This window comes from Pteropus vampyrus, unplaced genomic scaffold, assembly GCF_000151845.1.
Source record: "Pteropus vampyrus isolate Shadow unplaced genomic scaffold, Pvam_2.0 Scaffold215, whole genome shotgun sequence".
Taxonomy (NCBI): Eukaryota; Metazoa; Chordata; class Mammalia; order Chiroptera; family Pteropodidae; genus Pteropus; species Pteropus vampyrus.
Genome location: NW_011888996.1, coordinates 1,586 through 73,674, shown reverse-complemented (window position 1 = coordinate 73,674; position 72,089 = coordinate 1,586). Strand labels below are relative to the sequence as shown.

At 37.2% G+C, this 72,089-nt stretch overlaps 1 protein-coding gene, 1 long non-coding RNA gene and 2 pseudogenes across 11 annotated transcripts; 1 reads left to right on the top strand and 3 right to left on the bottom strand.

Annotated features, from left to right (window-relative positions):
* Positions 1-14,588: 14,588 nt before the first annotated feature.
* Positions 14,589-40,866, bottom strand: NDUFAF6 (NADH:ubiquinone oxidoreductase complex assembly factor 6). Of its 9 annotated transcripts, none has more exons than XM_023538233.1 (10): positions 36,576-36,594; positions 35,158-35,261; positions 30,974-31,096; positions 30,110-30,239; positions 26,969-27,025; positions 23,500-23,602; positions 22,323-22,456; positions 21,558-21,659; positions 20,000-20,056; positions 14,589-16,096 (listed from the first exon to the last, which is right to left on the bottom strand). In XM_023538233.1, the coding sequence occupies exons 3-10, from the start codon at positions 31,027-31,029 to the stop codon at positions 15,968-15,970; spliced, it is 768 nt and encodes a 255-aa protein (XP_023394001.1). In that variant the 5' UTR covers positions 31,030-31,096; positions 35,158-35,261; positions 36,576-36,594; the 3' UTR covers positions 14,589-15,967. The 9 variants fall into 9 exon arrangements, with proteins under 9 accessions (XP_023394001.1, XP_023394000.1, XP_011371185.1 ...); XM_023538232.1 differs by having other exon boundaries at positions 35,162-35,261; XM_023538231.1 differs by lacking the exon at positions 36,576-36,594 and adding an exon at positions 40,612-40,846 and having other exon boundaries at positions 14,659-16,096; positions 35,162-35,261.
* Positions 40,859-48,083, top strand: LOC111747216. 2 transcript variants are annotated; one of them, XR_002783441.1, is made up of 3 exons: positions 40,859-41,084; positions 44,703-44,875; positions 47,086-48,083. It is a non-coding gene; the product is annotated as an uncharacterized LOC111747216 (long non-coding RNA). The 2 variants fall into 2 exon arrangements; XR_002783440.1 differs by having other exon boundaries at positions 40,862-41,084; positions 47,082-48,083.
* A 9,909-nt stretch (positions 48,084-57,992) lies between these two features.
* LOC105300616 lies at positions 57,993-59,369 on the bottom strand (annotated as a pseudogene).
* A 2,317-nt stretch (positions 59,370-61,686) lies between these two features.
* Positions 61,687-62,398, bottom strand: LOC105300615 (annotated as a pseudogene).
* Positions 62,399-72,089: the final 9,691 nt, after the last annotated feature.

Sequence of the window (72,089 nt, the reverse complement as noted above, 5' to 3'; positions counted from 1 at the left end):
ATTTGTTTCTTTGGTTTGTCATAAGTTTGCCTACAGATAACACCATGAACATTCTTCTCTATTAATGAAAAAACTTTTGGTATTGGAGTTCATATTTTAAAACTTTTTAAGGACCTTGCTGAGGTCTGCAAAAGCTTCTGCTAAACCCTTCACTGTGAATTTTCTTGGAGGCTCTTCTTTTTCTTCTCTTGCAATTTCCTTTTCTTTTGCCACTTCTTCAGCTATGTATTCCTGTTCCAGTTACAGCTCCTCATAAGTCAATTCCTCAGGAACCACTCTAGGAGTTCCTTGATGTTGTCCACATCCACACCCAGGTGAAGGTTGTTTACCATCTCAAGTGCAGCCTTGTTAGTATTTGCAACCTCCTTATCCTTGGCAAATCCTCTAAAGTCATGGATGAACCTCTTGAGTCTCTTCTTCCAGATATCACTCATACATTCCTTGGTGATATCACCTCAAGCCCAAGCAAGGTTTCTAATGCAATCATAGATGTTTTAATTCTTCTAGAATCACATTAGTGTTTTCTCAGTATCTTACTCAGTTGCTGCAATAGCTTGGGTAAAGGGCCTACTCAGGTAGTAGGTATTAAAAGCTACTATAACTCCTTGATCCATTGGTGGATCAAAGAGGTTGTGGTTAAAGGAGAAACACCACCTTGATATTGGCATGAAGATCACCAATAAGAGGTTGTCTGGAACACTGTCAATAATAAGCAAAATTTTAGAGGTATGTTATTTTTCAAGTAGTACGTCTCCATTTTGCTGGCATAGCAATTCAGGATGACATCTTGGAAGGGAAGCTGTGGCATCCATGACTTCTTATTGCTCCTGTAGTACACTGGCAGGGTATGTTTACAGATATCCTTGAAGGCCTTGGGATTCTCACTGTGCCAGATCATACAGGGTTTCAATTTGTAGCCTGCAACATTGCCTCTAAGCAAGACTATTATCCTCTCCTTAAAAGCCTTGAAACTTAGCATTGACTTGGCCCACTCATGGGTAGAAGTCCTTTTAGCCATCTCTTTCTAGAATAGAAAGATTTCATCTATGTTGAATATTTTCTCTGGTAAGTAATTTTCCTCCAGAATCAGCTTATCTAAAATTTCCAAAAATTCTTCAGTGGCCTTCACATTAACGCTCATAGACTCATCGCTCAATTTCACATTGTGTAATGAACAATGATTCTTGAATCTAAACCACCTAGAGCTAGTGATAAACTCAACACTGTAGTCAGGTCCAGCCTTTTCTTTCAACATTACACTTTTTGTTTTGGCTGTGATCATCGTGGTCCTGAAAGGGATACCCTGCTGTCTGTCTTCAATTCAAGTTATTAGAAGTTTCTCCACATATGATAGAGGCCCTTCTCAAATTTTGTTAATCTCGTTGCCTTCAATGAAGTAGATTCTTTAATAGCTTCCATCACTTTGTTCTTATTCTTCAAGACTGTAGGTATGATAAAATGGGAGATGCCAGGCTGGCAAGCAATAACCATCACTGATTTTCCACCTTCGTAGTCCTTAATGATTTTGTATTTCATTTCCATGTCAATCAGTTAAAACGACCTCTTACTCGCAACAGCAGTGGATTTTGTATGCTTGGAGATCACTATGAACAACACAACACAAGAATAAATCAAACAAATGAGGAAACAATGTAATCTAGAGACTTGGTAGACACAAGATGCATGAGGTTGCAGCTGGCATAACATGACAGTTTTACAGAAAACTCTTTTTTTAAAAAAATTAGAAAGAGTACACTCTAAAAAATGATGGGAAGTATAGTATAGTAAATACATAAACCAGTAACATTTATTATCATTACCAAGTATTATGTACTATATATTTAATTGCATATGCTGTACATTCATACAACTGGCAGTGCAGTAGGTTTACACCAGCATCACAATAAACTCATGATTAATATGTTCTACTACAGCATTATGACAGCTATGACATCACTAGGTGATAGAAACTTCTCAGCTCGATCATAATCTTATGGAGCCACCATCATATATGCAGTCTGTCATTGACTGAAACGTCATTGTGAGGTGCATGACTACACATTTTCTTCTTTTAAGTTTTCTAAATAATGATCAATGGTTGAAGCAAAAATGATAACATTGTCTGGTGTGGTTCTAAATGTATGGAGAGGAGTTTCAGTCAAGATGACAGAGTAGGTAAACGCTGTGCTTGTCTTCTCCCATGACCACGTCAAAATTACAACTAAACTACAGAACAATCAACCTGGAGAACCATCTGACATCTAGCTGAACAGAAGTCCTATAATAAGGATATAAAGAATAAGTCATGTTGAGACCAGTGGGAAGTGCAGAGAAACAAAATGAGCTGCCCCCACCCCACACATATGCATGGCAGTTGAGAATCAGGAGGGCTATCTCAGCTGCCGATGTCTCCTTGAGATGCAAGGAGTCCCACCCCACACTGGGAAGAGGAGCCCCCACAACATCTGGCTATGACTATCAGCAGGGATTCCTCTCTTCCCGGTGAGAAGGAGGGCTGCTGGAAACCCAAGTGTCCTCTTAAAGGACCAGCACGCAGACTCACTCACTCACAGATACTCACCCTGGGCTCTAGCAGAGGCACAGTGGCTCAGAAGGCACCAGAGACATGCAGGGAGAAACTGAGTTGTGTGGCTTTAGGGCAAGGTCTGGAGAAACAGCTGCCATTGCCTCTGCATTGAGCCTTTGTTTTATACAGCTGCTGGCAGGTGGGTGCCATCTTTCCCATGTTGAGCCCTCCTCCGACAGGGCCAAATTAGAATCTGCATTATCCTGGTCAACTTCACTCTCTCCATGCTGGTGACTCCCTGAGATCCCACCCCACCCAACTTGCACACTGCCAGAGGCTCTTTCAGTGGCAGGCAGCCTATATTGGCCCTGTTGCAGTCTTTCTTAAAAAACTTTCAAAGGTCCTCAGGTGCCCTGTGTCTTTTGCTAAGTAGCCTCAGGCTCAGCACTGGCACCAGATCTTAATCTGCAATGACCTGATGAACACCTGTTGCCCCACCCTTCTGACATCCTGAGAACCTGCCTCACCAAACTTGTATACAGCCCAAAGCTATTTTAGCAGCTGATCCTTATAGGCAGCCAGCAGGTGAGGCCAGGCCTCAGGGTGCCCTGAGCCTTTTGCTGAGCTATCCTAGGCCTGATATTGGAGGCAACAGACCTTGTTTTGCAGTGTGGTCTCTCCCTTGTACTTCCAGGCCCAGCATAGGCAGCTACCAACTGCGGATTGCTTTGTAGCTCCTACCAAGTAGCCCCTGGCTAGTCACGGTAGCTGCTGACCTTGATCTGCATGGGAGCACCTCCCAAAAAGCCCAGAACCAAAACACTCAGTGACTGGCTTCAGAGCACAACAGAGCACCATCCAATTTGCCTCACAAGCGGCGCACCAAAAGAGTGGTCTTGGCAGGCACCAGAGCCTGCTGGGGTGATCCCACTCCTTGGAGTACCCACTGCACACAGTAGCTCATATGCTGTGGTCATGGCCAGTCCTCACAGCCAGTCACATGAGGGTCAACTACAACAGGAGGGCATACACAACTCTCACAAGGGACTCTCCTGGAGCACCTAGCTCAAGTGTGCCACTGGGCTCACAGGACACCTAATACATAAGGCCACTCTGCCAAGAATAGGAGACGTAACCAATCTACCTAATACAAACACAGAAAGGCAGCCAAAATTAGAAGACAAAGGCACATGTCTCAAATGAAAGAATGGAACAAAATGCCAAAAAAAGAATTAAACAAAATGGAGGTAAGCAATCTATCAGATACAGAGTTGAAAACAGTGGTTATAAGGATGCTCAAGGAACTTAGTGACTACTTCAGCAAACAGATAGTAAGCACAAAAATGGACATAAAAACCATTAAAAAGAACCAGTCAGAAATGAAGACTATAATAACAAATGAAGAATACACTAGAAGGAATCAACAACAGATTGGATGAATCAGAGGATCGAATCAGAGATTTGAAAGACAAGGTAGCAGAAAACACCAAATCAGAACATCAAGAAAAATTATTCCAAAAAAATGAGAATAGTTTAAGGGACCTCTGGGACAACATTAAGCATCCGTGTGTGAGAAGGAGAAGAGAGAGAGCAAGGGATTGAGAACCTATTTGAAGAAATAATAACTGAAAACTTCTCTAACCTGGTGAAGGAAATAGACATACAAGTTCAGGAAGCACAAAAAATCCCAAACAAGATAAATCCAAAGAGGCCCACATCAAGACACATCTAAATAAAATGCCAAAGGTTAAAGACAAAGAGAGAATCTTAAAAGCAGCAAGAGAAAGATAGTTAATTACCTACAAGGGAGCGCCCATAAGACTGTCAGCTGATTTCTCAACTGAAGGGATTGAGACGAAATATTCACAGTGATAAAAAATCAGGACCTACAAACCAGAGTACTCTACACAACAAAGCTATCATTTAGAATTAAAGGAGAAATAAAGAGCTTCCCAGACAACAAAAGGTTAAAGGAGTTCATCACTATCAAACCAGTATTACAAGAAATGTTAAAGGGACTTCATTAAGAAGAAGTTGGGGGAAGGGAGAAAATAAATATAAATACTAAAATGGCAATAACTATGTACCTATCGACAATCACTTTAAATGTAAATGGATTAAATGCTCCAATCAAAAGATGTAGGGTAGTTGAATGGATAAGAAAACGAGACCCATACTATATGCTGCCTACAGAAGACCTACCTTAGATTGAAAGACACAGAGATTGAAAGTAAAGGGATGGGAAAAAACATTTCATGTAAATGGAAAATTTTAAAAAGCTGGGGTAGCAATACTTTTGTCAGACAAAATAGACTTTGAAACAACGTCTATAATCAAAGACAAAGAAGGACATTTCTTAATGATCAAGGGATCAATCCCACAAGAGGATATAACTCCTGTAAATATTTATGCACTCAACACAAGAGCACCAAAATGCATAAAACAAATATTGAGAGACATAAGGGGAAAGATCAACAGTAATAGTTATAGAAAGGGAATTTAACAACCCACCAGTGGATAGATCTTCTAGACAGAAAATCAACAAGGAAACAGATTAGACCAGATTTTATTTATTTTTAGAGCATTTCACCCAAAGCAGCAGAATATATACTCTTTTCAAGTGCACATGGAACATATTCCACGATAGACATGTTAGGCCACAAAATAAGTCTCAGTAAATTTAAGAAGATTGAAATCATATCAAGCATCTTCTCCAACCATAATTATATGAAACTAGAAATCAATTACAAGAAACAAACTGAAAAACACACAAACAAATGGAGGCTAAATAACACACTACTAAACAATAAATGTGTCAATAATGAGGTCAAGGAAGAACTCAAAAGATACCTTGAGACAAATGAAAATGAAACACAATGACCCAAAATCTGACACAGAGAAAGCAGTCCTACGACTGCTTACCTCAAGAAACAAGAAAACAATACATGCTTACCTCAGGAAACGAGAAATATCTCAAATAAACAAACTTTACATTTAAAGAAATTAGAAAAAGAACTGCAAACTAAACCCAAAATGAGTAGAAGAAAGAAAATAATAAAGACTAGGGCCAAAATAAATGGAATACAGTCTAAAAAAAAAAAACAATACAGAAGATTAATGAAACTAAGAGCTAGTTCTTCGAAAAGATAAACAAAATAGATAAACATTTAACCAGACTCATCAAGAGAAAAAGAGAATCCAAATAAATAAAACAAGAAGGTGTGGTACATATATACAATGGAATATTACTGGGCCATAAAAAAGAATGAAATCTTGCCATTTGTGACAACATGGATGGACCTAAAGGGTATTATGCTAAGTAAATGAGTGAGACACAGAAAGACAAATACCATATGATTTCACTTATATGTGAACCCTAAAGAACAAAATAAATGAACAAATGAAACAGAAACAGACTCACAGATACAGAGAACAAACTGATGGTTGCCACATGAGAGATGGGTTGGGGAGCAGGGTGAAAAATGTGAAAGGCTTAAGAAGTACAAATTGGTAGTTATAAAACAGTCACAGAATGTAAAGTACAGCACAGGGAATATAGTCATTAATGTTTAATAAGGTTACTAGACTTATTGTAGGGATCACTTCATAAATTATATAAATGTCTAACTGCAATGCTGTACATCTGAAAGTAATAATAAATAATAATGAATGCCAACTGTAATTGAAAGATTTTTAATGCAAAAAAATGTACATAGAGGAAATATTTAAGACAATTATATTTTAAATAGAAGAGGGCAAAGGAATGTAAAGGGAGGCAAGGTTTATACACTCGAACTGATAAAATATTGACACCATTATATTGAAATAAATTATGCATATATAAATTAATACCTGGAGCAACCACAAAAGCTACAAGGAGATACACCCACAGGCATAGGAGAATTTATAGCATAATATAATTATAAAATAAAAATTAGAAATAAAATTAAAAATTAAAAGTAAAAACACTATCAATAAAAATAGAATTCTAAAAAAATGTTAAAGTAGTCCACAGAAAAGTAAGAAAAATAAAACAGAAGAACAAAAAATAGAACAAACAGAAACAAAAAATGGCAGATTTAAGTCCTAACATCAATAATTACATTAAGTATAAATGATCTAAAATAGACCAATTGAAAAACAGATTAGCAGAATGGATTAGAAAATAGGACCCAACTAAATGTTGTCTACAAGAAACTCAAATATAACTATATAGAAAGGTCAAATGAAATGATACGAAAAGACATATCATGCAAACATAAATCAAAAGAAAGCAGGAGTGGCTATAATAATATCAGTTAAATATACTTCAAAGCAATAAAATTTATCAGAGATAGGGAGGGATGTTATATAATGACAAAAAGACTCATCCACCAAGGAGACATAGCAATCTTAAATATGATGGAGGCACCAAACAATAGATCTACAAAATATGTGAAGCAAGAACTGATAGAATTAAAAGGAAAAATAGACAAATCCACAATTATAATTGGAGAATTCAACATCCTTCTCTCAACAATTGATAAAACAACTAGACATGGAAATAGGAAGGACACAGAACATCATGAAGCAACAGCATTTAATCAAGATTTATAGAACACTTCACCAACAACAGAATACACATTCTTTTCACTTGCCTATAGAACATATGCCAAGATAGGCTTATGACCAAATTTTACAATAAAAACCCCACTAATCAGGCCTATTGACATTTTAAATATTTAGATATAAATATTGAGTTTCATTGTTATTAGTTTAAAAGCAAATATTTCAAATGAAATTTATTTTACTTTCTTTGGGATTGACACTGTCTGTATCTTATCTGCTGTAACTGATAATTACTTTCTTCCTTTCCCAGATAGGGGCAGCAGTTAAAGACAGGGGAGGAGCTCACTTTAAGCAAAACAAAGTTATGAAAATTTGGATTTACAAAGATGTTTTCACATTCACAGATGTTTTCACAAAAGATAGGCCAAAATATTGCTCTACTGGAAGCTCCCTAATTTAAGTCTAAATTCTCTCCTAACTAAATAATATTATTTATGTTCCACTTCTTTGGTAATTTCTTAGATTAACTAAAGCACATGTACAGTGGCAATGACCTTCTCTGGGCACACAAACATAAACTCATAAACACACTTGATCATCATTGTTACATAGCAGTATGATATTTGAGTCTTTTACTTAGCAAAGAAGGATATATGCTTCATTTCTTCAAGCTCTCAAACCCTCAACTGGCCAGACTGTTTTGGTTATGAGTGACAGAAATTCAACTTAAACTTGCTTAAGCAAAAAGGAGGAATTTGCTGGAAGGCTCATAAAACCAAACTGTTGGCCGGACGAGGGATGCCAGTGGAAATTAGAAACAAATGGAACCTGGAATTAGATGTCTTTAGGACTTGCTCTTCCTCTCTTTTCCTTATTTCTGCTTCTTTTAAATATGAAATTCATTTCTCTCCATTCTCAGATTGCCATGTGACTGGAAACATGGCCATATATCATGCCATCTGTGTCTCTTTCCCTGCTCCAGCTCAAATAATTCCAGGAATGAGAGAGATTTGGGGTTCATATTACAGCAGGTGGTTAGATATCCCCTACAGTCATGTGTCCCATCAAATGCTCCTTCAAACCCTTATCCTCCTTATGAACACCTACTTTGTTTTCAGGGTTCCATGTAAGCATCAGTTCCTTTCAGAATTCTTTTCTAATATTCCCTTCTCAAAGTAGAGTTTACCACTCTGTTCTTTGGATCCCGACATACAATTTATGTACCTTTATCACGAATCCACTGATGATTTATTTCGCTTGTTTTCAGCTCTCCCTTTCTACTAGACCGTGTGGATGCAGATATCTCAGCAGTCAGTTTGTTGAATGACTGCGATGAAACTTTTTTTAAAACAGAACTTGTTGGGTAACTCATTCCAGGTGTTGACAATGAGGAGTTGGAACCGCCGAGGTGTTCATTAGTGTGCATGAAGTGTGCCCACAGCAGCAGAATAGCCAGGGTCACATTCAACATTTAACTGCATTCTCTGCTCCCTGATGTGGTTTACTTGGTTCAGGAAAGATAATGCTCCTAACAGAAAGTCACGTGAACCTAAATAGTAATTTAAGTCACTACTAAATATCTAATGAGTTATAAACCAGAATTGTTATTGGGGAAAAATATTTCCATCTGGTGAGTCTGCATCAAGATTAAAAATATTTTAAATGAAGACACACACCACACACAGCAAAAAGGATCCTTCTTTCTCCGTTGAACAAAGAGGGAAAAAAGATGAAGAGCCAAATGGCTTTTTTTTTTTTAATAGTGGGAGAAATTTTACCAATGACAAGAAAATGCCCTTTGTCCCAGATAACAAGGTCTCCATGTCCTGGGCACTCTGGCAACTGCAGAATTAAGCTCAGGCCTGTGGGCCACTCTGGTTAGGACAGGAGAGTGGCCTTTCAGCAAAGCAGTCATCTCTCAGAGCCACACCTGTTCCAATTTCTTTTTCCCTTTTCCATCCTCCTAAGTGTATTTGCTAGGAACATTCCATGAGCCAGGACCAGTGCAGCTGCATTGAGCAATAGTTGCAATATTCCCTCTAGTGGAAGTAAAATACTCATCTACCTTTGACCTTCGGTTTCTCACCAGGACACAGCTAGATGGGTCCTTTAGACCCCCTATACCTAGAGACACAAACTGGTTTAATATTACCTCTAATACTCAGCCAACAGAACATAAATTTCACCTATTGCTCATCCATCCTCTTCTTCCTCTCTCTCCCTCCCGCCTTCCCTCCATTACTTTTTCTCTTTCGTCCACACAGAGAGACATATACACATGAAAAAGTTGGAGAAAATAAGAACTAGCTCCCCTAGAGTTAAACAGGTGAGCTGAGCAGCTGAGGGCATCAGTCCATAGAAGACACTTAACATCACTGAAATAATTTAGAAATATGTTTCCATTAACTCAGGTCACACAAGCAACTCTTCACACAACCAGAAAATGTGAGTTGATCGCACTGTCACAGAAGATAGTGCCTTGAGTAAGGAAAGTAGTCCTCACCAGAACCCTAAATGAATTTTGATAATTTATTTAAATGAATGTTAATCTACCTCATATTTCTTGGTTGGGTCCAGGGCCTAGCATGCCCATTCTGTTTATTATGGTTCACGTCTGAGCTAACCCATTAGGAAACAAAATGAAAATCCTGTTTTATTTTGTACCTGTCCAGAAACAAGAGAAAAAAAGAGTTAAAATGATTTAAAACTGTGCAAGGTGTCAAGTTTTTGCCTGGAGGCATGCTAACTTACAGCGTGGTTTTACTTCTAGGCTTGTAGTTTATCCTCTTCCTCTCTTATGCTGCCCTTTCACTATTTGAGGAGGGAATAAGTGGAGAAAAAGAGGAAACCGAGAAGAAAAAAATGCCTTTTCCCTCTTGTTCTAGTCAGACAGTAAAAGAGAAAGCTGAAGGGATTGACTAAAATTTGATTGATGCTCCAGAATACCCCATTTTAGACACTTTTTTTAAAAACCAGATTTATGAAAAATGATCGAGTGGAGAATGACTATCCACTTCTCAAAGAGTTTTTTTAATAAAAGGGAGTTATGAGAGCATTTCCTTAAAAAGTCATGTCCTTTATTGCAAATACCTTTCAGATTCAGATACAGATGGAAATTGAATGTACGCTCAAGATGGCTGATGCTTTGGTTTAAGTGAGCAATCATCTGTGGATCCATATCTCACATCTTGCTTCAAATTCATTCCATATGGATATAAATGTAAGAAATGAAAACACAAAAATACTAAAAGAAAAAATGGGAGAAAAGTTTTTTATAATCTTTTAGTGCACAAAGAATATAAAAAATTAAATCAAAGGATAAACAAATGGCATTTATATACATGAAAAAGATGTTCAAATTCATCCATAAAAGAAAAGGAAACTATCTATACTGAAGAGTATATAGATCCTGTGTTCTAGGCCACCCTGGAAATCCTTATAAATATCAGCAAGGTTATTATGCAGGCTCTTCACAAAACATTATGTGGGATGGTAGCCTCAACAACTTCATTTGTTATCAGGGGAAAAGATGGCGTCAGAGGGCTGGAGGCCTTCGGTACATTGGATAACAACCGCAAAATAAGAGAGAGAGCATATTCTCGCTAAGTTAAAATAATGTTCTATAGAATAAAAATTGTTTTTCTAATATGATCTTTTCCAGATTGTATTACCAAGCTAAAATGCAGACTAAAAAACAACATATAGAATATGCCAATTTTGTATTTTATATGTATTCCAAGGAAAAAATTAGAAGGACATAGACCAAAATGTTAATGGTTATTCTCTCTTACCTGGTAAATGATGGTTGATTTAAAAAATATTTTTCCTTTACACTTTTGTATTTATTTTTTCCTCAAGATTTCTGCAATGAGCACATGTAAGTTACTTGTATAAAAAGAAAATAAACATCCATTTTTTAAAAACCTCTCAAGAAAGAGTATATATTATATATTCCCACAAACCAAGATTCACATAGATTCTAACAACCACATGGAATAGCTTACAAGAAAGGAGTGGAAGAGTTGTCTTTCTGTTAATTATTTAAGTGAGAACTTTCTCAACTTATTAGTCAACTCAGAAAATTAACATACGATAAAACCACCACCACAAGAAACAAATATAACATATAGTGAAACAGCTTCTCAAATCATTAATGTTGAGTTCCTAAAGAACTTTTGTAGCACCCATAAAAGAGATCTTGTGGTTTCAAAAAGCTCTTGAACTTGCTCTTTGAGAAATTCAATCTGTATGCCTGTGTTTAAACACACAGGATATTACTTTATAACTAAGTATCTGAGATTAATTGTGATTAAAAATAAAAGGGAAAACACACAATACACCAAGGCAAGACTATTTAATGAGGAAAGGGTGACTCAAAGGAAAACAGTATTTGTAGAGGGTAGGAAAAAGTCAACACATAGACTTAGCAAATAAGAATAGACATTCTATCTCATATCTGATTTAAAAGGTACTATCTAAAGATATAATTACACTAGAAAAAATGTAAATAATATCCACGACCATATATACATAAAACATGTTATAGAATATTGTCAAGGTATTTATTTTCAAATTTCATGTCATTCTTAAGTCCAAACATCTTAATGTGTCTATGATTCATCTTTCCAGCCGTACTTTTCCTTCTTCTGCTTTTCAATCATACTCAACAACCTAATTTTTTCTCTTGGTTTTATTGAGATATAATTGACACACAGAATTGTTTAAAGTGCACTGCATGTCTTGACTTAAATATATTGTGAAATGATTACCATAAATTAACATCTATCACCTCATACAGATACAATAACAAACTTTTTTTCATTGTGTACAACTTTGTTTATTGAATGCCATATGCACTGCCCAGCTGCCACATCTCTGACACACACTTCCAGTTTATCCGTCACCTATCAGCTCAAACCATTAACATTTCCTGAGAGCTCACACCACCTTATATTGCGGCACACAAAGATTTATGGAGCAGCATCAGGATCTATGGCAGTCTCTGGGGATACAAAGCAGAATAAAACATTGTCTTGTACTCAAAGAATTTGGCTAAGTGAAGGACAGTCCTGTAAAAATAATAATTGAAATACAGCTGGCTTTGGGGGAGAAAGCATGGCTATGCTTTGTGAAGGCAGATTTGAGTTGGCGATCATTTTATTATTATATCCACCATCCAAAATTCTTCCAAACTACTGGTCATATACCTACAGGCCTAAATTGGTTAAGGCCACCAGGTTGTGACTTCTGTATAATAATATGAATATTTATTGTTTATTACCTGTAGGTCACTGTTCCAGACATTTTACATGTGTTAACTCATTTACTCCTCACAACTATTGAAGTTGATATCATTCTGCTCATCTTACAAATGGACCAACTGAGGCACAAGATAGTTCATGTAACCTGCTGAGGTTATATAACTATTATTTAGGGTGGTGGCACTAGAATTTGAACTCAGGCAGTCAAGCTCCTTCAAAGCGCACACGCTTGTCAGAAGTGCTTCACAGCCTATACTGGTCACTGGGTGGTATATTTAGATACTGCTCTGTATCTAAATTTTAAACATTTCTTTACTCAGCTTATACTACAGAGTGAGTTACATATTTAGTAATTTGTTGCACCACGTACTATTTTTTTTGTTTTGTTTCTGAACGAACTCTTTTAACCAGTACATATAGATTTGATGGAAAAATTCATGTCTATTGAAGTGTCTAATTTTTAAGAAATAACATTGCAGTTACCCAAGAAATATGTCCATTATAGGAAAAAACAGGTAGAGTGGTGTCCAAGGTATTTAATGTATTCTCACAGTCACTCTCCCAACTCCTCTCCCCTCCTACCAAACCAGCTTGACCTCCTTTCCAATTCTGGATGAATGTGGTTTTGTGCTCAGTCCTCCTTACAGGTACAAACAGTAGCATAATGTTTTGTTTTCATAACTGTCTGCATAATGTTTACACTCTGTAGATCTTTCTGGACAAGGCAATGATTATGCTTGGTGTCTACAGACACGTTCTATTTATATGAGCTATAACAAACCCAAGGAAACCCAGGGATTTGCTAAAATGGTTAAATTATAAACTCCCAAGCCTTTGATCTTAATTCAAAATGTTTCACTAGACCAGGGGATGTGGCCACTTTTTATTCACAAGCTTTCCTGAACTCTCTGAACATTACATTCTGTTCTTTTTACTTAAAGCCAAAAATTAAGGCTATCCATCCTGCATCCTGGCCTTTGTTCATATGCTCTCAGCCAGGACCTCCCCACAACATTTATCTACACCCCCTCCCCAAACTCTGGCTCCTACCCAACCTTCCTGACACCCCTCATATGCCACCTCCTCTGGGAGACCTTCTTTGTCCTCCAAAGTGGTGCTACCCCTGCTTATACCACCCAGTGACCAGCACTTAATATCTACTTCAGTTGCCTATTTCTCATCTAATTTGTAGTTGGAATTTATGTAGTAACTATATAACTATACTTTTTTAAAACCTAATTTGTACCTAAATTTATTCAGTAAATTTTTCTGAAAAAAGTTGTGTCCTTGAACTTTTAAACTTGGCAATTTCTTTTACAATCTTGAGAATGGTAAAAATACATGGGCTATGGGCTTTGGCGTTGAAGTAATGTGGGTTTGGCATTCAGCTCTAGTTCTAATAGCTGTATGACCTTGAACTTAACATCTCTGAGGCAGTTTTATCATTTAGAAAATAAAGACCTACTTCTTTGTGAAGATTAATGCATAAAAGTACAGAGTCCATCACCTGCCCAAAATCATGTTCAGTAAGTGTTAGCTGCTGTGTACTTCTCAAGAGTAACTCAGTTTCATAAAAGAGATTTAACCAAAAGGAGAGAAAGATATTGCCAGTTAATTGGGAGCTACCCAAAACATATTTTATAATGACATGCAAATTTACCTATATTGAGATTAATCTAAAATTTATACTTAACATGTTATCTATTACGCTCCACATATTCAGTATCAAAATACATTTTAGATGGTTTGAAAATCTATCTGACTCCTTTAAAATGCTCTAAAAAAACAGAGACTGAAAACTGAAAAAAGAATGTTGGCACCAGCTAAGGGAGTCTCTTTTACGTGAGAAAGTGAATGGTACTTTAATGTCTCTGAATAAGACCCCATATTAATCTCTAGGAGACTGAAAACTTCAGTTCATCCAAATCCTTAAGCATCAAATTTAAAATGGCTTAGAAACCATTTTGAATTTACTTAATAGTAACCTGGCTTCTGAACCAGTAAAGAATCCAGTAATCTAGCTGAGTGTTTAAACCCTTCTTTTAAAGACCCTTAGACAAGAACCAAGATGCTTAGCAGCTGATTGCTGCCAAATTTAACCTAGGAAGACTCACAGACAATGCTGATTAACAAAGACTATACCTAATAAACTATTCAACCCTGGATCATTCAGAATTCCAAGAGGAAATGCATCCCATTTCCTTGTACTTGCCTTTTTCTGATAAACTGAAAAGTTCTCTAAAGCCACAGAATTAAATGAGAGGATATTATTTCGGCATCAGTATCAACTGAGTATGCTAACACACACAATCACATTGCACATTCATTCAATTATACATTTATTAATCTCTACTTGGTTTAAATCAAGAGCCATTCTAGGTGCTAAGGGAATCCCAAGATGACAAAACAATGTATTCTTTCCCATAAGCAGCCTTTTGAGTTTTATTTGCAAAAAAGTCGTATTTTAAGCTATCACTAATTCAGAATTGCAGTAGGCACTAATTCATAGCTGAAACCAAAGGTGTAAGAGAGACGAGATAGTGGAACAGTACACCAGAGGTGTGAATGGGCAGAACACAAGACCACGGAAGAGGCGAGAAAAGGAAACGTATAATCCTGGCCTTGGGATTCAAAGTCCTCATTCAAAGTCCAGACCTGCCATTACCGGCAATGCAAACAATTCTGTTTTTGCAATTAGTGTATATAGTATAATTTAAATTTAATTACCAAAAAATCCTTTATTTTATAGAGGTTTAAAGATCAAAGGAGAACAATGATGAAAGTGCACAGTACAGAGTTTATCACTGGGAAGCGAAACTACTAAAATGTAGAATTCCCTTAACGAATGTTCAATACAATTTTGTGAATATAGTTCACATCAATACACGTTTTGTTAATACAATTTTGTTCAATACAATTTTGTTCATGATCACAAAGCAATGCAGAATGACAGAGAGTGAAGCAGTGGCGTTAACAAAAAAGTACAAGTTTTTAAATTAGACCTAAAGTCAAATTAGGGTTCCAACTCTTGATAGCCAGCCAGCTGACTTATCTTAAAGAAGTTATTTTATCATAATGGATAAATTTTCACGGGATTGAAAAGATTAAATGTTAGGGATATAAAGCCCTCAACATAATGACTAACACTCCTCAAACATTAACTTCACTCTTCATGACCCCTAAATAAGCACTTTTCCCAGCTGTTTCCGACTCCGATTTCTGGCTCTCTGCCCGCAAGTCGTGTACTCCTTGAGCCCCTTCCGTCTTGTCACTGGGAGTGGAAGGGAAGAGACGTTTCCTCTCCCTGCCCCCTGGTGGCGAAGCATAGCCTACAGCCTAAGCACAGCTAAAAGGATGCTCCCTCCCGGGGCCCCGAATTTACAGGGTGGCACAGCAGACACTGTTGAGCTGATGGTGACAGCAGCAGTGCCTGTGGCAGAATCTCAGCTAGTCTTGGCACTCTAGCCCCATAGTAACTTCTCATCAATTCTGTTAGCTACACACATCCATCCAATAAATGTTTTCTCCTTAAGTAAACAGTCAGTTCCTGTTGTTTGTAAACAAGAACCTTACTGAGTATACTTTGGTAAAACTAACAAAAGTAAATTAATATCAATGCCATAAAATTATTTTAATATCTTTTTCTCCATGACTGAACATACAAAAATAATGGAAGTAATGTATTCCTCTGTTGTAAAGATGGGTGGAATATATCAAAATCCACTTGCTGAATTTTCTTTAGATAGTCCTCCAGAGCAACCTACAAAAAGAAAAATGGTCACTAGATCATAGAATGATTAAGTATTTAAAAGAAACTAAAGAAAAATTACAAGTATTAAGGCTACTTTAGTTTCCCTGAGATGGTCTTCTACATACTAAGAATTTAAATGAGAAAGTTAAAAAGGAGAGAGAAAATAAAGACATCTTCTCAGAAGTTTCTATTAGGCCAGTAAAACAGGATCACAGAGCTAATACTAGAAACAGTAAATCAATTCTGATAGTAACTTATAGTGTTCTGGTAAAATGTAAAAAGATCGGAGAAATTGTTGTTTGCCAGGTCTTATTACTAGATTGTAGAATACAAAAGGGGTGTTTCAGTCAAGGAAAATGAATACCATCACCAGCCCCGGCCGGTAAAAATGCATTGTGCCATGAGGAGGAGCTCAAGCTCTTTCTTTAAAAAGTTATTTTGTGAAAAAGTTTAATGGGCCTCAATGCTCCTGCTAGAAAACGATTTTCAACCAAGAACAATTGCAGGTCCCTATAAATGTCACCCACGGTACCCCCATCACACAAAACTTGACAACGCTTTCAATGGGATGGGAGCAGGATGGAAAACGCTGACAATGAGCAGTAAGTACTCTTTATTTTACAGTTTTCGCTTACTTTTATTGATTTATAAATTTTTATTTTATTTCAATAACTTTCTTACTAAACTGATAAGCCACTCAGTTTTACATTGCGCAATTCTAAGAGACACCACTCTCTTCAGTCCACGTGCACAGTTCCCCTTAGAGCTCTGCTTCACAACCTGTGTGATCCAACAGCGATCATGCTTGTGGATTCTCTAGAATACACAGATGAGCAGAAAGAAAACAAAAGGACTGATTTTCTCCCAGACTTTTTTCCTATACACTTATAAACAGATGAGGTACATACAAATTTAGTATCTATTTTTTAAACCCTAAACTTATACATGCACAATAGGAGATACGTGCACAAATATGCATGACTGCCTTGGTTATATTAGCAAAACACCTCAACCCACAAGTGCTTTAACAAAAAAAAGGAAGACATAAACTTCACACAATGGAATACTATGCTGCAATGAAATGAATGTACTACAGCTAGATGCAATGATAGGAATAGATCTTAGAAATGTGTGTGTGTGTGTTATGTGTGTATATGTGTGTGTGTGTGTGTACGTAACCTAGAAGACAAACTGAAAATGATCCATTTTTATAAAGCTCAAAAATAAAATTAAGCAACATGTTGTTTAGGAATACATAAAATAAGGAAAATTTTTTTGAAAGAAAAGTAAGAGAATAATAAATATAAAATTCAGGATAGCTACTTAGAGGAAGAAGGCAGAGGCAGGGGGATGAGATGGGGAAAACACGTGAGTGCAATTTAACGGTGTCTTTCTAGTTTTTGGACTGAGTGGAGCGTTCATGGCTGTTTGCTATGCTATGCTATGCTTTATAATAAGTGCATACATACACAGATAAATCATATTCATTTGTAGATAATCAAATATTAGACATTTTAAAATAATAAACTGAAGTTATTTTAGTATAGTTTCACATTTTCTTTTTTTTGGAAGAAAGAGCTTGTATTATTTGTAATGTTCTACAATATGCCTTTTTATCGCAATATATTGAGATCAATTTCCCATATCTAAGAATTTATTATGTTCATTTTAACAGCTTTATAAAGTATCTAATTATAAAGAATAATTAATGAAATTAAGGTATAGGCATATAAAAGAATACTATACAGCCATTAAATATACTTATATTTTTAATGATCTGGTTAAATGCTTGATAAGTAGGACACTGACATATAAAGAGTGATTTTAACTATATACAAAAATTCATTAAAAAAAAAACAGAATAAATAGTGGTTATCTCTGGGTCTTTGAATTATAGTTGATGGATTTTCTTCTAATATTCTTTTTATGTTGTCCACATCTCTAATACGAGAATGTACTGCTTTTACAATTAGGAGAAAATTCCATTAAAATAGATGACCTCCAAATTAGAGCTCAACTGGACATTCACAAATTAGGATGGGGTTCAAAGGAAAGTTTGGCTAACAATAAGTAAATTGTTTGATATAACAAATTCACCGTAAAATTCTCCAAGGCATTACAATTTCTGAATATGGCTTTTTAAAGCTTTATCTGTGGAGAAGAACATACTATAACCTAGTCATTTTCAAATAGTTTTTAAGCAGCAAAACCTTTTATTTGGACAAAATAATTAATGGATGTCTCACACATAAAACAAACAAGAAGAGATGTACCCCAGCTGGACTGAGGATGTAGGCCAGTAGCAGTCCCTCCAGTTTTTCCTAGCACAGGATGGAAACAGAGCTAGGCTCCAGCCCCAAGAGTGTCTGATTCACTTGGTCTGCAGTGGGACCCAAGATCTGCATTTTTAACAAGTTCCCAGGTGAGGCCAACATTGCTGGTCCAGGGGCTACACAGCGAGAACCACTAGTCTAAGATAGTGGTTCTTAGCCTAGTATACTTCACAATTACTGGGGGAGCTTTTAAAAAGTATCAATGTCTGGATCCAACCTCTTAAGATATTGTGATTTAATTGGTTTGAGGAGAGACCCAACATCACTTTTGTTTTTTTTTAGATCTTTTTATATTTAAAGCTCCCCAAAGGATTCTAATAGGTAACCAGAGTTGAGAAAAACTTTTTTCTCAGAAGTGAATAAAACAAAGTCCTTAAACTTCATGGAGCTTAAATTAGAAAGTAAGTTAAACGGGTGATGGTACATCAGCAAATAATCATTAAGACCAAATAACCAAATAAATAACCATTAAAAAACAGTGATATAAAACATTGTGTGTTGATAGAAAGATGCTTGACACCTCATTTATACAAAAATATATATGTAATTTTATGAACATAAAACATCCAGATAGATGAACAGACATTATCTCTGGAAAGGATCAAACTGTGAGAGGATTCTAATTTCTTCTTTTGCCTCCTCTTACATGAACATCTAAAATACTAATATATTACATTTATAATAAGTAAACCCAGTAAAGAAACAAAATGATTATGAAGACTCAGATCTGAGACCTAGGATAGAAGATGTAAAGGGATATAAATGAATCTTTAACATATTTTAGGGGAAAAGGTAGATGTTGTTTGGTATTGTAGAAAATTCATGAGTTTTCAATTTTCAAAGATCACAAACCTTTGAATCTTGGTTTTTGCCTACAAAATGAAGTAAACCATGTCTAAGGATGATTAGGAATAATGTATGAAATGACCTAGCTCAGAGCCTGTTCCATAGTAGGTGCTAAATAATTGGAAGCCATTCTCATTTCTCAACTGGCCACACGTTGGAATCACCTGGGCAACTTTTTTAAATCACAGATTCTCCTAGGAGTCCCACCTTCCTCAATCCCCAGAGTCTGTCTTAGTTAAGAAGACTCCAGGAATCTGTACTTTTCAAAGCTTTCCAGGTTATTCTGATGCAGCACTGGTCTGTGAACACTGTTCAGGAACACTGTAGAGTGTGGTCCCAAAAGAGAACATATTACTGGAATCATAAGTAATACTCAGCTACATGTCGCCTAACAATCCTATGAGGTAGCTTCTTACATGACTCCCATTTTACCTATGAGTAAACCGAGTAACATGGTAGCTAAGAGCCTTAAATTCCCATGGTTCGCAAGTGGCAAAGCAGATTCCACATGATGCAGTCTGGCTGCAGTCAGGGCTACCACTGACCACCCACCTGTCCCTGGGAAACCCGGGCACTACCATCACCAAGGCAAGAGACAACTAACAAAACCGTAAGGGAGGGAAACAAACAGCCTCTGAACTAAAGCACTGCATTGGGAACCTCATAAAATAGAAAAAGAGGTCATACACGTCTGCTTCATTAATTAAACAGTCTTTTCTGTTAATCTACTTACTGTCTGAAGAAAAGCAGGAAATGCTTTCACAGGAACACTTTTGTGGAAGGACCTAGCCTAAAAAAGAAGACAAAAGGAAACTAGTTTGAAATAGAAATATTTCTGAAAATAAACACTCTCCCCCAGAAAGTGAACAAAATGCGCCAGTTTAACAACACAATTAGGGCCTCTCTCAAAAGAAAAAAACAGTTCTCATCTCCTGTCGATTAAGATTAATTTCTTAAGCCTGCTCCTGTCTCCAGGTTTTCCTTTATATTGTCAGGTAACCGCCTCTACTACCTGGCTGACTTAACCCTCTACCTTTTGGTTTTACCTCGGTTTACTAAAATTGCTGTCTTTAAAATCATCCACAATTTACTAACCATCATACTCACCTTTTCTCTTCAATCTCCCTGTAGCATGCACAACTTTATTATTCCCTTTTCTTGGAATTTGCTCCTCCCTTGGTTTCCAACACATCAACTCTCAGTTCTCCTACTTCTTTGATCATTCTTCCCTTCTTCTTCTTCCCAATAAATGGCCCTTTCTCCTTCAACTTGAGAAATAGATGTGGACCTTGGTCCTCCTACCTAGATGGACATTCTCCTTGGGCAACACCATCCAAATTCAGAGCTTTACTCTGTGTGTATGACTCCTAAATCTTTCTCCAGTTCTGCTCCTTTCAAAGTCACAGTCCTGCATTCTTCAATAGCTCATCTCTCTAAATGTCCTCTAATCTCCCTATATTCAGTGACGTCCAGCAGCTAGTCCAAAGTCTACAGATCAGCACCTAGCATACCACTGCTTTTTTATTATTGTCTCTGGATGGCACCATCAATGGCACTTCTATTTGAAGTCTGTGCAGCATTTAACTTTCTCTCTCCCTGATCCTGCCACAATCAGTTATCTAGTCTAATTGATTCCACCTCTGTTACATCTACTCTCTCTAAAATAAATACTCTTTAACTATGGCAATAAGGAGATTATTTACTAGTGATTATTGTTAGAGTGGGCAAGATGGAAGCCAAATTACAGCATGATAAACAGTGCAAGGGTGGTGAGGGCCTTGAGGTAACAATGAATACAGACCACTTATTCAAAAAAGGTTAATTGTGAGAGAAAAATAAGGAACAGAAGGGTCCCCTGGGCTGCCTGTGACTTCAGGCAGTAGCAACAAACCAGAAGATAAAAGGGGCCAGTTATCAGAGAGGCCAAGTAAAAACCCCAGGCAGGACAGCTGAGACAAGGTGCAGACCTGGAAGAGGTAGGGGAGGTGCAGGCCTTGCAAGGCAAAAGCACACTGCTCCCTGAGAGACAGAAAAATGGTGGCTGGGGACATCAGAGGAGCCTAAATGAGGCTGCTCAGGCTTGATTTACTGTGTTAAGGATGTATATATCTGCTCAGAGGAGGACTTTTTTAAGTAGAGAAAGTTTACAATCATCCCTGAGACAAATTCACTGAGATTTCAATAAGATGAATTACGGACTGCCCAGTAGGGAACACCACAACATGCTCCAGAAATAGCCACACCTAGAAATGATAGTTTCCTAAATAATTTGGCAATAAGAGGCTACCTACATGCTTTAGGTGCAAGTGTGCCTGGCTGGCAATATCATATATCACATCTCTCACATTTTTATCTTGGTTCTTCCTCAGAAAATCTTCTTGTGAAACACCATGCTGTGTTGGAAAATACATTATATTAGCAATTGAAAAGCTCACTTAAAACTAACTTAGCTCGAGAAAATAAATAAGAGAACAGTATAATGCCTATTTTGTTTTTAAAAATATATGTGTACATATATGTGTATCTGTGCCTGTTCTGTATGTGTATATATAGAGACACACATAAATACATACACTCTCTTGGAAGAATATGCAACGCAAGATGTTAATTAACAACAGTTATAGGTAGAACAAAAATATACAAGGAAAAAAACTGAACACATAAAAAGTTTAAAAGTACAGACAATAAAAATCTCATATAGAAAACAAAAGTTCTCATAAACAATATTTTTAAAAGACTTAACTTCCCTCCTTTATTTAAAATAAAGAAGAGGCTACGGTGAGCACTAGGAATAATGACTCTAATTGCTTAGGAGAGAGTAGGGCAGCAACATGAAGCTACACCAATTGAGGTTCTCTGGATCTTCTTTTGCATAGCTCCACCAGAGACCTAAAATGCCTGACTGATGAAATTCTCACTTGATAACTATGGAGCAAAAAAGCGATATGCATTCATTTCAAAGCAGTTACTTGAATAGACTAAGCAAAGAACCAAGAGATAACATCTCTCTAATATTCCTGAGGTAAATTATTACAGTGCACAAATAATAGCCTTACCAGCATACAAATATCCATGGGAAGGAACACCCTTCTTCTGGTACCATGATACGGTGTTGCTCTCAAACAAGTGACAATGCCTTGTGCTTTTCCAATGTGACTTGCAGCATGATCTGCATGAAGATCCTTTACACCTATGATTTTAGAAATTAAACAGCGGGGCTGCTCCTTTCTCTTTAAATGCTTAACAAGTCTACAGAAGTAGCAAAGAGAAATCACCTAAACATGTAAAACTAGGTGTTTATCCTAATTCATTAATATATGAAAAACAAGATCTTTGAGTAAAACTCTGGGCACAAAAACAAGTTGACCATTTGCCACAGGCAGGTTTCTAAACTTCAACTTTTAAGTAAGAGTTTTTCTCAGACTACAGCACACCAAGAACACACTGGGAATTTTAATCAGCTATCATGGAAAACATTACAAGTCTTCCATTTCTTCTCCTCAGTACAATTTCCATATGACCTCATTTTAAGTATATGCTTAACAAACGTTTTGCTCTTCGCTCCCTCCTTTCATTGTGTTGGCAAACATGTCACCAAACGTGCAGGCAGAACAGGCCTGGGAAATTCACTAGGGACTTGTGTTATTCTTTTAGGGCGACAGAAAGATATATTACCTTCTTCAGATGGATGCTATTGTTCTTGTCTCAAATAATTTTCTCACTACAATCTTCATTACAATAAGACTTCATCAACTTAGAATAAAGTTAGCGGAGGAAAAGTACCATCTAAATTAGTTTTTGTTGTTTTTTTTAAAGAAAAATTTTATTTAAATATTTATAGAAAAACTTAGAAATGCAGGTTTATTTCTTCTATTATTTTTTTTTACATGGAGAAGAATTATTGACAGGGAAGGCAGAATCAAGCTACAAGCCTTCCAATTCGTAGATGTTTAAAAAAGTAAAAGCATCTGTAATTACCAGGTGATTAACTACAACATTCCCATGAGGTAGCTAAGTCACTTTTATTAGAGTCTAAGTATTTTGATTAGTCTGCACTCCAAAGAAAGATATATATTCCCCTTCTTGCTCAAAAAAAAAAAAAAAAAAAAAGCTGTTTTGTTATAAATAGCACAAAAACTTCAGTGTTAAACTGGTTAGATTGTCAAATTATAAAAGAATGAAGTCTGAAAGGTGTTTTATTTGAAAAAGTATGAAATAGAAAGAAAACCTTACCTAGTATTTCTAGTGTTAAATAAAGAAGAGAGCTCTGTGTGTTTTCGGCATAATTTTCCAGTTCCTGGATATTATGATATGCTTTGTCATCCAAATTTTTTTCCTACAGTCAAACAAAAGGCAAACAATTTGCTGAATTATCAAAATTTATATAGAAAGACACTTGTTTTGCTCAAAAAGACTGAATAATAAATAATAAAGATATTAAGTATATATTTAGTACACGGTAAGATTAAAATAAAATTTAAATATTAAAGTTCTATACATTCATTCTTACAAATCACCCTCAAAAATAATACCTTAGGAATAATCTCAATACACAAATCACCATGAACATGGGTTGATCTAATTTTTAATTTCTTTAATAGCCCAAGGTATCATGAGAAACTGACTTCACTGAGCTCTCACTTTAGACATTATCTTCTTAATCTTAGCAACCCCTCCAAAAGTTAATAAATTAATATTTTTTCCATTTTGCAGATGAAGAACTGAGCCATGGACACATTCAGTAACATGCCCAAGGTCACACAGCTAATGAATGGTTGGGATAGGATTCAAACCCACACATTTTGACTATTAAGCCCATGTCCTTAAAAAGGAAAAGGTGCCTAGAAAAAGAAAGGCAATTTATACCCAGTTTCCCTGCCGCAAAAGAAACCATGCTCAATAAAGCAGCAGGATTGATGAACTGAACACACTCTATCCAAGAAACAGAAAAATATAAATCTTAGTAAAATCTAGTCACTTTTACAATAATACAAAGACTGTTGCCAAGGTAATATACCCCTTCCTCCTTTTTTTTTTTTGGTCAGGAGGAAATTGGCACCAGCAACGATCCCAGGAAAAAAATATGTCCAGATCTTTTACATTTAAGAAAAATTGACACATAATTCACATACTATAAAATTTTACCCTTTAAAATAAAGAGTTCAGTGGTTTTTAGTATATTCACAAAGTTGTGCAACTATCACCACTAATTCCAGAATGGTTTTATCACCTCAAAAAGAAATTCTATATCCATTAAGCAGTCACTTCCCATATTCCTTACTTCCATCTCCTGAAAAACCGCTAATCTACTTTGTTTCCGTGGATTTGTCTGTTTTGGACATTTTAAAAACATACAATGATACAATATGTGGCTTTTTGTATCTGGCTTCTTTCAATTAGCATGTTATCAAGGTTCATCCATGTTGGAGCATCTATCAGTACTTCACTCTTTCTAATTGAAGAAATAATAAATACTCTATTTTATGGATATATCATATTTTGTTTATTCATTCACTGACAGACTATACGTTGTTCTCACTTTTGGACTATTATAAGTAATGCTGCTATAAACATTTGTGTGGACATATGTTTTCATTACTCCTGGGTATAAACCTAGGAATGAAACTGCTGTGTCTATGGTAACTCTGTTTAACTTTTTAAAGAGTTGCCAAACTGTTTTCCAAAGCAGCTGTACAATTTTACATTCCCATCAGTAATGTATGAAATGTTCCAATTTCTCCATCTTCACAAACACTTGTTATCATTCATCTTTTCTATTATAGCTATTCTAAAGGATATGAAGTTACCAGTATCTCATTGTAGTTTTGATTTGCATTTCCCTAATGAAAAGATGTTGAACATCTTTTTAGGTGCTTACTGGTCATTTGTATATCTTCCTTGGAGAAATGTTTACTCAAATTCTTTGCCTATTTTTAAATTGGATTATCATTTTTTACTGCTGAGTTTGAAGAGTTCTGTACATATTCTAGATACTAGTCCTTTATCAAATATAACTGGCAAATACTTTTTCCCATTCTATGGATTGTCTTTTTACTTTCTTGAATTTTTAAATTTTGATGAAGTCAAATTATCTATTTTTCTCTTATTGCTTCTGCTTTTGGTATCATATCTAAGAAACCACTGCTCAACCTAAAGTTGCTAAGATTTACACCTATACTTTCTTCTCAGAGTTTTAGTTTAACTCTTACATTTAGATCTTGGATCCATTTTGAGTAAGTTTTTGTAAGTTGTGTGAGGTAGAAGTCCAAAGTCATTCTTTTGCATGTGGATATCTAGTTGTCCCAGCAACATTTGTTGAAAAGGTTATTCTTTCCCTCAATGAATTACCTTCACACCCTTTTGGACTCTCAATTCTATTCTATAGGTCTATATGTCTACGCTATGCCAACTCCACACAGTTTGATTTCTGTAACTTTGTAGTTAAGTTTCAAAATCGAAAAATATGAGTCCTCCAACTTTATTCTTGTTTTCAAGATTATCTTGGTGATTCTGTGTCTCATAGGAATTTTAGGATCAACTTGTCAATTTCTGCAAAAAAAGCAGCTGGAATTTTCACAGGGATTGCACTGAATCTATAGATCAATGAGGAGGCAATTGATCCCAGTCCATTATTTTTAAATATCCCTTCCGGCAAAGGCCAAATGTTATTTTCCATTAAACAGAAAAGTTATCTCTATCTTGAGTTCTCTAATTTTCTTTACATCATAAAAACAGAAGACATCTGAAAAAACAGATTTTTCTTAGTGCTGATTAACCCTATAGGCCAATGGAGCAATTTTTATTAATGCTGAAGTCATTATCTCATTTTGGCTTATATTAATACCACAGCTTACAGTTATTAGTAGATCATATCCAAACAGAGTAAGTTAACTTACATTTTCATGACAACAGCACATGATGAATATCAGGCCAGTAAGGACACTGAGACAACAATGTGTCAGAAAGATTATACAAGTCAGCTCAGGTCATCGAGCAATTTGTACACTTGATGCTTGCTGGAACTAGAACTCAGTTATAAGAATTTAGTATAGAATTCCACTCACTAGAACCCTCACACTTTCCTTATTCCTTTCACTATTTGGACATTGATCCAAATACTGGGTGTACATAAAGGAATGTGTATGACTACTCAAGATTTGATGATATTAAGGAACTACCCATAAATTTTTAAGATATGATCATTGTATTGTGGTTATTTTTTTTTAAGTTTTTATCTTTTCAAGACACATATATATTTGCAGATCAAATGCCTGGCGTTTACTTTAAAACAATCCAATGGCAGTTAGTGAGGGGAGTTGGTAGAATATAAATGAAACAAACTGGACATGTGTTTATAAACTATTAAAGCTGTGTGACAGATACATGAAAGTAAATTACACTATTCTCTCTACATCTGTATGTAGAATTGAAATGAAAATTTCCATTAAAAAAACCCAAAACAGTAGAGTGTGGATGTGTACACATATGCCTCCGCCTGGGTGCCGTCTTACTTGTCTGCCTCAAAGTGCAGGGGGAGAGGAGGGACTGAGGCAGGTAGCATACAGTGATAGAGAATGGATAAAATCACATAGTTCTCTAAATATCTCCACACATACACATACTAAAATATTTCCCCCCTGAAAAATTAGCTTAAGGATTAAAAAGGAAAAAAAAAGTTAAGAATTTAGCAATTTCAACTTACTCTTTCATCGATGATTTTCATAAGCCATCTTTTAGTCAGATTATGTCTTTTGACAGCCTAAAAACAAGAGTGTTGTAAGTAGAAAGTACGAAAAATTACTTCTGCAGACCTGAATGAAATAACAGCCAGGTTTGGATAGCGACCCTTTAAACTGGCTCCTGTGTCTTTAAGACATGCCCCCCCCCCCCCATGTTCCTTACTTAAAACTAAGTAAAGGAACATTTGTAATAATTCATCACCAGATAAACATCCGTGTTAAAGAAATACCAGGGGAAAAGAAAATGTCCCCAGAAAACATTTCAAAACATTTCCAAGTAAAGATAATATATCCAAAACTTTTCCACTAATCTTTTTTTTCTTCTTATACTATTAGTAATTTGACGATTCCACTTTCAAAACAAAAACAAGAATTCAATACTGAGCTTGTTATGTGATGCACCCTAACTTCTAAGCTTACTTATTACAAACTTTAATAAAATAGTATCTTTCATTAAAGATACTATTTAATGAAAATAACCACTTCTCCAAAAAGGAAAAGAGTAACTAAAACTCCAAAGATGATAATCTGCAGAAGACAGTGTTATTTTAGCAAATAAAGACACTCCAGTAGGAAAGAGCATACATGGTGCCCAAATCTTGGTCTATAATACCATTCCCCCCCAAAAAATAGGGCTCTAGAGAAATGAGTGATTCCAGAGTTGGGGCAAGGGAGATTCAAGATGATCCCAGAATATTTTACTATGCCAGAAAATAGAAAGTGTTCAAAAAAATTGGGGGGGGGCATGTCTTAAAGACACAGGAGCCAGTTTAAAGGGTCGCTATCCAAACCTGGGACTATTTGAACATCAAAATAATTAAGTTTAGTTATGAATTATAAACTACTAGAAAAAAATAGGGATTCGTGAGTCCATAACAATAATTAATAAACAAATAAATATAGGAGAGTGAGAGTTCTTGCTTATAGTAGAGTGCCAACTGGTAAATGTGGACAGAGTATTAGAATTGGAAAATTATCATTCTGCAATCATAATAGTAAATACTAAATCAAATTAGAATCATCAATGAATGCTAAGTTTTAGGGGAAATTAATGAGGAGTAGAATATCTGCATTGTCTTAAAGTTGATTAGTTGCCAGGGGAATTATAATTGCATAATGAATTATACAATGGGAAAAAACAGGCAACATCTTGACTGGATGATGAAAATTAACAACTCCAATAAAGAATAGATGCACAAAATTTGCCTCTAGATGTGATACCTTGGAGGGGCTATACTCTTCAAAAATGTCAAGAAGACAGAGAAAAGCTGTGAAAATATTCCAAATTAAAGTAGGCTAAAGACACATGGCAAATAATACTTGACTCTAGACTGGATCCTATACAGGAGGGGAAAAATAACTTAGTGGCCATTATTGGGTCAACTGACAAAACTGTAGTATGAAAATTAGATAAAAGTGTTATATCAAAGTTAAATTTACTAAAATCAGTAACTGTTTTGGTTATCTAAGAGAATGTCTTTAGTCTTAAGAAATAGTAAAGTATTTAGAAATAAAGGGCCATGATGTCTGTAACTTACACTCAAATGATTCAGAAAAAAAACTGAATGTGAAAATACATATACAGAGACAGGAGAGAGAACTCAAGCATGCACACATACATACATTGAGTGAACATATACAAATGATTAACAAATGGATAAAATGTTAACAATAGGTAAGTCTGAGTAAAGGGTACAGAGATGTTCTTGCACTATTTTTAATTTTGAGAACTTTCTGAAAGTTTGAAATTATTTCCAAACAAGTTTTAAAAACATTGTTTTCTTGCCAAATTAACATTAAGTATGATATATTTTCACAACAGTAACAGTAGTGAAACATAAAGTCTTAGGAATATTCTATGCTTCAACTTAGACACTAAGATGTCACTGACATTAAAATATAAAGGCTAGCTAGCACGCACACCAATACACATTTATGTGACAAAGGGGCCCACTTTGCATGGCAGCAACCTAACAGAAGCTAAAAGGACTGCATGGAGTTGGTTCCCAAGTGCTCTTCTGGGCATTACTATTATCACACAGCAGGACTCTCCACAGGCTTCTCTCCCCAACCCCAAGAATCAGCCTGGGATTCCTCATTCTTTACAGAGTACTGCTCGTATCTTATTTTGCACGTATCTGAGTGGGGCAGGGCATGTTTGAGCTTTGTAACCATGTTGTCAAACACCATTCCTGGCATATAAAGTACTCAATAAATATTTAACCAATGAAAAGTCAGAGTCTTCTTTACTCAAGGCTGAAAATATAACAGCTGCAGTTCCTTGATCACAAAATATAGTTCTTCTGTCTAATTCTGAAGGAAATCAGAGATCAATGTAAAAAATATTTATAAGCCAAAAACCACCTGAATAAAGTATCAAAACTGCAAAGAGAAGTCAAATAGAATAAAAACCGTGGCAATAAACATAAATTTAAACTGCAACTAAAATTAATAAACAGAGAAATGGAGAAGCCCATATGAAATGTACAAGAAATTATATATATTCAATTATTTGTACCCCAAAGGCGCCAATGAAAGAAAGCAGCAAGAAAGTGCTCTCTGGACAACACCGTCACTGTTTCCCTATTTAATCTTCTAAAGAACCTGAAACTATCAAAAACCAATGGAAAGTTTTATACTGGAGAGTGGTACAATATGTATATGTTCTCACAGAATGGGGAGGGATAGAGGACACACAGAGAGGGCAAATGCTCGAAACACTACCTGCTTCTTTTAAATATTCCTATTAGTTTTCAACACCGGTCATCTCAGAAAGCTGGCCAACATTAACCATCAAAATTTAAGCATTATAAAAATGGACAAACTGGCACACATGTAAACATTCTGTAATTCAGATGTCTTCTGGTTTTTTAAAGAGAAGCCAAGGCAATATAAATTTGTGTTAAAGGAATCTCCAATTGTCCATGATATTTCTGGACAAAGGCCAGAACCTTCAGTGCAAGTCTTAGCATAAACCTCTACTGAAGTCAGGTTTGTGTATAAAATATTACAGTTTCTGGATTATAATTTTTCTCCATTCTGAGTCACCTAGGTTGAGGTTCTTGAAGGGATGAGTAGAGGTTAACAACTAATCTAATACTCACAGCTTCCCATCCACTTTTTCTTCTCAGTCCCCAGTGGGGAGGGGAGGGGCCTGGCTTTCCATCCTTACTGGGGCTCTGTGAAGTCAATCTGGGGCCCAGAAACGGGGTCTGCCTCTGCTGGTGCGCAGGCCTGAGAAGAGGTGTACCACTGTCAGGTCTGTCAGAGGCTCTTGTTACAGAAACTGTCTTTTGGCATTCATCATATTACAGTGGGGACACAGATCAATACTGAAAGGCACCTAATTTCCTTCTTCTGTTCACAGTTTAGCATATTTCTAAACTGCGCATGGCTGTTTATGAATGAGGGATCCATTTAGCTACTTAAATATAAAACTACATACATCTGTCTATACAAACAATATTCTAGCTCATTCTCTAATACCTAAAAGTCATCAACGAATAGATAATTATATCAAACTAGAACAGCAGTTTTAGATTTGTGTCTGGACAATAGTGAAAGCATGTCTCCCTTCACAAAAGATCAACACGTTTCTCTATAGCCCAGAGTATGGATTAAAGCACTGGAATAAGGAGCTGCTGGGCAGACAGAACAGAAAATTTAACAGTTATAGCTTTAAAATGTGTAGGGTTTAAATTCTGCAACCAAATATGAGAAAAAATAATTTATAACATAAAGAGATCAGATTCCTCTTTTTTCCTTTAAGAAAGAAATACACTAAAGATCTGTGCAAATTATTAGTGATTTTAAATTCTTCTGTCCAAACTAACATATATCTGAACATTACACGAACCTACGAATATTTTCAAGATAGACTGCCCATCGCTATTATCCAAATCGTATGCATCAAAAAGTACTCTCAAATATGATTCTTACGAATTAAAAGTAGCACTTTTTTCTTTTACCTTCCATAGTTCAATGGCCACAGGCTGATGTGGTGGATTGTCACTGTATATATCATCCACAGTTTTTTTCCAAAACTGCATTCGCATCAGTCCAATTGTTTTCTCAGAAACTGAGTCCTTAACCTGTAAACAGTGTTTAAAAATGTTAATAAATGCATTATTTACAGTCTCAAAAAACAGAATTTCTGACTGCATAATCACATAAGTCAGTCAAAAACTAAGTTTAATTCTATACCTGTTTGTTTTAATTTTTCCTTTAAGTTAAATTGTTGCCATTAAGAGTTTTCTAAGTAAAAGCTGCAAATTATTTGGTGCTTATGCAAAAATAGTTTCAAGGTCTGCATTCAAAGATACAAGAGCCTTCCAGAAAATAATTGCAAGAAAAAAACAAAAAGAGGGAGGGGAAACATTTAGATGAAGAGATTTAAGAGCCAGATCTACTGGTCATAACATGTGGACCTTATTTGAATACTGATTTGAAGAGAGAGACAAGGAAATCTGAACACTGGATGTTTAATGACATTAAGGAACTATTGTTAAATTTTCAATGTATGATAATGGCATTGTGGTTATTTTTAAGTAAATTATCTATTAGAGATGCATACTGAAACGTTTACAGATGGAAAAATTTGAGACTTACTTCAAAAAACCTGAAACCAGGATATGCAAAAGATTATGGGTGAGGAGTGGGAGTAACTACAAAGGGGCACATGAGGGAATTTTTGGGGTTACTGGAATTGTTCTGTATCATGAATGTGGTGGTGAATACATGACACTATGCAATTTTCAAAACCTATAGAACTGTACACCACAAAAAGTGAATTTTACTGTATGTACATTTTAAATAAATGCATTCATTCATTAATTTTTTAAAAGATTATTAGACAGTCTCTGTCACTCACTACTGATTAAAAATGACCGTGTTAGGTTCAAGCAAGAATCACCAGTGCATGCTAAATCTAAGGGTAAATTATTTTAAGTTGAGATGTATTTGACATATAACAGTATCTTAGTTTCAGATGTATAACAATTTGATATATGCATATATTGCAAAATGATCACAGTAACTCTAGTTAATATCCACAACCACAGCTTATTCTTGTGAATAGAATTTTTAAGATCTACTCTGTCAGCCACTGTCAAATATACAAAACAGTATTATTAACTATATTCACCATACTGTGAATTACATCCCCAGGACATATTTATAACTGAAAGTTTGTACTTTTGACCACCTTTATCTATTTCACCCACCTCCCCACCCCCACTTCTGGCAACCACCAATCTAGTCTCTGTATCTATGAGTTTGGGGGGGGGGTTGTTTTTTAAATTTCATTTATTAATGAAATCGTATGTATTAGTTTTTGTCTCTTATTTCACTTAGTATAATGTCCACAAGGTCATCCATGTTGTTGTAAATGGTAAGATTTCCTTTTTTATGGTTGAATCATATTCCTCTGTGTGTGTGTGTGTGTGTGTGTGTGTGTGTATTACATTTTCTTTATCCATTCATCCATCAATGGATACAGATTGTTTCCATGTCTTGGCTATGGAATAAATAGCCAAGGTATTTATTATAAATAACGCTGCAATGAACAGGGTGTTCATATACATTTTCAAGTTACTGTTTTCATTTCCTTTGGATAAATACCCAAAAGTGAAATTGATGGATCACATGGTATTTCTATTTTTAATTTTTTGAGGAAAGTTTTCCATACTGTTTTCCAGTGACTACACCAATTTACATCTCCAACAGTGCACAAGGGTTTCCTTTTCTCTACTTCCTCGCCAACACTTGTTATATCATGTCTTTTTGATAACAGCCATTCTAACAGAAGTGAGGTGATATATCATTGTGGTTTGCATTTCTCTGATGTTAGTGAAGTTGAGCACCTTTTCATGCAACTGTTTGCCATTTAGGAGGTAAATTTTGATGAGGACTATGGTCTTAAAATGTCTCCTCATATTTACCAAGGGAAAAAATATTAAAAACTTGACTGGTGACCAAAATTAGTATCACCAATAAAAGATAGATGGACATTTCCTGCCTCCTGTGATTCCCTGAAAAGGGCACACGCCACTTAGGTTGTAAGTATTAGGCTAGGAATGCACAACATAATCATAACAAAAAATAAAACAAACTCCAAATGAGAAACATTCTATTTTTTAAAAGGAACAGTATTGTTTTTCAAATTTCAATATCATAAAAGACAAATGCTATGGAAATGTTCCAGACTAAAAGAGGCTAAAGAGACATGAAAACTAAATGCAATACCTGATCCCAGATTGGATACTGTACCAGAAGGGACCAAATGCCATAAAAGACATTATCATGTGATTTAACAAAACCGGAAACCAGATGGCAGTCTAAATAAAAGTATTATATCAATATCAAATATACTCAAATTGATAACTGTACTGTGGTTATGTAATAGAATATTATTCTTATAAAATACGCACTCAAGTTTATAGGGGCAAAATGGGGCAAAATGTTAACGAAAGTATATATGAGTATTTTTTATACTATTATCACTTTTTTGTGTGTGAAATTATTTCCAAACAAAAGTTTGTTTTTAATGGTCTTAGTGCTGAGTGGGTGTTTTAGCAATGTTTAGTGTTCAGATTCCAGTGGCTTTTGTCTATTCTCCACATAGAATCAAGAGTAATCCTTTTAAAATACGACCAAAATATGATGTCCTTCTCTGCTCAAAGTAAAAGTTGAAGTGACTGTACTGGTCTCCAAGACCTCGCCTTTCTGGTCCAGGTACCTCTAACTCAATCTCCTTCAATGCTCCCTGTCCTTCTGCTATAACGCACTGGCCTTCTTTTTCTTCTAGGTATCGGGTACCTCAGAGCCTTTGTTCTTCCTATTCCTCCTGCCTAGAATACTCTTTGCCCACATATCTCATTCTTGCCTCCTTCGAATCTTTGCTCGAATGTTACCTTCTTAGTGAGGTTTTTCCTGACCCCCCTACACAAAATAGGAACCCCTGCTATATATATACCCGGCCTTTCCTATTCCCTTAATTTTTCTTCACAGTGCTTATTTCCATCCAACATATTACACAGTACTTGTTGGTTACACGAATGAAGGAACTTTGTGTGTTTTATTCAGTGCTATAATCCAGGACCTAAAACACTGTCTAGCATATTTTGGACAACACTTGTTGAATGAATGAACAAACAAGACAGTGCGTGCAAAAAAGCAGCAAGACACTCCTACAAAATGAGAGAAATTTCAGGGGGAACTCTAAGGGTTTATTTATTAAAAATGGAATTTTAATCATTTTAAAGTTATAATGGAAGGTAATTAATGTGGATTCTTTACTGCTAAATTGTGACTAGCTTAAGATGCTGATGTATACTTTATACCTGAAAAAAGACAAGGTGAAAAATATGGACCCATGATTTCTAGAAATACATCAAGGAAAAATAGCCAGAGTCTATTAGCCTCTGCAGATTCAGAGTGTCTTACTGCAATCACAGCTCAGTGCTATCGTTGCATCCTTTTATTTGTTCCTTGTTCACTTCCTATCACATTCATGCCAAAACGCCACCCTCTTTAAGACTCTAAACACTCCCCTGCTCCCTTACTCTCCATGACTGATCTCTCCATTTAAGAAAGTGAGAAGATAAAGGACATTCTGTTTCAAATCCCTAATTTCCATCCTCCATTTCCATTTCCATTGTACCAATACACGTGGAAGAAAAAGACAGGTCCCTCCTCCCTTTTTAATTCTTTAGACAAAAGTGAGTTAGTATGATCTAAGGTCTGGGTTTGCTGTAATTGCTTCCATTTCCCTTGTCACATTAAAGCTAAAAACTCAATTTAAAAAGTGTTTGAAAACTGCTATATACATGTAAATTATGCAAATGTTGGAGGATAAACAGTAATACTGATTAACCTATTCAATTAACAGACACATGTGCAATGTTAACTGCGTAGTTTTATCATATCCTCAAAAAAAGAAAACAAATCCAGAATGGTATTTCCAGAAACAGTAAGTTCATTAGCTAGTTTTATTTTTGGAATCGAATTAAGCCTAAACAAAAGGGAAAAAAAATCACCAGCGGAGACCTTATACACATCTAACATATAAATTACAACTATGTTTCTTTATTGTTCAGCATTAAACACAATATATCACCATTTTTCCAAATAATTTTTTAAAGTATTTTAATACCAGCCTGAGCCAGTTCCACATTGAAGGCTCTCAATGCAAAAGCAGAGCTTCTGGATTGTGCAGGAAGCAGCAGGGAGCATAAATAGCTTTCATAATCTCGTTTCCTATAATAAATATGCAAAAAAAAAAAAAAAAGACAGTTACTCTTCACTTTCCAAACTGCACAAAAAAATATGCCGAATAGGATTAACCGAAAACAGAAAGGCCTCAATTCAAAACAGGCCTGAAATTTCTTATATTCTATAGCTGTTTCTCTGCAATTACAAAAAAATGTATCTGCCTACAATCCAACCAGTTAAAAAGAATGATCAATCTCTATTACTTTATTTTGACTTACATAATACTTATAATTTTAATTGTTTCAGAATCACTTTGTAAGAATCCAAATGAGCTACAGAAGTAAAAATCAAGAAAATAGTTCCAGCAAGTACTGGTATGAACTCATGGTTTTAAATACATAAATACACAGATAAGACATAAAGACAGGAAACAATATAGGGATGTGGAGGGGTGTGCTCATGTGTATGCGCATGCACTCACCCATATTATAGTTATGTGTCCTAGCAGCATCTGCTGAGAGAGCCTAGAAGCAATGATACCCACCTCCAGGTCCCCACTGTCAGCGGATACAACTGATACCTAGATATTGGTTTCTAAATACGATTCTCCACTGAAATAAATTAGGGATCTTTGAAGGAATGACTGACTCTGGGGCTAGGGAGGGAAAAATATAAGAGAAGCCTGAAACATCTTCTTGAACAGAGAGAAAAGAAATGTTCGAAGAATGGAGGGACTTGTCAAAAGGACAAAGGAATTGACTTGACAAAGTTCTCTTTGGCCAAGTCTAGGACAATTTGAGCATCAAAAAGTAATGATAATAACAGACTGATGAGTCTGTATAAATATAAATTAATGAATAAATAAATAAGAAGAGGAGGAAAAACTTGACAAACAGTACAATGCCGACTGATAAATCCGGAAGACATTTTTTGAAGACACATGTCCAAAACAACCCACAAAAATAATTTCAGAGGCCAACTCTTGCAAAGATTAATAGACAATATAAGCTAGACAATCTTTCTTTCAAGTTTCATTGTTTTTATTTAAAAAATATTTTTGAGAATTTGTAACATGCCAGCACTTTTATAGACATCATCACAATAAATCCTTACAAACAAGCGAAAAGGCAGTTATCCTCATTTGATAACTATCAAAATAATAACTGATTCAAACAAAAATCAATAAATGTCTAAAAATGTTAAACAGGTAAAAGTTTGAGAGAAACGGGATATTTACACAGTACTGATGTATCTCCTCAGAAAATATGTATTACCTATGAATTAACATTCTTATTAATTAAATTTACAGGGAAGAAACCTGAAATACACATTCTCGACCAAGTAATAAAAATTTCATACCATAGTAATAGGATAAATTAATGTCTTGTGCTTCCTGATAGGATACTGAGAAAAGCACAGCATCACTTCTGTAATATACCTGCCAAAAATATGTAAATCATGAGGAAACACTAAATAAACCCAAATTGTGAGATTCTACGAAATAACTGGCCGGTTTCTTCAAAAAATGTCAAGTTCATGAAAGACTGAGAAACTGTTCCAGACTGGAGAAGATTAAAAAAATATGTTAACTAAGTGTTAGAATATGATCCTAGGTATATTCATATTCATCATAGTAGATCATATTCTACTATGATCTAGAATATGACTACTAAGTGTAGAATATGATCCTAGATATATGAAATTCAAAAGGGGTCTGTAGATTAGATGGTAATGTTGGAACAATTTTAACATCCTGATTTTGATGGCTCTACTATAGCTGTATAAGAGAGAATCCTTGTGTACTAAATACACAGTAAAACATAAAGAGGGTAATGGGCATCATGTCTACATCTTATTCTCAAATGGTTCAGAATGTTAACATTAAGGGAATTTGAGTGAAGAGTATACTGAAGCTCTATGTACTATTTCTGTAATATTTATGTAAATTTGAAATTACTTCAAAATAAAAAGCCTCATTCCATGGACTTCAGCCACTGAAATTCAGACTACTCTCACTTTTCAATTAATTCAAATTTTGTCATGTGCCTAACAGAGAACTTAGATGTCTTCTAGCCACCTCCTTTACGATTTTCCTTAACTTCCACATAAAAGTAAGAGATGATGGATAGTAATTCCGCTATCACAAGACAGCTCTACTAAAAAAAAAAAAAATCTCACCATAAGTGGTTTCAGCTACAAAATGAACAGTGGGGGTAAAACAGCTCTATAACTTATATTTTTAAATATATATAAATATAAGCATTTTAAGTTTACTATAAAGTCTCTGAACTTCAAAAGTGTTTAAAACACTCGGAAGTTAATATGAAACAGTGGGAAAACACTTAATTTCCATCATTCATCTAGTTCTGACAGAAATGATACCAGCCATGTCTATTTCCTAATTTACAAATGAGGCATGATAACCTACCTGTTTCATATCTTCTAAAAATAACCAATATGTAAAGTATTTCAAGTTTCTTACAGGGAAATGAAAAACGAAATTAAGATGTAATAGAACTATTAACAACCTTTTGGAAATAAAATATGCTATACAGCTAGATAAGGGTTTGCCCTCTTAACAATTATTTAAATTTTTGGTTGGAAATTTTTCTAAACAATATTACCCATTTCCTTACATTAAAAATAGGATGTACTAATTATTTAACCACTTCATCACTCAGGATCATTGTTATAAATATTGATTATTGGTACACGAGGATATCCTAAGTGGCAAACTAAGGTCTAAGTTACCTAAGAACTGTTCCATATAGTGAAAATGCCGTACTATGATGGCTTTGTACAGCAAACAAGGCCAGTAACCTTTCATTCATTTCTTCGTTCTAACATTTATTCAATGCCTACTAAGTGCTAGGCAGTGTGCTAGACACTGAAGATAGGTAAAGACTTCAGTCTAGTAGGGAGAAACAAACAAGCATATCTGGTAATAGGACTGCTGTGCTAATTCCATGAACCTGTGCCATGGAAGCACAAAGGAAGGAAGAACTGGCTCCCCAGTGAGGCTGTAGAATGGAGAACAAGTATACTTTCAGACACCATCGCTAGCACCTTCTCTTTATAGTTCTAATCTCAAAGCCTGAGAAAGCAGTTCAAATGAGCTACCGAACCCCAAGAAGCCTATGTAAACTAGATTTGAGATTTTCCTAGAAATCTAGATTCCTAAGAGAGCCCCATTGGCTAACCTGAAGTTATGGCCTGGTATCTTTTCTGATATTTGGAGGCTTTGCATAAGACACATGTCCAGAACAACCTGCACATATAATTTAAGAGGCCAAATCTTGCAAAGACTAATGGACCATATAAACTAGAAGTTCTAATCTTACTTTCAAGTTTCATTTTGTTTTTATTTAAAAACTATTTATTGAGAATTTGTTACATGCCAGCACTTTTATAGACATCACATTTAATCCTTATGATTAAGGAAGGAGTAGAAATATACAAAAGAGGAAAAAGATGAATCTTAAAAGTAAGTAACTTTGTCAAGCAACAGAGCTAGGATCAATAAATTCAGATCAGGTCTGCCTGCAAAATCCTAGCTTTTTAATAAATCACTAGAGTCAACAGCCTCCATTCCACTCAAATACAACCATGAACAGATAAGTATCTGGCCATTTGTAAATATATATTTGAGAAAAGCTGTCATGTGATATCCATCAACTATTACTGAAAGAATACATAAGAAATGAGTAAGAGTGATTGATTATTCACCTCTGGATAAGTTAGGACCCTACCGTATTAAAGAAAAATTTCACTGGACAAGTGGATATGAGTGGTATACATTGTGGTAACAAATTTAACAAAACAAAATGACACCTTCAAAATATATAAAAATCTTTTCACAGTTTTGGCTTTTAAAATTCTTAATACACTGATTTCCACTACTGCTATCTTGTTTCCCCATAAGTAATCTACAAATAAGGTGAGGGAGAAACACTATTGCAAAAAAGTGATTAAAAACAAAACATGTGGGAATTTTGTTGTTATGCTACATTCTGCTAAAAGGAATTTTTAAAAATCAGATTTACTAGTCCAATCAAACCCAAGGTAGTTTAATTATTCTAACACCTCAAGAGTCCCTGAGACCAGGTACTTTGAGCATTTTTATCAATGTTCTGAATCAAGTACAGCAAAAGGGCAGTGGTAGGCTAAGCCACTGGTCTCTGCAGTCATGCCTGGATTCCAAGACAGGCCCCCGCCTAGATGTGTCAGGGGCCCTGAGTCAACCAACTCCACTCCACGAATGATTAACTGTAATTCCCATGTGCCAGGATTTCTAATGTTACCACGGTGAACAAAACTGTCCTCAGACCCCTGACTTTACAATGCTATTCTGATGAACCTCAGGTAAAGTCCCTAATTTTTCTAAACCAGCGGTCCCAACGTTTTTGGCACTGGGAACCAGTGCTCCTATGAGAATCTAATGCTGGATGATCTGAAGTGGTGCTGAAGCCGTGATGCTAATGCTGGGGTGCAAATACGGATGAAGCTTCTCGCTTGCCTGCTGCTCACCTCCTTCTATGTGGCCCAGTCCCTAACAGGCCACTCGCTTGGGGTCCTGAGCTCTAAACCTCCGTAACCCAGTCCATTAAATTAGATAATAGTGGCTTACACTAACTTTGCCCTTGCTTTGTGCCAGGCATCGTTCTAAACGCTTTAATAATCATAGCCTTAAGCAGTATGTCTACATTTGTCTGCCACAATTTGTAATAAAGCAAATTACAGCTGACCCTTCAACTGCAAGAGTTTGAACTGTGTGGGTCCACTTACATGCGGACTTTTTTCAATATACTGTGTTTTTTCCTCTTCCTTATCATTTTCTTTTTCTTATGATTTTCTTAACATTCTTTTCTCTGATTTACTTTTGAGTAAGAATATACTACCTAACATGAAACATACAAAATGTTAATTGTTTATGTTATCAGTAAAGCTTCCCGTCAACAGTAGGCTATTAGTAAAGTTTTAGGGGAGTCAAAAGTTATACTGGAATTTTTGAAGGGGGTTGTTCAAGGGTCAATTGGACTTGTAAGCTACTTTGCACAGTGTCTGATACACAGGAAGAACTGTTAGATACTGTTGTGATTAAAATTAATTACTAGTCGTCTTTCCAACTTAAAAAGTTCTGCAACATGTTCAAACAGGTAAAAATTAAGGTTTAGGCAAGGTGATAGACGAAAGCATTTTGCCACAATTTTGTCACCCGTGTGAAGGTCGCCTTAGTCCCCACACTTTCACCTACAGCCAACCCGAGCGCACACGGTAAGGGCTACGAGAAAGGAGCCAGTCCGCTCGCCTCGGAGGCTCCGAATCCCGCAGCGTACACCCGGGCCCCTTCCGGCTGCTCCTCGATCTTTCGCGGAGGCAGGCCGGGCTCGCTCACCGCAGCAATTCCATGCAGTACTGGTCAGTGCCCGAGGCGCCTGGTCCGCTGGCTGCAGCCACGCTCCGCCCGGACCCCGCGGGCCCCGGGAACCCCGGGAGCCGCCGCACGCGCGCCCATAGGCCTCGGGGGGGTCGGCGACAGCACAGGCTGGTTACGCCAAGCCGTAGAGGGCCCCACGCCGAGCCCAGCGTGGAGGCAGCCATTACACAGACGTCGCGTGCCCTTCGACCCTGCGCCGTAGGCGCGCGGCCACGCCACACCCCCGGCCGATCCACACGCACTCTTCTCAGCGGCGGGAAGACAGTCTCTAGACGCAGTTCAGAAGAGAGCCAGGTGTCGCTGTGGTCTTCTGCATCTGGGACACCGTCGCGTTTTTCTGTCTTGGTTTCAGGAAGGCATCACCTAAATCCGCCGATCCTGCCCGCCTCTTCCCCTCCCTTTCAGGTCCTTCTGAGGATATATTTAGCCAGGTAGGAGGCTAGAGAATATTTTGACAGTTTACTAGCTTTATTTATAACTTTTAAATATTTATTCATGTGGTATGTGAGCCTCTTTTAGTACTCTTAGCCTCAGGCCCCTCAAATATTAGAGTTGGATTTAGTCGTAATAACCTGACCTGGTGTAAGCCCGCAGCTGCCTACCTCTGGATCCCAGTGACACCTCCTTCTTCCAGATTGCCCAGACTGTTCAAGCTGCAGGCTGACTGTTTCTTTCTTAAAAGTTCATGTGATCGTGACACTTCCCTGTTTGACAATCTTTACAAGTGTTGGAGAAAGCCCCTCCATAATATAGCGTCTGTTTACCTTTCAACCTCAACTCTGGCTATTTGCATTTGTGGTTCCAGCTTAATGTTTCTCCTTAAACCCAAAGGTAGTGTAGTATTCTCTTGTCTGGATTTAAGAACTCTAGCCAATTTACACTGCTTTGGTTTTACTCCCTGAAACTGCTTCTCTTCAGCCTATGGCAGGACCTCAGCCTTTCTGCATAATGTTCTATTTTTCCCTCTGGCTTCTGTCATTTAACTCTGACAGACTGCACTTGTGTTTTTATACCAGTTTAAACCTGCTCCATTAAAAAAAAAAATCACTCACTTTCATCTCCAAATCTGATCTCCTGCCCAGATGGTCTTTCCCATCTGGTCATCTTGCCATTACTTCAAAGTCCACATGTCTAAAAATGAAATCAAACTAATTCCTCTTCTTAATCCCTTTATTTATAATCTGGACAGTGTCCACCTTCTCACAACCAGGGGAAACACCCTTGGAGTCATCCTTACCTCTTTCTTCTTTTATATCTAATGAATTCTAACTGGTCAGGTCCTATCATTTCTTTTCCTTCACATAGTGACATCCATGGCAGCATAGCTGGAGCAAAACTACTGCATTCAGATCCTGGCTCCACCTCCTACTATCTCTGTGACCTTTGGTGACAGACTTACCTTTCCTTGTCCCTTATGACATGAAAATAATAACAGGACATACTTCATAAGGTTCTTGTGGGAATTAAATGAGTTAATACATTTAAGGCACCCAGAGTAGTGCCTGGTGCATAAATAGCATTCAATACAAGTCAACTATGTAAAGAAAACACTAAGAAAGACTGTTTAAATGGACCAAAACAATTGCTGGGTGTCACAATGGAAAGCTAGACACTGTCCAGTTTATCTGATGCTATGAGGTGTTTGTGCCTTTCGTTGTCTTTGAGCTACTTTAAAATTCTGTAATTTGCAGAATGTTGGCAGTAATACAAATTATTATTGGTAGATATGCAAATTATGTCCTTAGGAGATGCAGTTGATTATAGTTCTGTGGATATTGACCAGTTTTCCCAGTTTTCGTACCTATTAAGCAGATTTACTTAAATATTCCCGACTGCCTATATATATCTACTATTTTGAATATCTTTGAATTGGTTGCAACATCTTACCGGTTCCCTCATTAATGAATTAAATGAAATTTTTGACACATGTTCATTTTATATGTATATAAAAGTCATGATTATACAGTTTTATTAAAAATTGTTTTTTTAACAGCTACCATTAGCTATCATTAACTTCTCTTCCATTTTATTTCCAGTATCCAGTTTCACGTCTTTCTGATGGAAGTGTTTGTCTCCTTGTCTCAGGCCAGTCAATCTATATTGAAAAATACAGCCATTTCTAGTAATTGCAAATGCATATTAAAGGTGGTTATGAGCCTATATATATATAAATCTGAAGGCAGAATTCCAATTAATGGTAACAAAGGAAAAACTTTCAATATTAGGCTATAGATAACACACTGTCACCAACTAACGTTTATTGAACATGTTATTTGCTAATCTTGAAATTAATTTTTTTAGAATTACGAGTACATTAAAATATTTCCTTATTCTAATTTCTTGGTATGAAAGCAAATATATTTGAATATGCATAAACCTTTATTCAATCAAGGTTATAAGCAAGATAGAAGCTCAATCCTTAACCAAAATATTAACGTTAACAAGTAAATGACCACAGAGGCACAATTTGTTATCTTGGCTTTTAGCTGTGACATTTGCTTACAATGTCCTTTTTCGATACATAACTCCATGGTGATTATAACTGTGTAATTGTATATAAAATATATTTCTTTCCAAGTTTTAACCCAATAAAGGTTATCCTGTGGTTCATTGCTGCATTTTAAATCATGCCTTATTGTTCCTATTGCTCCACCTTATTTCTTTCCATGGCCTCTGTTAAGTGAGTTTCATTCCTTATGTTAAGAGTCAGCCTGGCCTGTTGGCTTTTATATGACACTTTGATTATCTAAAGAGCATGAGAGGGTCTACACCAGACTACAGCTAGTTAAACCTCCTACCTGGACAAGATACTCCACATACCTCCTTCTCCGAGGCCCTCAGAGATCAAATTCCCCTTGGTCTATTTTGTTTTGTTACGTGTTTTTCACTAATGTATTCACCATATGTATTTTTCCATTTATATATATATATAACCTCATTGAAGGAAATATGGAAAATATAGACAAATGTAGGGAAAAAATCATGCTAAAACCTATAATTCAAACAGTTTCTGTTCATGTTTTGGTATTTTCTTACAACCCTTTTCCTATGCATAGGCTTCTTGCTTGTTTTTACATATTGTCTGTACAGTAATAGCCTAACATGATCAGAAACATTTATTATTATTTCATTTATTTTAAAACATGTATTGAGAGTCTACTCTGTGCCCACACTTTTACCAGTTACTTATTTCATTGTGAACAAATATACATGCTCCATGTGCTCAAAAATTACTAAATTATTCTTTAGTAATAAAGACACAAACAAAAACCATCACCAGTGATTGGTCCAGGACAATGTGTATTTCCCTGCTCTGGCCAATGACACTGGTGGAAAAGTCCACTGTGGGGGCTTCTAAGAAAGTTCCCTTGCTAATAAAAGGAGACACAATGTACAATATACCGCTTCTGAAATAGTATTGCCAAAAAAGTTCAACATAAATCTAGTTAAGCTTCTAAATCTATTTTTGAAGTTTGCAAGAAATACAAAGATAAGAAGAACAAGATAAATGACACCATGAGGAAACATATCAGAATAATTCCAAAGAAAAACTCAATGTCATAAGAAAACGAATTCAGGGAATGTACATAATTAAAAGATACTAAAGAAATATAAAACCAAATGCAATGTATGAAACTTGATTGGATTCTGCTTTGAAAAAAATAAGCTATAATACACATTTTAGGAACAACTGAGGAAATTTGAACTTGGGCTGTATTAAATGATGTTAAGAAATTCTGTTAATTTTATTGTGATGATATGGTTCTACAGGAGACATCTTTATTCTTAGGAAATAAAAGCTGAATTGTGTAGGGGTAAATTGTCATGATGTCTACGACTTACTTTCAAATGATACAGGAAATAAAACATGACATATGTTTTATGTGTGGGATATATATAACACAGAGTAAAGGAGAGAGATTAGTCAATTGTGGCATGCGGCAAAATGTTATCAATTGTTGAATCTAGGTAGAGAGTATATGATTAGTCATTGCAGCACTCTCAACTTTTCTGTATAAATTTTCCTGTTTAAATTTTTTTTTCAAAAGAAAGAGATGAGAGGGACACAGAGACACAAGAAAGATGAATACCTCTTCTTCTGGATGTTGTCATTTCTGAATGTGATGCCTGTAACTGAAGCAGCCATCTTGCAGCCATGAGGAAGACTAGCCTGAGGACCAAGCAGAAATGCTGACGTGGCTTTCAGTCCCTGATGACATTAGTGAGTAGATACCATTGGAGCTGCTCTTCCTCAGAATTTTTTGTGATGTGAAATTATCCATATTCCTTACTATTTAAGCCATTTTGAGTTGAGCCATTATCTCTAGTGGAGACAGGAAAAAAGACTGAAAACAAAGTAATCAGAGAGGTAGGGGAGCCAGGAGATAACAGTGGTACAGATAGAAATCATAATTCATTTACAGTTTTGCTCTCTGCTTTTTAAAATATTATAACATGATTTTTTCCTTATCATTAATATTTATTTGTAACTATTTTTATTTGATATTTTTTAATAGATTTCGTAGTAGATTAAATATGGCCACCAATTTTTGTAGCTACTCTCACCAAGAGGTAGAATCCATTTCCCACCCCTTGAATCTAAGCCATCTTCGATGTTTCCTTTGACCAAAAGAAGATAAGAGAGATGACATGGTGTTAAGTGCCAGAGCTTACACCTCAGAAATCTTGCAGCTTCTCCTTACCCCTCTTCAACACTTCTCTGAGTCTGCTATGTAAGGAAATAGGTCTGACCTACTAAAGGATAAGAGAGAACATGGAGGAGAACCAGGCAAGAGCCAGGGCCAACTGCCAGACCTGTGAATGAAGCCATCTTGGACCTTTGGGCCCACCAGATCTCTCAGCAGAATGCCACTATGTGACTGAGGCCAGGTAAATAAGCAGAAGACCTGCCCAGCCCACCATAGAACCAGGAGAAATAATAAATTGTTGTTATAAGTCATCAACTTTTGGGGTGGTTTGTTGTGCAGCCTAATGTAATTTCCTTAGTGCAAACAGTTTCAAATATAAAAACATACAAGTGAGGACTCTTAAGAGATATTTGTCCACCAATGTTCATAGCAGCATTATTCACAATAGCCAAAGAATGGAAGCAGCCCACATGTTCGCTGACTGATGAATGATTAAACTATTTGGTGTATACACACAATCGAATGTTATTCAGCCTTAAAAAGTAAGGAAATTCTGACACATGCTACATGGATGAACCTTAAGGACATTACGTCAAATGAAATAAGCCAGTCACAAAAGGACACATAGTATATGATTCTTCTTATATAAGGTAGACCTGACATAATCAATTCATAGGGGTAGAAAGTAGAATGATGGTTGCCAGAGTCTGGAAGGAGGGAAGAGTAGGGAGTTACTGTTTAAATGGGTAGGGCTTCAGTTTTGCAAAATGATAAGAATTCAGGAGATGAAAGGTGGTGATGGTTGAACAACAATGCAAATGTACTTAATGCCACAGAACTTATCTGATGGTGGGGCAAAGGTGTAATGGCCACCATAACCAAAAGGTATCTTTAGTCCAAAGAATGGTACAGACAACCCCATAGACTATAACAGAATTTGTTATAGGGTGATTTATTTACAAGATTGAGTCAGAGTGGAATGGATGACTCGGAATTCTGCACAGGTTATTCTCTGTTACAGACCCCTGTTACTGTACTTTTTTATATAGTATAACTCAGGTACTAATGATTGACAAGCCAAAGGGACAAAGAATGCAGTGGCACCAGGGGCCATATCTCCTGGTAGTCTGTGATAGGCGATTGTTTATATCAATACTATCACCAGTTTTATATTTATCTCGGTCACCATTACTAACAAAAATATTTATGGCTGCATTTTAAGGAACACAGATAATCATCAACTAGAAGGCTTTGATATACTTGCTAAGGACACTGAAATTGGTCAGAGGTCACAGCGTGAAACTTAAAAATGAAATGAAACCGGGACACAGATATGGAGTTGGTTTTGTTCACATCTACATCTATACAGAACTATATACTTAGAAATAGTTAAGGTAAATTTTATGTATATTTTACCACAATTAAAGACACAAGTGAAAATTTTTATCTTCCCCATTCCTCATCCCTTCACTCCCCCACAAACCATAGGTAATCACTATCATTAGTATGTATCTGTGGTGGTTTTAAAATTATGTCCACAAATTCTGTGATACTCCCTCCTTCAAGAGATTGATCTTAATTCCCCTCCCCATTAATGTGAACTGGATTCACTTCTAACAAGTAGAATCCAGCATAAGTGATATTATTCCACCTCTGAGATGAGGTTATAAAAGGTCCGTACCTGCCATCTTGGGATATCTACCTCTATCCATCCATATCTGCCGATCTATGTCTTTCTGTCTGTCTCTCACCCTTTCTATCACTTGCTCTGTGGGAAAGCCAGCTGCCATGTTACATGAGCAGCCCTGTGGAGAGGCCCATCCAGCAAGAAACTGAAACCTCCTGCCAACAGTCATGTGAGTGAGCTTAGAAGTGGATGTTCTAGCCCTTTCAGATGACTTCAGCCCCTGCTGACAACTGCACTGCAACTTCATGAGGGTCCCCCAGCCAGAGCCATCCAGCAAAGCCAATTCCAGATTCCCGACCCTCAAAAGCCATATGAGATAAGTATTGGTTGTTATAATCCATTAAGAGTTAGGTAATTTGTTATATGGCTATAAATAACTAATACAGTATCCTTTATTTATGCATACTTATGCAATATGAATATAGAGTCTGGTCTCTCTTATTACATAAAAGATATTGTTCACATTATTGTGCACTTTGGTTTTCTTTCCTGATAATTTCTCTTACAGATATCCCCATATAAGTTCATAGTGAGTTTCACTATTTTTTTTTTTATGGTGCTATATTGCTTAATATACCAGTCTTATATTAGTAGACATTTGGTTTTTTTCTATCATTTGCTATGACAGTGTACTTAAATTATCAGCTTGAACATCATTTCTGTGTGCAACTGCATAAATAAATTCCCAGAAGTAGAATTTCTGGTTCAAAGGATATATAAAGTTATAATTTTGATAGATGCTGCTAAGTTCCCTTCATAGAGTTCGTGGCATTTTGTACTCCTCCTAGCTATTATGAGAGAACCCAGTTCTTTGCAGTCTTGCCAAAAGGATGTTACCAAATTTTGGGATTGTTGCCAATTGGAAAAGTAAAATTAGTATTCCAGATTTGCATTTCTCTTATTCAGAGTGAAAATGAGCATCTTATATCCTTTCCTATAAACTATCTTTTTATTAGCTTTGCCCACTTTTTTGTAGGTTGTAGATCTTCCATATTGATTTCTAGGGACTCTTATAAACATGAGGGAGATTAGCCCTTTGTCCTTCTTTCTCAGTTTGTTTTTGCTTTGACTTTTAAATATTAGTTTCAAGTATACAGTACACTGGTTAGATATTTATATAGTTTATGAAACAATTCCCCTGATTGCTCTTTCTCTCCTCTTGCTCTACACACAGTCATTACATTACTGCTGACTGCATTCCCTATGCCCTTCTTCCCATCCCTGTGACCATCAACTACTAATTTGTACTTCTTTAACTCTTCACTCCTTTTTCCCAGCCTCCAACGCCCCACCCCTCTAGCTGTCACCAAATTGTGCTCTATATTTGTGAGTCTGCTTTTGATTAGTTTGTTCTTTTTGTTCCTTAGATTCCACATATAAGTGAAATCATATAGTATTTATCTTTCTCTGAGACAGATCATTTTTTGTTTACTACATATTTGTATTTAATTTTCAGTGATTTGTTGTTAACATCCTTACCCATTTTTGAGGGGTTAAAAACCTAGTAGTTTGTTTAAAAGTATAAATTTTTTTTTCCTTACCCATTTTAAGGATGGGTAATATTTGATGATCTTAATGTCTTTTTAATCTATGTGAGGTTTTATATATTAAGGCTATCAAAGCTATTAAGTCTTTGTCATATTATATTAAATATTCCAGTTTGTTGTTTATTTTGCTTCTTTATAATATGTTATAGTGTGTCTTTTTTTTTTTTTTACTTTAAAAGATGTACATACTCACTGAGTAAATTAAATAATACAAAAACATATATAGTAAAAAGTAAAAGTTCTCTCTCCCCCAGCCCTCTCACTCCTACTGCTAAGGGATATGTTGGTGATATTTTTTTTGACATTTAAAATGCTAAGCTTTTTACACTGTCAAATTTATAACTTTTTCTTTGATAATTTTTTTCCATTTGTTTATGCTTAGAAAGGCCTCTGCCATACAGAAATTAGAGGTGGACAGTGAGCCAGAGAGAATGTGGAGAAACCAGCAGAGGTGGGCTATTGATGTTGCCTGGGTAAGAGTTATTGTTTCTTGGACTGGGATGGAGGCAGTAGAGATAAAAAGAGGATAGATCAATATATAATTTGGAGGTTGACTTGCTGATGGATTGATGGTGGGGTGGGAGGAAGGTAGTGAAAACAAAAAAGAAAGAAATGATGGTTCCTAGATTTTTGGCATAAGCAACTGGTGGAATGAGGTTATCTTTTTCATATTCCTGAGGTGAAGAATGTGAAGTCTTATGGGATGATTGAGGGTGTTTTGGTGACACTCATCAACGTGTAATCCTGTTTGGCATGATCCTCAAATACAGGCTGACATATTTCTCGATTCTTTTTGGCTGTTTCTGGTCTTTATTCTTTGACCTGATGTGTTTTAATGGCTCACTTTGTAGGAATGTGCTTTTTGTGTTTACGAAGGTTTGTCTCAGGTTCTTTTTAATGACTCCTTCCTAGGTACTAACATGGGCCAGGGTTTTCTAGTCCTCAGTTACTGGAAGCTTCCAAAGGAGTGTTCCAGGCACTGGAGTATCACACACAAGAGCAGGGAGGTACTCCTCAGTGCTTTCTGTGGTTATCAGATTCTTGCAATGAGGGCTCTCAGCAGTTCCTGAGGGCTGGTGCTGCATAACTCATCACCACCTTTTATTTCAACATAGAGGTCATCAAAGGAGAACCTGTTTTATGAGTGTGTGGCCTGGAACTAAATAAAAACACAGTCAACAGGTTTGTAGTTGATGTCTTACTGTGCAGAACAGTGCTCAGTGAAGCTTCTAGTCCTCCTCGAACTCCATAAACAGATTCAGAGGACATTCATTTCAAAATATCACAGCAACATCAGAGTTCCTACCATAGAAGAAATAAAAGTCATTGCCTCCAGTCTCCCCACCCCATACAGTGTGATGCCTGTGTATAATCATTCTCCCTCTTTGACTTCCTACCAAAAGGACACACAGTGAGTTGTTTTTCTGAGAGTGACGGTGGATTGTGTGGAGGTATGCTATGCACACATTTCCTCCTGATTTTGGCAACCAATAGCATGTGTCAACAAAGGAAGAGGTTCACTAAAGTTAGAAATGTAGTCTGTGGTCTTAGAACAGCTTTTCTGGGCAAAAGTAATTGATCCTTCTAGGGAAATAAGCAGTCTAAGTCTTTTAAAAATTACATTCTGATCCACAATTCTATTGCATAATCAAAGGTCATACCTACAGCAGATTAAATATGTTTATCACTAAAGATACTTCCATCTGGCAAACAAAATACTGTGAGATTATGCTGCTCCCACTTCCTGGAATGTCCTTGTGTGCTGTATCTTCAAGGAGGCCATTTGGCCACTCTCCCAAATCCCTGGCCTTTGACCAGCCACCTACTGCCTCCACAAACTCCCAAGAGAGCTACGCAGGGGAACAGTCCTGGCAAATGGATACTGTTTATTACACTGTTTATACAAATCCCACCGCTGAGCTTCAAAGATAAAAAGTGACATAGAAAGACAAACCCAATAAAAATTGTAGGACCCAAGACCTAAATCAAAGTGATGAAGCTGCAACCCAAGGCTTTCCTAAGGTTTGTGGTGTGGAAGAGACTCTTAAACTTGTTTTTGTCACCAAAAGTCCTAATGCCCTTTTCCTACCTCATGAATTTCTACTCATTCTGTGAACCGCAATTAAAATACTTCTTCCTTCCTAAACTTTCCTTGACCACAGCCCCCTCCAAGAAAAATGGATAGTTCCTTTATTTGTGATAAACAATTTGTGTGTTTATTGTTGATCACTTTACTAGGTCTTATTGTGGTAATCTGTTTACATGGCCTTCTTCCCAGAGTCCAAAGGTAGACTCTGTCCTACTCCTCTTTTTATTTCCAGTGCCTGGCTGAGTGCCCAGCATTGGAAGGTGTTTGTCGTATTGTTCTGAAAGCTATGTTATTTTGGCACTGGGAACAAGGCACCTGGTTGTGCAGTTTGTGTACTACACTAATGTGCCTGGCCAAGGGGACAAGTGGGGCTAGTGTGGGCTGGTTTGAAGCTGTCTCTGAGAAAAAGGAACCTTCTTCTTCACAGGAAAGCACAAGGTTGCAAGGTTTCATGAGTCCAGAGGTGGCACCTCCTAATTTACACCAAGATGCTATGTAGGCTTTCAGTCATCTTGATTGGAAAAGCAAACCAGACCCAGCAGAATGGCAGAATGTGAAGAAAGTCAAGCTTGTGAAAAGTTTCTACCATGCATCTAATAGGCCTTACAGTTACCTTGTTACTTATGAGTAAGAGGAACTTGAATGCATCATGCTTTTCAGTATAGTGTACTTATCGTCAATTACTATTTTTAAAAAATAAATACAATTATACAATGTTAGACCTAAAAGAACATTATCTACTGGTATTTGAGCATTAATACTGTCTACATACGTAGTATAGACTAGGCACTAGAAACTATAATAAAATTGGCCAGCATCAAATACCTCTTTAGTGGCAGGTTTTTCATTTACTAAAAGGGCATCTGCCATATAACTCTGTCAGAAACAAGAAGAGGCAAAGTGGTCACTATGTTAGTACAACTGCAGTTTTATCCATTTCACTCCTTGGCTTTCATTGTGGTCTTATATTGCCAATTTTTCAATACAGACGCTGTCATTTCTTTGTTGTTGTTGTTGTTTCCTTTCTATATTACCATCCACCTACTGAAGATAGACCATCAACCATTCTGGGGATATCACTACTAAATGTTTCATACATTTGGTGCAAAATATCATATGTGTGAAGAAGGAAGATCCATGATGGCTCCTATACAAAATAGCAAGACCTGTCAGAGTTGTCATGTGGTTATGTGAATGGCCTCTGCACAGACTCTTCTGAGTCAGAATTAAAGAACCAAAGTTTGCAAACAGTTTGCTTTTTATATATATTAGAGACGATTCCAGGTTATCCCTTTGATAATGTAATTCCAACATGGGAGAGAAAAGGGTAGAATTATACTGTTGTACCAGAAACTACAAATACCTTATCTAAACCACAGCTCCTAATTCAAGTGCCCTGGAGGCATAGCATATCTATAAACATCATCCCTCATCTGTGTTGTAGGAGGAAATGGTTAGGAGCCCAAGGGCTTATGATGTCATTTCTTCTCTTTCTTTTCATTTTTCTTCATCTCCTCCTGTTTGTTCTTTTCCTCTTTCCTCTTTTGGCACTTGCATTGGGTTGCCATCCACAGCTGTTCTAAGATCAGTTCAATACAATTTGTGTTTAATGAGAATATTTACACATGTGTTATTATCCCAATGTCTCGAATGTCCTCTTTCCCAGTCCCACTCATCTTGTTCCCAGGTTTTCTTATCTGCCCCTATACTACTAGACTGGGAGCACCTTGAGGAAAGGAAACAAATCTCAATTTTTTTTGTTTGTATCTCCTGGCTTCATAATATAATAGTTGCTCAATATATCTTAAATGAAAGTTAATGAATGAAGGCATTAATGAATGAATAAATAGGAGGTAATGAGAGATGAAAAGAAGCCTTCAACACTATCTGTGATAGTTTATTTAAAAATTCTGAAACAAACGTCAAAATATTAACATTTTCTAAGGGTGCTGGATATATAAGTATACATTATTTTATTCTCCATACTATTTTTTCATGTTTGAAAATTTTTACAATATTTCAAAATCAAGATGAGTGATGGAGGTGATGGCAGTATGACAAAAATGCCTTTCCTTAAGAATCTCAATTTATTTAGGGAATTGTTCCAAGTACACAAGATTGCAGAAGTCTATTGGAGTGTACATTTTTAGGAGCTGACTGGCTAGATATAAAGAAAGCAGTAAATAACTCTGAAACTAGAAAAGCAGGAGTTGACACTATTTGTCTAGTTTGCAGGGTAGCCTAGGAATCGGCAAATAGCACTTTGGGTCTTTTTAAGCACATATCCAACCTCATTGAAATATGAAATATGGTCAAGAAAAACTGAATGGATCTAGACATCATAGTACTGGCCAGCTAAATACCTGGGATTTGGTAGAAATTCTGTAGAGAACTGTGGCATAATATCTGTTTGACCTTTCTAGTCAAATCTCCTCTTCCTCTTCTCCATCCTACTTTCCTGGAAGGTAGACCTGTAAGGACCACATCAGTGGATGCTCATGACTTCTGGCTTCTAATTGGGTTCAGCTAGAAGTCAAAGGGAAGGGAGAAGAAGAAGGTAGTCATGTTGCTTAATCCCTTTGTTCCCTTCCTGTAAAGTTGCCTCCAGTTGGTTATGTCCCTTAACTGAAAGTCATTGCACCCCTCTCATAAGAATGGTAACTCTACATGACTTTGTACTTCTCTTTCTCTCTCTGTCTCTGTCTCTTGGGTCCAGTAACCATCTTTTCTCCTCGTCCCTTTGGGCCTGGGTATTAAGAGTTCATTGAAAGAGGTAAAATATTTGTACTCAGAAAACTACATAAGATATTGAAGAAAGAAACTAAAAAAGATACAGATAAATGGAAGCACATTCCATGGTCATGAGTAGGAAGAATTAACATTGTTAAAATGTCTATACTACCCAAAGCAATCTACAGATTCAGTGCAATCCCTATTAAAATACCAATGGCATTTTTCACAGAACTAGAACAAATAATTCTAAAATTTATGTGGAACCACAAAAGACCCTAAATAGCCAAAGCAATCTTGAGAGAAGAACAAAGTTGGAGGTATCATGCATGCTATCAAACTGTACTACAGGGCTATAGCAATCAAAACAGCATGGTACTGGCATAAAAACAGACAAACAGATCAATGGAACAGAACAGAGAACCCAGAAATAAACCCGCATCTGTATGGTCAATTAATCTATGACAAAGAAGGCAAGAATATACAGTGGGGTAAAGACAGTCTATTCAACAAATAGTATCGGGAAAGCTAAACCACATTCTTACACCATGCAAACTCAAAATGGATTAAAGACTTAAGTGTAGGAACCAAAACCATAAAACTCCTAAAAGAGTTTTACTATCCTAGAGATAGTAAACTCTCTGACACTGCTCTTAGTAATATTTTTTTTCTCCTCGGGCAAGGGAAACAAAAACAAAAATAAATGGGATCACATCAGACTAAAGAGATTTTGCACAGTGAAGGAAACCATTAAGAAAATGAAAAAATGACCTACTGAATAGGGGAAGATATTCACTGATGATACATCAATACCCAAAATATATAAGGAACTCATACAACTTAACACCAAAAAAAAAGTAATAATTAACAAATAGAGGGCCCGAATAGACATTTCTCCAAAGAAGGCATACAGATGGCCAATATGTATATGAAAAGATGTTCAATGCCACTAATCGTCAGAGATATTCAAATTAAAACTCCAGTGAGATATCACCTCACACCTGTCAGAATAGGCATCGTCAATAAATCAACAAAAGTGTTGGTGAGAATGTGGTAAAAAGAAAACCCTCCTGCACTGCTGCTGGGATTGCAAATTGGTGCAGCCACTATGGAGGTTTCCCAAAAAATAAAAAATAGAACTGCTCTATGACCTAGCAGTTCCACTTCTGGGTATTTATCTGAAGAAATCCAAAACACTAATTTGAAAAGATATATGCATCTCTATGTTCATTGCAGTGTTATTTACAATAGCCAAATTATGGTAGCAACATAAGTGCCCATCAACAGCTGATTAGATAAAGAAGAAGTGGTACATATGTACCATGGACTATTACTCAGCCATAAAAAAGAATGAAATATTACCATTTACGACAACATGGGTGGACTTACAGGGTATTATGCTAAGTGAAATAAGTCATACAGAGAAAGATAAATACCATATGATTTCATTTATATGTGGAATCTAAACAAAATAAATGAACAAACGCAACAGAAACAAACTTACAGATACAGGGAACGAAATGATGGTTGCAAGATGGAAGGGGAGTTGTTGAGGTGGGTGAAAAAGGGGAAGAGATTAAGATATATGTATTGCCAGATATAAAAACAGACACAGTGATGTAATGTACAGCACAGGGAATATAGTCAATAATACTGTAATAACTATGTATGGTGTCGGGTTCTAGACATCAGAGTGATCACTTCATAAGTTGTGTAAATGTCTAATCACTGTGTTGTACGCCTGAAACTAATAGAATATTGTTTGTCAACTGTAATTGAAAAAACTAAAATATATATTTTTTAAAGTATTGAGAATCACCAAATGCCAGCATACATACACCTTTGAAAACAGTCCTTTTGTATAAAACACCCCAAATTAGCCTCTTCTGAGTGTGCCATCTGTTTCCTGTTGGGACTCTGATTGATCAGGGGCCTGACCTCGATATCCAAGTTTTAACTCCTCACCGGTAGTTCACACACAGGCCTCTGTCCTTCACTTAGCAGATACCTAAATAGAACTTTAGAGAATTACCTTTAAATACTAAACTCTTACCTATACTTGGTGTCTTCAGCTCTTTTTCAGTTCTTTCATCCTTTCTTTCTTGCATGAAAGTATAGAAACAGGAATAGTAAATGACTACAAAACACTTGAAAACATATTATCAGCATGAAATAAATAATTACAATCATCCTTTAATAAATTCCACCTTTTGATCGCTTTTGTTTACTTTGTGATCTTCATATATTATTATGTTAATATGTGTAAATCATAATTAGAGGGGAAAATCTAAACAGTCAATCTATCATGTAATGATGAAAAGGGAATGTGTGTTATTTATTAATTTGAAATATTATGGAAAGCAACAATGGAAAGTGTCTGAGATAATGTTCCTGGACCTGACCAGAGATGTCTGGTGATATCCAAAATTCTTTAAGGCCTTCGCACATACCATTCTCACTGCCTGGAATACTCTCCCTCTCTCTCCCACTCTTCATCTAGCTAATTCCTATTTATCCCTCAGCATTCTACTTTAATGTCACAACCTAGCTTTCCCCGACAGAACTCAGTTTTCTTTCTTCATACAAGTATATATTTGCATGTTCATTGTTCAATGTGTTTGTCATCCAATGTCCATCTCACACAGTGCCTATCAGTATTAGGAGACCAATCCATAATCATGAAATAAATGATGCACGAAGGTCTTAGGAAGAACCATTGAATTTATGAATTGCAACTTCATTTATACTACTGTTATTAAAGATGAATTATTTGCTTGCCTAAGTTTAAGAAGATACCTCAGTTAGGGCTATTGGATACTGTTTTCTAAATAAAATGAATGTATTTATATATTTACTGTAGATTTCCATTTGATGAATCATATTTTGTTCCAGGAAGCCAAAAGTTCAGCTAAAATCTTGCCATAAATAGTCTTAAAAAAATAAGTCCTTTTTTAAAGTTACCAATGCCTAGCTTTGTAATTAGATATTCTAGGAGATACCTACTCTTTCGGCCTGTATACCTTCCTTTTCCCCTTCTTTAGGTTATGGAACCAAGGACCACCACATATGGCCTCTCAAGAGTTGTGTGCTGTACAACTCCAGGAGGTCTTATTCACATAGACCATAACATGAATGAGAGTTACAAATCTGTGCAACATGGTGACCCTGACATACATAACTTTTTTAGCAAACTCCTTATCTACCTAGATAATCCAACACATGGGTCTGCTCCCTTGCCACAGAAGTAGACATGTGATCCAAGTCAGTCAGACAACGATTTCTAGAAATCATCATTGATTATTGTAGATCCACACGCATGACCTGAAGAAACCACTCAGCACCCTTTAGGAGAATTATGTGAATGGTAGGAGAGAAAGAATCTCTCCTGAGATTTCTAATACTAAGAAGCATGAACGGCTAGAGCTGCTAGACTTTGCCACATAACAATAAAAGTCTACCTTCAAATGAAGTCAACATAGAGGAAGCAGAACTGAAAGAAGGAGAAAAGGAGACAGATTCTTGATGATAGGGGTTGATCCCCATGTTCATCTTCTGCTTAGGAGAGTTTGAGTTGGATCTTTGTCTCTTCAACCTCAAGAGTCCTGGCTAAAAGTGGTGCTCAAGCAAAACCAGAAATCAGGAGCTTGGAACTTGCTTTCTGCTTAACAGAAAACTGAATAGTTTGACAGTGATGATGTCATTTTTCTGTCCACAGCCCTCCAATGGCTTCTCATCTTACCCAGAGAAAAAGCTAACTGTCTATTCATGGCCAATAGGCCCTTACATTGTCTGGCTTTATTCCCTCCCACTTTCCCCCATTTGCTCCCTATGTATCAGGAACCCTAACCTTGATTACCCTTGCAAAACACACTTCCACCAGAGGGTATTTGCACTTGCTGTTCCCTCTGCCTCATATATGCTTTCCCTGGTTACCTGCTTGACTTAGTTCTCTGTCCATATGTGAACTTCCCTCATCACCTCACCTAAAATCTTACTTTCCCTGTCTGTATTAGTTTCCTATGGCTGCTTTAACAAAATACCACCATAGGTTGGCTTACACAACAGAAATATCGTCTCATAGTATTAGAGGCTAGAAGTCTGAGATGAAGGTGTTAGCAGAGTTGGTTGTTCTAAAGGCTGTGAGGGAGAATATGTTTCATGCCTCTCACCAGCTTCTGGTTGGTTTCCTGTCCATCTTTGGTATTCCTTGGCTTGTAGAAGCATCATCCAGATCTCTGCCTTTATGTTCACATGGAGTTCTCCCTGTGTGTGTGTGTGTCTGTCTCTGTGTCCAAATTTCTTCTTTTTATAAAGACACCAGTCATATTGGATTAAGGCCCACCCTAATGAGCTTCTCTTGACTATTTCCAAGTAAGGTTATATTCACAGGTACTGGGACTTCCAACATTTCTTGGGGACACAATTCTCCATAACACTCCCCTTATGCAGTCTTATTTTTCTTTGTAGTATGTATCACTATCTGACATACTATAAACTTATGTTTTCACCGATTTAATGTCTCTCTCTCCCCCAACTAGGATGTAAGTTCCATGAACATGTAGATATAATATTCAAATATGTGTTAGATGAGTGAATGCTAAACAAGAAAATAGACTATCCTATTTTAAAATATTTTTAAAAGCTTTGCATATTTATTACTGAACCAACCTACTAGTGCAGAAGCATATTATACAAAGAAGAAAATTATTTTTCCGATAATTTCTCAATAAAACATGCCAAACTGTCCAGATAGTAGTAATTTTCTCAGTACTTCAGTAAGATCCAAGCAACCTGGATACAGCAGAAATATGTGTGCCATCTCATGTGTGATTTCTTACAGTCCCAGTTTGGTTCTTCTCCATTGTCTCCTCTTGGAGTTGTACCTGATTTTATTACCAGTTTTCATCCGAATCCATTCGGGAATGGGCCAATTCTGCTTTTGTTTCTTGGCCAGGAACCACTTGATCCTGAAAGTCTTGTGAGAAGTCTCAACGTAGCCCTGTTGTCAGTCAGCTGGCAGAGACCATAGGCCCCGGGAAGCCACCCTGGAGCCAATGGTTATGGATGGACTTACCATGGCAAGTAAGACTCCCCTATTTTAAAATATTAAAGCCCGAAATTTCCACTTGCATAGTCAAATATTTTTGAAGAAAGTAAGTCTTCTCAGATGTCTTTAATGTATACTCAGAGTCTAAAGACTCACTGGAAATCTATTTGAAATCTCTATCACGAAATAACAAATACCATTCCTTTGAAAATAGAACAGTGGATAGAAACACTGAGGAAGAATGGAGTTTGGGAGTGGCAGGTTGAGAAGGGGACATGTGAGAAGTGGTAAAAGTTGAGCGAGGTTAAGAGTGGTCGAGCTCTGGCAAAATCTACGTGTAGTGATTCTTGTTGCATGACTTCATGATAAAAGTATACCAGTGGCCTTCAGTGGGGTTACATTGTTTTTATTACCCATTAAAAAACATTTTTAATGTGCAAACAAATTTTGCCTTTTGAATATATACAGATATTAGAAGTTACCCCTCTGGCATTTATCGAGATACATTATCTATGTGTAACTTTATCACGTTGTATTATCATTATCTGTCTTTCATCTGATGTCCCCATTAGAATATGAGCAGAGGGACAGGGGGCTGTGTCTTTGCTAGCCCACAGGCAGTCAAAAAACAAGTGGTAATTTAAAAGAAAATATTTGCAGCACACACAAAAGAGTTACAATCCCTTTACCTAAGGCTTTTACAAATCAATAAGAAGACAAATGACCCAGTGGATCAAAGAAAGTACAGATGCTGTATAAACACATGAAAAAGTGCCCAATCTTGCCAGTAGCCAGGAAAATGCAAATTAAAATTATAACAAAATTGAATTTTTGTCCAACTGCTTGGCAAAGGGAAAAGATTGATAACTTCCAGGTTGGTGAGAGTGTGAATAATCAGACACTCTCATACTTTTGGGTATGGGACAGTGTATGGAACTATATGTTCAAATTCAAAATACACTGACATTTTGACCTAAAAGTCCTATATTTGAAAAATTTATCATGTAAAAAAAAGCAGCCCTTAAAATGATACATACCAATAAGGCACCAGAATTTCAGTATAGGAAAGACACGGGTACCCATTTTTAACAAATCAAGAATATGGTATTTTACAGAATAAGAAGAACTTGAGGGGTTATGAGAGTGAAAGGGGAGACTCTCCTAGAAATGTAATGAAAGTGAGGCTAGCAGGTGGCACTGGAAGCCCTGAAGTTTCTCTGATGCTCCATCAGGGTTTATTCCCCATCTGGAGCAGCGTAATTGGCTGAACGTCCAGCTTACAGCTCCTTGAGGACCTGCAGAGGGCCTGCTCTTTCTGGGGCAGCCCCTAGCAACGACTGGGCAGGTGGTGGATAGGCCCAGACATTTCTGCCAGATAGAGGACTCCTTCACCATACAAGCTGGGCTCAGAGTGCCCCTCATTTTGGCAAAGCCTTTGTCCAGTCTTCCTGGGTCGGATGGCTCCCCCTGCCCAAGTGGGCTTCCCTCCCCTTTGTCTTCATAGTTTTTACTCCCCCAGGAACCTGTCCACCCCTTCCCTGCCTTAGCACCTGCTCCACAGAGAGCCCAATTGGGACGGCTAAAGACTCCTCATTTGCAACTACCAAATTTTCACACTAGTGGGAATTTTTGAAAGACTCCAAAAGGAACTATTTCTCATTTTAATTTCAAGTTCCGGAATTAAAGCTGAATAATTGCCAGTTTGTTTTCTGCCCTGCAGTCACCGTTTAACTTTAGATGATGACTAGCTTTGTGTAAGCAAACAATTACAAATTTCCTCCATTTTTCTTTTTTGTTGTTACAGAGGTATGAAAGAAATTATGAGGAGTGGGGGAGCCTGCAAATATAACTATAAAACTTTCAAACTTTAAAATTAAGAGCAGTAGTCTTAATTTTAGAAAAAGAAAGGTTAGTGCGGTTTATTCTTATTAAAGCCCTTCACTTTGCATCGGAGCATTTGTCCATAGAGCTCTTGAAAATTGTAATACAGATCTCCAGTTACAAAAGCGAACAAACAAGGAAAACCTTTGCAACTGTCTTAGCAAAAACAGTAACATTCCAAATAATTATAACTTGGGTATGCATTATTCAGAATTACTGTAGTCCCAGGTTGTTAACACCCACCTAGATAAACTAATGTTTAAGTTATTAGGCTAAAGATAAAGTTCGATCTTTAGGATCTAGTATTTTTTTCAATTGGATAGACCTTTCTTTTCATTGTTTCCAACTTAGAAATTGTATTCCGTAAAAGAACAATTAAGTTTTCTTTTTCAGAAAAGCAACACAGAAGGCCACTTGGCCATTCTAGTCTATGTGTTGGGGAATTTACTAGCATATTAATTCAGTTCAGTATATTTTTGGGTGGAGGAGCATTCTGTATTTTGTTAAAGAGAAAAAATGACTTTAAAATTTATGAAGGGCCTTGAATTTAGGCTTTTGACATTACCTCCAAAGGAGGTTACACAAAGATATTTTGATGGGATTGAAAGAAAACACCCCTATCCAAATTTAAAATTAACAACCATGACTAAACTGCATCACCTTTAGTATACACTGGACTTTTAAAATTAAATCTTTTAATTATCTTCTGACTAGCACAACTGTTTCGTGTTGTAATTTTCTTGTATTAAAGGTATCAATTGTTGAAATGTAAACATGCAAAAAACACAATTTTTAAACCTCCTTTTAGTGTTAAAAGAATGTTTAATATACTGGAAACCTCAAAAATAATGGAGGCAGCCTGGATCTCTCAGCCTATGAAAAGCCCTGACATTATTTGTTTGGAATGCAAATATTTCCATGAGGTAGCAGGAATGTTTTCATGTAAGGAACTATAGACTAAGAAGTCTGAAAATAATGAAATTGTAGGAAAGAATGAATTGTATATTTCAAATGAAAACTCTGTGCATTCCTTTTTTCCCTCTCTGTATTGGATTTTATGGACTTCAAGGAGTCTCGCTGTTCCAAAATGTTAATACCTATTTAAAATACACAATATATGTAACTTTAAAGCATGCTTTCTCAGTCTGAGATCACTTACTTGCCTTGGTAATGTGATAGAAATAGCATGTGTGTGAAGTTGTAAATGTTCAAGCAGAATAAACTACATGATGAACAAGGGTTCTTGGATACCCAAGGCCTGGAGTGCTAAAATAAAAGCTGACATATAGATCCTTTTTCTCTTCTCCCCACAAAAAGCCCTAAGTTTCTTTATGACAGAAACAGTACAAATCTCAAACCAAGCTGCAGTTACTGTTATGAAACACACACACACAAAAAGATCCTCATTTTTCGATGGTTAACTCCATAATAGCATTCACAATATCATTACTGTCATTCTTCAGAGCTCTACTGCCTCTGCTCTTGACACATTTGCTTGTGACATGACCAATTCTATGTCTTTAACTTCCACACCTAGTTCATCAACTTCTTCCTCTTTACTCTGCTCTGTGCAGTTGTGTTGTCTTCAATATTTGAGACAGCTTCACCTTGAACTTCGAGTTTCTCAGCAGCTGCTAGCTGTGCTTCCTGAGACAAATCTTCGATCTTGGCTTCCCCAAAAACTGTGCAGATATCTGAAGCTGGGCTCTTGTGGACATCTGGGTTTGTAATGACAAAGAGGATATTCTTAGATTTCCGGATAATGACCCGAGTAACCCCTGTAACCTGTCAGAGACCTAGTTTAAACACAGCCTTCCGTACCTTCTTTTCACGTGGCTCTGTTTTGCTTTACTGACTGGTTTTTCATTGATTTCAGCTGCTGCCGCCAGCAGGGCTAGTTGTGTGATTGCCTGTATGGAATCTTGTTCCTGGGGCCTGGTACTGCTTCATCACTGTCATATTCTGTTCCAGACCCTTTCTCAGGCTGGGGCTGGGACAGCTCCTGCCCTGTAACAGAGGTTTCTGTGGCTTCACCTGCATCTCGTGCAGTAAGCACAGAACCAAGATGGTGGCAGAAGGACAGCAGAGCCCACGGAGATTCTTTGAAAGACGAGTCTTACAGAGATGTTTTAAAGGAGAAAGGAGTGACAGTTAAAACGATAGTAAAGTTAACCTCTCATGAGTTAGAAGGGAGGTTTAATTCTGGGTAGCAGGTCAACAGAGGTCATTATCTGAATTATAAATATCTTCAAAGGGAACTTCTTCCTCTTGTCTGCCCAGTTCCCGCAACTGCACTGTCTCCCGGTGAAGCATTCATAGTTATTCCAGCAAACCCAGTACAGAATGTTGGGGACAACTATTTCATTCCTCTTAACAGACTGAAACATGAAGCCAACTGAGCAGTTGGGGTGGGGAAATTATACCTTCGAGACTAATAGGAATTGGTATGATTAAAGGCATTTAGAGAAGAATGGGAGAAAAACTACAAAGGGCACCAAAGGTGAAAAGAGGGTTTGTGTCTGAATTCCACCTCTGCTACCAGATTAATGTATTCCTAATGGTCTTAACTCAAATACTTAAAATAAAAGCACCATAAAAGAGGAAGGCTGACATTATCAGCCTCACCCTGAGGAGCTCAGAGTTCTAAAAGTTAAAATATAATTTATTGAGTAATGATGGCACAAGTTGTAACTTTCTAGGATTCCACAAAGGCAGGTGGAAGGAAGATTTAAATATTCTCAATAGTATTCCAGGAAGGTGTATAACAGACACAGTAAACTAATGGCTTGTTTCATGATAAATGTACTTAAAAGGAGAACCTGGTGAATGGTCTATGATGTCTCTTGATCTTTGTGTCACAACTCAAGATGTCTGGCTTGGTGAGGATCTCTCTCAAGGTGGGTATGTGCTCTGCATATATAATCTCAAGTATTCCTCATAGCAGCACTAGTGGTTGGAGATTTTTACTCCTATTTCATAAAGGAAACTGACCTCAAAAAGAGATGTCAAGTTATTTGCCCAAGATTGGGTAGAAAAGTTGGGCTTTAGATCCATCTGACCCTAAAAATGATGCTATTTCTATAATATCATTATTTCATTCTTTCTATTATTTTAACTATTGCTTGCAAAATAATCTGACTTCCCCTTTCTTTAAGGGAAATCATCCAGGCTTAAACCTTGGAATATCTTTGAACTTTCTAATCAACCATTCCACAAATATTTACTGAGCACCTACTAAGAGCTAGGCATTTGGCTTAAAGAATGAATGAAATACAATGTCTATTCTCAGAGCATACAGTTCATACATGGAATCAGTTATTAAATCTCATAGAGTTCATTTATCATGCATCTATCCCCACCTTTCTTTTCTGAGTATCTCCTTTAGGCTCAGACCCTCGCTGCCTGCTGGTTGAACAATAGTCTTATAACTGATCTCTACTCATATTAGCTGGGGTCATAGGAGAACTACTCACAGAGTTTGGGCAAGGTGAAGAATCTTAAAAAGTGATGGGGAGACATCTAGAAACTAGCAACAGTGGGAAGCCACGAACATGCCTAGAGGCTAGGTGTTCTAGAGCTGCTGCCACTTAAGAGCTATAGTCTCTGAGGGAAGCAGCTAGGAACCTCTCTCCTCCTTCCTTCTCATCTTCTGGTGCCACACTCTGCTCAAACTCAGAAGCTAGTCAGTCCTAGGTCTGTCATCTGCAGGGGTCAGCCACCACGTGCAGAGAAGTGGAGAATGGATCAAGTATGGGCAAATGGAGAATAACCAGCTATCTATTCATTCACTCAACAAATATGTGTAGCCTATGACAGGCATGGTGGCTGCAATAGTGAGGAAACATATCTTCACAGAGCTTACAGTTTGGGGGAAGCCACTGAGAAAAATTAAATAAAACACTAATAAGCTTCATTCGCTTGAAAGTAAGAGCTGAGAAAAAGAACTCAGTTCAACAAGAGTTTAATAAAGGAAACAGAATCAACTTTGGAATTCAGAGGAGTCTTCCCCAAGAAAGGGACAAGAGCTGAGAGTGAAGGAAGAGATTAGGGAGGAGAGGAAGAACTGGAGAGCACAGTTAAGCAGAGAGCAGCAGAGGGCAAAGTGCCTGCCTGTGGTAAGAGGAAGCAAGGCTCATCCCAGGAACAGAGAAGTGCAATGCAGAGGAACAGGGAGTGCTGGAAGGACGAGTGGCCTGAGCAAAGGTAGGCCTGAGTTATTAGGAGGAGCAAACAAGCTGATTGTGAAGCACTTATAACAGTGCCTGGCACATAGTAAGCACTGTAGAAGGGTTTATTTAAATATAGACAAATACATAAAGTATCTAAGTATTGAACAGAGTTGGTTATAGGTGCCTGGAATTCAGAAGAGAGTTCTGTATTTTAGAATTGAGAGTCACTGGGATATAACTGATCCCATAGGGAAGAAAACAATGGCCTAGGGAGAGAGGTGGTTGAAAAGAAGAGAGGCCTTCTGGCCCAGTCTTGATATTTAATGGCCAGGTAGAGGAGATTGACTCATCAAAGGATATTGAAAAACGGCTAGAGAAAAACCACAATGAGATACCATCTCACATGTACTAGGATGACTGTTAGGCACTGACTCGTGTTCCCCCAAAATTCACATGTTGAAGCCTTAACACCCAATGCGATTGTATTTGGAGATAGGGCCTTTAAGGAAGTAATTAAAGTTAGATGAATAAGGCGGGTGGGGGAGGAGGGGGAGCTGATGTTCTTTTAAGAAGAGGAAGAGAAACCAGAGATCGCTCTACCTGCACGCACAGAGGAAAGGCCATGCGAAGACATGGCAAGTAGTAGATCTGCAAGCCAGGAAGAGAGGTCTATTCTGAAACCAACCCTGCTGGCATCTCAGTATTGGACTTCCAGCCTCCAGAACTGTGAGAACATAAACTTCTGTTGTTTAAGCCACCCAGTCTGTCATTGTATTATGGCAGCCCAAGCAAACTAAGGCAATGGCTACCATTTAAAGAATGGAAAATAAAAAGTGTTGGTGATGATGTGGAGAAATTGGAACTTATCCCTAAACAAGAGGAAGAGAAGGATTGATGAGGGCAGTGGAAAGTTGAGGGGATTCACTTGTTTCTGTAAAGTGGGAAGTAAAGTCTACCAGGTGGATGTAGCAGGGAATTGACAAGGGAAGATAGAGGTTTAAAGAGTGGAAAAGGTTTGAAATTATGTGGGAAAGTGAACAGAGGAGTGAAGGTGGGTCGTCAGGCCTGCTGAGTGCTTGTTGAAAGATGGCCGTCTTGAATTTATGTTGCACTGCTCTGCCCTGGAGCATGACTTTCTCCAGCACAGCTCAGCTACTGGAGTCAGATAAGGAGAAAGCACAGAAAGAGGGCCTCGCCCTGGTCAGGCCCAATGGTATGGAGTTGAAAGTGCAGGAGGGTTTAAAGCTGAAGAGGCAGAGGCCACAGGGAGGTTTAAGGGGGCTCAGGGTTCTAGAGGTGGGGGAGGAGTGGCAGGCAGTGTCCGGGGCTAAGAAGTACAGAGCATTGCTGTGTGCCACACTCACTTGTCAGGGGAGCTTTTTCAAAGTACCATTACAATCATGTTCCTCCCTTTGAACCCATCAGTTTAAGTATAGACAGAGCTTGCATTAAAAGCCTTCCCCACTAGGGCCCAGAGACACTGTTTAGATATATCTCCCAAACCTTCTCTATCCAAAACCTTCTCTGTTGTCTTCTGCTCCTTCTGTTCCTCTTGGTATTCCTACCTAGTGCTAAACCAGAATGGACCATAAGTATCTCCGTTGCTTTCTCAATTTTGTGACATTGCTTATATATTTTGCTCCCTCGGGAATGCCCTCTCTGTGAAATAAATCACTCCTTTACCTGTGTTCTTATGGTACTTAATGCACATCTCCTTTATGGCCCTTGCCACATGTTGTGGTAATTTTTTGTTTACACTTGTAGGAGATATCTGTTGTATTTATCTGCTCAACATCCCTTCCCCCATGGCCCCTCCCTTTCTTTAGTAACAGATCCCCCTACAGTTAGAAAATTGCCCCTCCTTCACTCATCGTAGATCTGGTGTGGCTCCCGAATGTGGCTTCTGGACTGTCTGGCTATCACTATGGGCACATGACTCAAACCAGGCCAATCAGTGTGTCCGTTCAGGACTGTATACCTGGAACAGGAAAAGATCGCTCTTCTCTTAGGTCTACTAACTGAGATGATGCAAGTCAGTTGTCGGTGGTCACTTTCCACACTATGACTTCTAACCACTACCACACAGAGGAAGCCCTGGTGAAAGGGGAAAAAAGAGAAGACCGAAGCAGAGATCACGTTATTGACTTCTGAGATCCACTTAGGCTTAATGCCGCCTTCCCTCCTGCACCTCGCAATTGTACAAGCCATTCAAGTGCTCTTTTGCTTAAGCTGGCATGAGCTGGTTTTGTTTACTTGTCCTTGAAAGTGTCTCGGTGAAAACACTTGTCTCCTCTGCGAGACTCTTAAGTCCTTAACTAGACGCAGAGACTTTGCAGCCCAGCACCTAGTATAATGGGTACTCGATAATGTGAAATAAAATTTGAAATCCTAACAATCACTCCAGGTCCAATTCAAGTTTCATTTACTTCTATAATAATTTTACTGAAACCCCAAACCCATTAGGATCATTCTCAGACCCTAAAGCAATTGTCTGTGACTCCTGGTGGCACTGTATAGATTTCACTTCTCATTTTAGTTGGTTATGTTCATGGCCAGATAATAAGTTGGATGCAAGGCTTAAGTCTGTGTGGTAGGTGTTCAATAGAAGTTAACTGTTCTAAATTGCATTCCTGTGTGCCAGTTGTGCAGAGGGGAAAAAAGATAGGTGAGATTCAGTTTCTGTTCTTAAGGTGTTTGCAACATATGTTCAACAAGTTGTGAATTGCCTTAACCTGAATAGAAAATGAATACAGAAGAAAGTAATACATATCTCTTATGGAGAAACAAAGCTCTAGACTGACAGCAAAAGATTTTTTATCAGGAAGTGTCAAAAGAATGCGGAACAAGCTCAGGAACATTTTATAAACAGATCAGAAAACAAATATACTGGAAATATAAAACCCCTCATGAATAAAGTCAAAAGCATCATTTTCCTGAACATAATTTAGCAACTTTAGGAGTCACTAAATCCTCTTTTCCTTGTCTCCAAACTCCTTTCCAACTAAATAAGAGTAGGTTAATCCGATCCTCTGTGTATGTCCAACCCTGGGTAAACACAATGGCTATAAAATGCCCAGCTTCTCCAGAGAACACTCAGTGAAGCTCACGTTGTTCCAACTGTTCTCACTGTATGTTAAATATGGTGGGAGAACTTTGTTCAACTCTGAGGCCCCCGTAGCCACTCACAAAGAAACTTGGCATCTGCAGATTTTCTGGGAATATCTGTTGAATGAATGGTGAAGGACTCAAATCAGATCTTCTACCCGAAGGTGTGATCATATCCAAATTCCTCAGATTGTTTCCTTTTCAGTCCCCTTCAGAAGTTTCACTCCCTCCCTGGACAGCCAAACTGAAACAAAAGTTTATGCTAGAATCCTGGAATCTTCATCTAATCTCTGGCAGCCTTGGGGGAATCAGGCAAAAGCCATCCAGGCAGATATGCCCAAACTGATTATGTCATCTCAGCCCTAATAGCGTTGTTCAGTGTCTCTGGTCACCTGAAAGCTTTTCTGTTGCAGTTAAGATATGAAGAGATCAGCTAGCTAGCTGCTCAGTAGGATGTCATCTCAAAGTAGCATATCCAGGGTGAGGCACCAAAAGGATTAGATCCTCCACTTTTCTGGATGAGAAACTTGATTAGACCTACTCTCTCATGATAGGTGTATTAGTCAGGATTCTCCAGAGAAACAGAACCAACAGGATATATAGAGATATATAAGAGGAATTGGCTCATGTGGCTATGGAGGCCGAGAAGTCCTATAATATGCAAGCTGGAAAACCAGAAAAGCTATTGGTGGAATTCTGAGTCCAGAGTCCTGAGAATGGGGGAGGGGGAGTGATGGCATAAGTCCCCATCTGAATCAGAAAGCATAAGAACCAGTATCCTCACTATCAAGGCAAGAAGAGGTGGATGTCTCAGCTCCAGCTGAGAGAGCAAATTCACATATCCTCCACCTTTTTATTCTATTCAGGCCTTCGACAGATTGGATGATGCCCACCACATTGGTGAAGGTGATCTTCTTTATTCAGCCTACAGACTCAAACGCTAATCTCTTCCAGAGGGCACTTCCAGAGTGCCCTCACATGCACACCCAGAAATAATGTTCTACCAGGTATCTGGGCATCCCTTAGCCCAGTCAGGTTGATACACAAAATTAGCTGTCATATTAGAGGCGATCAAACTCCAGGAAACTGAATTGCACTCCTCCCAAAACACTTCCCAAAGGTCAGAGATTCAACTAACCTGAAATTCAGTCCTTCTGTCCTAATGAAATAAACACAGAAACTTTATACACAAAAAGGTAAGGGATTTTTTTTTTTTTTTTTTTGCTTATAAGAAGAGGGGAATAGTATGTTATATTCTTACATAATTTGAATTTTTTTGCATTAGGTATGTTTTATATTAAAATACACATTTTAATATTGTATCGAATAATTCATCTGTGAGACTAATTGTTGATTCTACAAAGGTAGGGGACTATGTTTTGTTTTGCCTTGTTACTGTACCTCTAGCATGTAGCACAGTGTCTGACTTATTGTAGGTGCTGAATAAATATCCAGAAGGGTGTCTTTTGTCAATCTATTCTAACTTTAATAGTGGTCACAGTCATGTAAATCATGGAAAGGTTGACTAGTTCACAGACTATCAGAGTCTTTAAACATTATATAGGCCATAATTTCCCAGCCTGCAGACAGTGCCTCTTAGTGTTTTGTGAAATCAGTGTAGTGAGTTATGACTGGCCTTTTAAAAAGTAGAATTCAGTAGAAAAATAAAAGAGTACATTAAATAGGATGTTGCTTCATGAAATTTTGTTTCCGTTTTGCATACACTATGTGGTAATGTAAAATGTATTTCTTAACTCTGGGTTGTGGTCAAAAAGCTTGAAATCTTATCTAACACACACACACACACACACACACACACACACACACACACACAGAGCTCTCCAGCCATATAACAAACCACTTTCAGTTCCACAGAATACCATGCCATTTTCTACTCTGGAGGACTTGGCATTTATTGTTCTCTTTTTCTAGAAATGCTGAAATGTACTTTTCCTTTTTGTCTACTGGGGGCCCCGAGCTTACTCTTCAAGATGTCGCTCAAATGCCTTGTCTATGAACCCTCCATGACCCTTCTGAGCAAAGCTAGATTCCCTCCTTTGTGCTTACACCTCCCCTTCTACCTGATTCATCACAGTACTATGCACTGGACAGTTGTCACTTCCACAGGTGGCTGCCTCTTCTACCAGTGTGGCTCCTGATAGCAGGGACTTTGTGGTCCTCACCTTGATATTGCCAGGCCCCACATGATGCCTGTAGCACTCCATGCATGACTGTTAAATAACTACAGGGAGAAGCCTTTATATGAAGAAAGCAACTCTTTATGTGATGAACTATAATAGCATCTAAATTTGAGCATTCAAATTTTTCAGCAGTAAGTGAAAAAAAGCAAGGTGAGGTACGGTAGATGCACAATATGCTGCCATTGTGTGTGTGTGTGTGTGTGTGTGTGTGTGTGTGTGTGCTTGATCACTGGGAATAGCTTTGGAAGAACACAAAGGAAACTGGTAACAGTGCTTGCCACCTGGGACAGGCTTAGGAAGGAGATTAAAATATCACTATCTGCCTCTTGATTTTTGTGCTATGTGCATAGCACAAAAGGGTTACCTATCACCAACGTTAATTAATATTCCTCCAAAATATTTTCGTAAGCAATGGATATAAGAAAGAAGATTTGTGGCTTCCATATATCCCATAATGTAGAAAGGCATAATTGTTTCCTATTGACTGATTTTTAAAAAGACCTTTACTGTCTATGAACCTTAAAGGAAACATAGACTTTTTCTGATTTACAGCAAAAAGGAGATGTGGCATCTCCTTCTAACCAGGAGAGCAGCCTGGGTATGAGAAGATGAGAGTGTATAGAATTGCAGTTTGTAAGACATAAGCAAATGTCCAGGCTTTATGGAAAACCACAGGTCATTGGGAAGGCCTGACTAATGAGCACTCTGCAGTTGTCAAAGAAGGCAATTGTAACAAAGGATAATGTAAGCGAATTTTGTAACCGTTTGGAGAACAAGATTCTTCTCTCTCCAGTCCTCTGGCTGGGCACTCCAAAGTCTTCACTTCATTAAAATATTCTTTTATATAATCCTAATTGTTAGAATTAAAAGAGCTGCTTATTACAGACCTGGGTTTCTATGGCAACAGTAAAATAAATGCCAAATTGTCTGAAGCATTGAGAAAAATAATATACAGTAATAATAGGCGGCCCTGTGAAACCTTTAATAAAACAACTCATTGAGAGTCAGCTACTCTACATGTTGTAACAAGAATGGCCGAGGAGATCTGCAAACTGAAAAACCCAGCAAAAAGTCACTGAAGTGGTTTTGAGCCAAAAAAATATTTGTGGCTACTTTAGGATTATCATCAGGATGTTCAAAACATAGCTGTTAGTGAATGAAAAGATCATTTTCTCTTTCACATTATATGCTCAAATCTGTCTTGAATTTTCTCTCTCTCTCTAGCTTTGCTGCTTGCTAGAATCCTGGCCCAGAGTGATCTTGGCCCCAGGCCAGGGCCTGCCCTGTGGCTGCCTATGAAAGCACAGGGGACTTGCCCCTTCTGCTGCATCTTCCATGTTCCTCTCCTCGGAATGGAGGGTAAGCTCTAAGAAGGGAGCTCTGAGATGGGTCCTTCCTGATTCATGTTTTTGGACATAAGTTCTTTTTCTAAATTAGTTCTTGACTTACTGTAAAGCAAATGGCAAAATCTTTTGTATTAGTTTGCTGGGGCTGCCATAACAAAGTACCAGACACTGGTTGGCTTAAACAACAGAAATTTATTTTCTCACAATTCTGGAGGCCAGAAGCCCAAGATCAAGGTGTTGGCAGGGTTGGTTTCTTCTGAAGCCTCTCTCTTTGACTTTTAGATGGCAATTGTAGGGGAGGAGTAATTTCTCTCTACCCTCAGGGTTCTTTCAGCTGGTCTAATAAGCAAATAGACATGAGACAAATTAGAGAAAATAACATGGGTATATAAGAGATCCCAAGCTGGGAATGAGATAATGCACCTTGGGGCTTCAGAAGGTTATTGCAAAGAGAGCACACGCTAAGTGATTAGTAGTTTGCCCTGCCATTCACATAGGTCAAAAAAGGTTTTCTCTGATAATCTCTTAGTATGAGCAAGGCACCAAATTCAAGTTCTAGGCAGTTGAAGGAGGGGCAGAAATTTCACTTGAGTCCGCAGCTAAAGTTACCTTAAACTCAAAATAATTCTCATACCACAGAGGCACATCTTGGGATGACTGGTTCTGAAGCCCCCACACCATCTTCTCCCTGTGTCTTCACATGGTCTTCCCTCTGTTTATGTCTGTGTCCTAATTTCTTCTTCTTATAAGGACACAAATCGTGTTGGATTAAGGGCCCATCCTAATGACCTCATTTTAACTGAATTACCTCTTTAAAGACCTCATCTCCAAATGCAGTTACATTCTGAGGTACTGGGGGTTAGGACTTCAATGTATGAGTTGGGCTGGGGGGAGACTATTCAGCCCATAACACTAAATATGCTCCTTTACAATATGACTTTGCTATCCTTCCCATTGAGGTGAGCACAACCCAATATAACTGGTG

Bases quoted from the DNA above. Each gene is read 5' to 3' on its own strand.
- NDUFAF6 (XM_011372883.2), bottom strand. From the start codon at position 40,817: ATGGCTGCCTCCACGCTGGGCTCGGCGTGGGGCCCTCTACGGCTTGGC. The intron at 35,262-40,611 runs GTGAGCGAGCCC...TATTTATTATAG, and splicing joins TACTGCATGGAATTGCTGCG to GAAACGAGATTATGAAAGCT. The intron at 21,660-22,322 runs GTAAGGCTATTA...TTTCCAACACAG, and splicing joins CCATGGATATTTGTATGCTG to CATGGTGTTTCACAAGAAGA.